Source organism: Equus przewalskii, chromosome 12, assembly GCF_037783145.1.
Source record: "Equus przewalskii isolate Varuska chromosome 12, EquPr2, whole genome shotgun sequence".
Taxonomy (NCBI): Eukaryota; Metazoa; Chordata; class Mammalia; order Perissodactyla; family Equidae; genus Equus; species Equus przewalskii.
The window spans coordinates 1,192,821-1,261,877 of record NC_091842.1 but is presented as its reverse complement, the minus strand read 5'-3'; the positions used below and the strand labels follow the sequence as shown (position 1 = coordinate 1,261,877).

The window sequence follows — 69,057 nt, the reverse complement described above, 5'->3', positions numbered from 1 at the left end:
GACGGTCAAGCAGACCCCTCCTTAGGGCTTAAAGCCCAGGTCAGGACCTGCTCCTTCGGAGGGCCTTGTGATGACAGGGAAAACTGTGCTGGACAGCGGACGAAAAGCGATGTGTGCACAGCTGGCAGCTGCACGCCGTAGGCAAGCCCATTTCCCACTCTGGGCCTCCTCGCAGTGCCACAGGTGTGGCAGGACCCCGGTAGACCCTGACGTTTGAAAAAGCCCCTGGGCGATACGGGGACGCCCTGGGAACTCCAGCTCACGGTCATCTGCCCCACGTTACTCCATTTCCCACCACGTAGCAGGGCCTCGCGATGCTCTGTGTCTTCTGAGGCTAGAGAGATGCGATTGCCACCTGGCTCTCGATTCTGTTCTAGCCCCTATTGTTGCTGAGCCTCTGGGAGGCCACTCCCCTGGCCCAGGGATGCACACCAGCTGGCTCTTTCGTGGGCACCCCTCCCTGGGAACCCAGACACCCTATTCTGAGGAAGCCCAGGCCAGAGGAGAGGCCCACCGCCAGCCCCAGCTTAATTCACCATCTCGAGTCAGATCCCTTGAGCCCCTGGTCAAGCCGCCCCGTGCAGGGCCTGGTGGAGCAGAGACAGCCTCCAGGCTCTCACCCGGCCTGGCCCCAGTCGCAGATTTGTGAGCAGAACGAGGGAGTGCTGCTTTGAGGTGCTGAGTCCAGAGTGCTTTGCTACGTAGCAATAGACGGTCGGGATCGTCGAAAAAACGGGAGCAGGGTAGGGCTCGGCTCCCAGCTCTGCCTGCCCCCTGCCCCGGGCCCGAGCGGCTTTGGGCTGAGAGAGGACCAGGACGCCTCTGCCGCCTCCATCACAGCTGGAGGGAGTTCCTGTCCTCAGCCGGGAACTCAGGGTTCCAGTGTTCCAAGCGGGCTCTCCTCCCTCCCTCCTCTCTGCCTCTGTCAAGATGCCCAGAAGAGCCGGCCTCAGCCTCAGATGACTCTTTTCGGATTCGTTTCGCCCACACCAGCCAGGGCTCTGGGGCGGTGACTCCCCGTCGTTGTTTCAACGGCGAGCTTATTAGCTGGGCGCCCGGGGAGGGCTGTCTGCTCCCGGGCTGTCCGGTTAATGCTGCCCTACTCGGCCCCGGGGGGCGCTCGGAGGCACCCCCCGCTCCCCGCAGATGGAAGTTCAGGTGCCGGGTGTTGGAGGGAGCAAAGGGAACTTGGCGTCCACAAGCCAGGCCGGGGTGGGGCGGTGAGAGGCCTGCGGCTGGGTCCAGCTGATCCCCATTGACACCCTGCCCTTCTCTCGGCCTCAGTTTCCCCATGTGCGCACTGAAGCAGTTGGGTGAGGTGAGGGCAACACAGTGAGACATAATTATATGGCCGGGTCATTGCCCCCACCCCCCGGACAAAATTAATCCTCCCAGAGATCCAGACAGGGGTCCTCGTGTGCTGCCCGTGTGCAGAGCTGCTGTAAGCATCCGTGCACAAGTCCGCGTGTGGAGGGGGCGGCCATCTCTCTTGGGTGAGTACCTCAGAGTGGAGAGCCCGGTCTCATGGCAGGTTGTAGCTTTAACCCTTTCAGAAACTGCCCAACTGCCCCGAAGCAGAAGCAGCTGGGCTACTTTACATGGCTCCATCGGCCGACAGCATAGGGGGCTTCCGGTGGCTCCACCTCCTCACCAACACTTGCTGTGGTCGGTCTTTTTCATTTCAGCTGTCCTGACAGGTGTGGGGTGGTATCTCATGTGGGTTTTTTTTTTTTCTTTTTTGAGGAAGATTAGCCCTGAGCTAACATCTGCTGCCAATCCTCCTCTTTTTCGCTGAGGAAGACTGGCCCTGAGCTAACATCTGTGCCCATCTTCCTCTACCTTATATGTGGGACGCCTGCCACAGCGTGGTGTGCCAAGTGGTGCCGTGTCTGCACCTGGGATCTGAACCAGCGAACCCTGGGCCGCCAAAGCGGAACGTGGTTTTAATTTGCATTTTCCTAATGATTAATGATGTTGAGCATCTTTTCCTGAGTTTATTGGCTGCATCTTCTTTAGCGCAATGTCTGTTTAAATACTTGGCCTGTTTTTAAAACTGGGCTGTTCGTCTTCTTATCACTGAGGTATAAAAGGTGTTTACATAGTCTGAATACAAGCCCTTTGTCAAATATGTTTGCAAATATTTTTCTCCTAGCCTGTGGCTCGCCTTTTCATAGGAGAAACTCTTTGCGACCTTAGGTTTGGCAAAGATTTCTTGAGTGGGATACAAAAAGCACAGATTGTAAAAGAAAATTCAATCACGTGGATTTTAGCAAAATTTAAAATGCTTCCCTTCAAAGGGAGACTCTGAGAGCTGGAGCATCCTGCCCTGGCTGCGTGAGTCTTGTGGGGGGATCGCCTTTATCCAGGTGACCCGGGCTCGCTGCTCGGCTCTGCACCCGGCCGTGTCCTATTCATGTAATTTTTCCAACCCCTATGGTTGCTGAGCCCCTGGGAGGCCACACTGCTGGCTCGGGGACACACACCGGCTGCGGAGGGATGGAGCCAGTCTTGCAGCTCGGGGTCAGGCCCCTGGGAGGCTCTGAGGCTCGGGGAGCGAGCGAGCCCATGGCTGCACAGCTGGCTGTGGGAGGCGTCTCAGAGGGCAGTGTCTACACAGGAGGAACACGGTGTGCATCTTAGACCCCACGCTGCCACCACGTCCCTCGTAGAACCTCAAAAGGCCCCCACCTCAGCCCCAAGGTCAGGCCAGGGCCCGCACGGGTCCTCCAGGCTGGTCAGACCCTCTGGCTTATGGATGGCCCCAGAGGGCAAGGCCCCCTCTCCCAATCTCACAGGGGGCCGTGACGGAGCTAGGCCCCACACCAGCATCACCTCCCCGCCGGGGGCCTCCCAGGCCTCACCCAGGCTTGGCCTTCAGGGTCTCGGCCTCCCTGGGTCCAGGCCTGGCCCAGAGGAGCTGACCACACGGCAGCACGAGAGGGCAGTGGACACAGCACGACTGCCCTCCGCTCCCTCACCTGGGATGGCCCCCCAATTGCACAGACAGATCCCTGGGCTGGGTGCTGGGGACCCAGAGGAGGGGGACACATGGAGACGCCATCTCTGCTGATGCGCGTCTCAGCTGGGTGTCCCGGGCCCTTCACAGCAGACTCTCGCTGCCTTTTCAGGTCCTCCTCCTGCTGTGCTCCTCATGGGCCCACAATGGACCATGTCATCCTTGGTTCTGGCCTTACGCTTAGGGCTGGGGTCAGACCTACCGCCCCTCCCACAGGATGCCTTCCTGGGCACCCCAAACGCTGGAGGCCCAGCTCAGGGCGTGACAATGGCCACAGGGATTCACAAAGCCCCCACCTCAGCCCCTTCACAGGTGAAATGGCAATAGCTCAGGGTCAGTGAGCTCATGCGTGCGAAAATCTGGAGATGTCCTTTAAAAACTCCAAATTCTTTGAAATCTAGAAAGCATTTCACTAAGGGTGCAGCCAGCCTCCAAGAGCGCCTCCGGTGACCCCCCGCCCAGCCCCAGTGTGTACCCCCTGTGTAGTCTCGTCCCACGGGGCCGGGGCGCACCCGTGCGACAGTGGGGTATTGTGGAAAAGGCAGAGTGTAGCTTCCGAGGCTCGGCCACGGGAACGTGGCGCTCCCACCTTGCTGTCATGGGTCACTTGCTCTGGGGGAGCAGCTGCCATGTCGTGAGGACACTCAAGCAGCCGGTGGAGGCCCACGTGGGAGGAACTGAGGGGGGACTGACGCACAAGCCACCCTGGAAGGGACCCTCCCGCCCCAGCCGAGCCGCCAGATAATGCAAAATTTAAAATGCAATTTTAATGCATTTGCATTAAATAATGCAACCCCGGCCGACTCCTGAGCACAGCATGTGAGAGACGCTGAGCCCGAACCACCAGCCAGGCCACCCCTGAATTACCCGCCCAGGAAATTACATGAGATAACACGTGTAACTTCACTAAAGTTTGGGGCGACATATTATGCAGCAGTAGGCAATTAATACACAAACCATTTGTTTTGTGAACCAAAAAAAAAAATAGTAATAACAATAAAATATCTTTGCAGAAGCCGTGGTTGGGGACTCCTCACCTGGGGGCCACCATGATGTTGAAGCCCCTCTCTGCCTCCCCCTGGTCCAATTATTGCCCCTTTTCAGCCAGGAAAATGGCCCTCACACGGTTTCTCCCACTCTCTGGCTTACCCCGAAAAAGTCTATGTTCTGCCTCAAAACCCTCTCTCTTTCTCAGAAAGCCCTGCTCTTGCAGAAGAAATCCTCTTCGCTTTCAGAATATTGCCTCCGCTGCGAGTTTTTAAAAAATTCATCCGGAAAGTCAATTGATTTCTTTGTTCTTAGCTGTGTCTGCCTCCCCCCCTGAGGCCGCCGGGGCCCCAATTCAATGAGCAGAGGCCACAGAGCAACAAGAGAACTGTGGAAAAGAGAAAAACCTCCGTTATTAACTCCACACTGTGCGGTGTCGCCACTGGACCCAGGCTGCTCCGGAGGTCAGGGCAAGCCCCAGGGATCCCAATGATGGTGGAGCCAGGGCATCTGGGAAGGGGCTCAGCTGCTTCCATCTCCGCCCCGCACCTTTCCTCCACCTTGAAGGCCACCCCCTGGGATGTTAGCCCCGCCCGTCTGGCACACTGTGTGCACAGCATGGCCGGGAGCACAGGTGTCAACTGCACGCAGCCGTTGGCGTGCACAGACGAGGCGGCTAGCTACAGAGGATGGCAGTGGCAGCAGCCAGTGTAGAACACCACGTCCAAGCTGATGTCAGGGGCCTGGGTGCCACCTTGGGGTAAAATAAACCTGAGTCTTCCTGAGACCCCAGCCCTGCCCGTGGGGCCTGAGTGGTGCCCACCAGTGGTCTCTCAGTCCTGTGTGCTCAGCCGCTGCTTCCTTAGGGTGCTGTGGCTACAGAGGTCAGCATGAGGCTCCCAGTGGACATGGACAGTGAGGGACTCCCTTTAGGTGCCCAGTTAATGCTGCCTGTAGCCAACACGGGCCATCTCTGGGATGTCCACTGCGCTTGCCCTGTGATGGGGACCTCAGTTCCTGGGATCTTGGCTCAAATAGGGGCAGGTGGTAATCTGTGTCTGTCCCAGAGTCAGTGGGCATGAGACCCTCTCTATGACTTGGCCCAGCTCCTCGTCCTTCCCGTGTCAGCCTCAGGTTTCAGTTGTCCTTACACAGAAGTCAAAGAAAACCAGAGTGTGACAGGCCCTAGGAAATCGGTCCATTCAGATCTCTCATTTAAAGACAGGGACACTTAGGTCCTGGAAGGCATTTCTGTACCTCAGTGTCCAGCATGGTTGGTGGCCAGGAAGGGATGGTGAGTGGATGGGAAGACGGGTAGAAATTGGAGGATGTGAGTGAAGGATGAGTGGATGGGTGGATGGATAGATGTGCAGATGGATGGATGGATGAGTGGGAACTCCCAGCATTAGACATCCCCACCAGCATCTTGATTTTAGTCCATAATATAAAGGACTTGGGCCAGCCCAGCGGTGTAGTGGTTAAGTTTGTGTGCTCCACTTTGGCAGCCTGGGGTTTGCAGGTTTGGATCCCTGGTGCAGACCTACGTACCGCTCATCAAGCCACGCTGTGGCAGCATCCCACATACAAAATGTAGGAAGATTGGCACAGATGGTAGCTCAGGGAAAGTCTTCCTCAAGCAAAAAGTGGAAGGTTGGCGACAGATGTTAAGTTAGGTCCAATCTTCCTCACCAAAAATAAACAAATAGAAAAATAAATAAATAAATAAATAAATAAAAATAAATAAATAAATGACTTGTCTGGAAATATGATCAGAGCCTTAGGAAAAGCTCTTCCATGTATCTCCAACCCTGCTGGGCTCTTTGTGGACTGCAGAGAAAATTGATGATCCCCAGTCCCAAGACATTCAGTGGGTGTTGCAAGGGGCCCCGTGTCTCTGCATGGGGGAAGGTAAATGTGAGTGAGTAGGTTCAGAGAGTGGACATGGTGGCAGAGGGACCATATCAGGGAAAAGCAGGGGAAGCTCCTGGAAAGGTCAGCGTGCAGCAGAGAAAAAGAATATAAACCACAACAACTGCCAACTGTCATAGATCAGGGCCGGCCGTGCCAGGTTTTTTTTTATTTTGTTTTTAGAAGTTGACAAGCCATTTGTAAAATTCGTATGGCATGCAAAGGACCCGGAAGAGCCCAGCATGATTGGAAAGAACAAACTTAACACACTGACATGCTTGGATTTCAAGACAGATTATAAAACTGCCGTACAAGAGAGGGTGGTATTCGTATAAATATAGACAAATAGATCAATGGGGCAGAAGAGAGAGCCCAGAAATAGAGCCACATATATACAGACAACTGATTGTCGACAAAGATGAAAAGGCGATTTAATGGAGAAAAGATAGTCTTTTCATCAAATTGTGCTGGAACGTTTGGACGTCCGTACGTAAAAAGAGTGAGCTTTGATCCATGCCTCACACTATATACAAAATTTTATTCAAAATAGATCATAGACCTGAGTGTAAAACTTAGAATTAGAAAACTTCTAGCAGAAAACATAGGAGAGAATTTTTGTGACCCTCGCCTAGATAAAGATTGTTTAGTTTTGGTATCAAAAGTACAATCAATAAAATAAAAATTAAATAAATGGACATGATCAAAATTTAAAAACGTCCTGCTCTTTAAAAAGTCACTGTAAAGGGAATGAAAGGACAACTCACAGACTGGGAAAAAGTACTTGCAAACCATATATCTGATAAAGGATATCTATACAGAATATACTAGAAATTCTCAAAATTCAACAATAAGAAAACAGCTCAATTAAAAAATGGGCAAAAGATATGAAGAGATACTTGACCAAAGAAGATGTACAAATGGCAAATAAGCCCCTGAAAAGGTGCTCAGGGTCCACAGTCATCAGAGAAACACAACGACAACCACGATGAGCCACGTCGACGCCCGTGATAGCACGGCTAAAATTTAAAAGACTGACTGTATCAAGTGTTGGGGACGATTTGGAGGAACTGGAACTCTCCTACACGGCTGACGGGAATACAAAATTGTACAACCACTTTGGAAAATAATTTGGCAGTTTCTTAAAAGTTGGAAGTTAAATATATACATGCCCCTGGACCAGGCATTCCACTCCCAGGATCTTACCCAAGAGAAATAAAAGCAGATGTCCATGCAAAGACTTGTATGATAACCTTCATGGCAGCTTCATTCGCAGCAGCTTAAAGTGGAGACAACCCAGTGACCATTGTCAAGTGGATGGATAAACAAATTGTGACACGCCCATTCAATGGAATACTATGCAGCAATAAAAAGGCATAAACTATCAATACACACAACATCACGGATGAATCTCAAAAAGAATAATAAGTGATCTCTATGCACAGAGGATGTGATCTTATACATAGAAAATCCTATAGAATTCATACTCACAAAAAAAGCTGTTGGGGCTAATAAACAAATTCGGCAAAGTTGTAGGACACAAGATCAACACACAAAAATCAGTTGTCTTTCTGCACATCAACAACGAACAATCTGAAAAGGAGATGAAGAAAACGATTCCTCTTACAGCAGCATCAAAAAGAATAAAATACTTAAGAATAGATTTAACCAAGGTGGTACAAGGTAACCGAGGTGAAATCTATAAAACGTTACTGAAAGAAATGAAAGAAAACCTAAATAAATGGAAATACATCCCATGTGAACAGATTGGCAGACTGAACAATGAGTCGTAAGATGACAATGACAACATTCCCCAAATGGATATACAGATTCAAAAACATAGAGGCAAATCTTTATGACCTTGGATTCAGTGATAGTTTCTTAAATATGACAAGAAAACACAAGCAGCAGAAGAAATATAGATAGGTTGGACTTCATCAAAATTTAAAACTTTCGTGCATCCAAGGACTCCACCAAGAAAATGAAAAGACAACCCATAGAATGGGAGAAAATATTTGCCAAACGTGAATCTGGTGAGAGTCTAGTGTCGATAATATATAAAGAACTCTTACAACTCAACGACAAAAAGACCAATGACCCAAGTTTTCAAATGAGCGAAGGATCTGAGAAGACGTCCATCGCTCCAAAGAAGATACGCCAATGGCCAATGAGAAACGGAAAGATGCTCCACGTTGTTAGTCATCAGGGAAACGCAAATCAAAACCACAGCGAGACGCTGCTTCACACCCACCATTTGGCCACAAGAAAAGAAAAGGAAAGAGCACGTGTTGTTAAGGATGCAGAGAATTGGAACCCTCAGACTATCAGGTGGGGTGTAATGGTGCAGCCACACTAGAAAACAGTTTGTCGGTCCCTAAATGTTCAACACAGAATCACTGTACGACCGAGCAAATGCATTCCTTGGTACAGACCCAAAAGAATTGAACGTAGTTGTTCAAACAAAAACTTGCACACAAGTGTTCAAAGCAGCGCTATTCACACTAGTCCAAAGGTGGAAATAACCCAAATGTCCGTTGGCTGATGAAAAGATACACAAAATGTGGTCCGTTCATACAAAGGGATACCATTCACCCGTATAAAGGAATGTGACACTGACACGTACGACAACGCGAATGAACCTTGGAAACGTTATGCTGTGTAAGAGAAGGCCAGCGTGAAAGGCCATGTGGGGTAGGACCCCGTTTATATGAAATATCCAGAATGGGCAAATCCTGTTCTGGATTTGCCTAAAATCCTAAAAAGGCTCAGAAGGCTACATGCTATGGGATGCCATTTATGTGACATTCTAGAAAAGGCAAAACTATTCGTACAAAAAACAGACCTGAGATTGCAGGTGATCTGCTGAATTCACAGGTGAGAAGGGTGAACTCTACAGTCTGCAAATTATATCTTTAAAAAAGCCTCTTGAGGTCAAGGTCAAGGTCATGGTCAAGGTCAGGCCTGTGTCCCAGGACCTGGCATACAGAGAGCCCGTGAGAAGTGGGAAAGGGATGCAGATTCTCTAAAGGCGGGCACCACAGCTCAGACACCCGGAGGTCAGGCGGGCTCCTGTCCCCTGGGGCCCCAGTAGGTGCCCGCCATCCACGTGCCATGGACTCTGAGCATCACGGATGCTAACAGAGACCGTACTTTCTAAAAATGGCCCCGGCAGTATCTCTGGTCCCACATGGTCTCCAGGACTCTGCTCCTCCCTCTGAGAAGTGCGTCGTGCTCCCTTGTCTTGAATCTGGGTGGGGACTTGTGTCTCCTCTGGCCAGCAGCGTGTGGGGAAGCGGTCCCCCATACTTTCTGTGCCAGGGGCCATCTCTGAATGCTCACCCGACCCCTACACCTCGAGGAAGCCCGGACCACAGAGAAGACGACAGCCAGAGGTTCAGCCGGCGCCAGCCTCACGGCCCCCCGCCCTGTATTCTGTATACACACGATAGAGTCACTTATGGCGATCGGTGGCGGGAAGGAAGACAGGGGAGGGAGCAGGGAGATGGAAAGTGAGGGGCTGCAGTTTCAAACAGGGTGTTCAGGGACGGCGTCACAGCCACGGTGGCATGAAAGTAAAGACCTGAATGAGGCAGGGTGTGGGAAAGTGAGGGGAGTAGAAGCAGGGAGGTGCAAAGGCCCTGGGGCAGCAGCAGGCCTGGAAGTTGGAGGAAGCGAGGGGGTCCGTGTGGCTGCAGCCCAGTGAACAAGGGGGAGAGAGGCAGGAGGAGGGGGTCAGGGGCTGGAGAGGGTGGGGTGGGGACAGGGGTGGACGGGGGGCTTTGAAGGGTTTTCCTCTGAGTGAGCTGGGACCTGGAGGGTCTCAGCAGACCCTGAATTGGAACCCAGTGTCCCCTGGCCTTCTGTTTCCTAAAAAAAAAGCTAGAAATAAGATTTTATTGTAAAATCTCTCCATTTTAAATCTCGGCTGCTGATTCTTATTTTTAAAAAATATTGCGCTTTGCAAACAAAGACCACGTCTGGGCCACCGTTTGGGGCCCATGGTGAAAGAGCGTGTGAGTCAGCGACCTTGCGGCCGGCTCCCTGCCACGCTCGGCCCTCCAGGGCCCCCCCTTCCCCAGGGCTAAGCGGCCCCTTCCTCCACCTCCTCAACGCCCCCCCCACCCCCCACCCTCGCCGAGACGCTGCATAAATCCCCCTCAAGGTCAGAAGGAGCCGGCTAACACCCAGGGGCTCAGCGGCCTTGGAGGGCAGCCTGTCTGGCCCCGGCGCCTAATCTCTGCTGACCACAGGGAAAGGGGGGGTGCGGGGGGCAGGGGAGAGGCCGCCGGGCCCGCCGGGAGCTGGAGGCTGGAGGAGGCCGAGAGCCCAGAGCGGGGCCTGAGGACCGAGGTGAGGCCACACGGGGCCTTCTGCGCTCTGTGCCCTCCTGGCCTCCGGGAGGGGCTGCCGTCCCCCTCTCCCGCCAGAGGCTTAACCCAGAGGCCTGAGGCCCGGGATCCCTTTATCCCCCCCCCACCCCCCCAGGCCAAAGCTCTCGGGCTGCAGCTCCAGTGACAGGCCCAAGAGAGGGCAGGCGGGAGCCGGCCGCCAGGGACCCCTCCCTTCCTGGGCACCACACACTGGACCCCAGCTCTGCCGCCCGCCCGCCGGGGGTCCCTTCCCGAGGGGACTCCGACCCACTGTGATTTCAGGCTTTTCTTTTCCTGGCTCGGTGGGGACCGATCTTTTTGGTGACCTAACCCCAGCTCTGGGGGAAACGCTCGGCCCCCAGGAGAAGCGGTAAGACACAGCCGCCCATGCAGGGCCGCCTTTGGCCCCCTGAGATTGCAAGCAAAGGACAATTTACCACTCCCTGCGACTCCGCTGGCCTTGAGGCACCCTTGCGGGCGGTGGGGACAGTCCGCCTGGGCTCCGTGTCCACCCCCACATGGGTGGGTCTGAGTTCTTCAACGTGTGCACTTGGGGGGGGCTGGTTCCAGGCCACCTGCCACCGGGGCATTGCACCCACGGCCCTTGGGTGTGGTCCCTAGGCTTCAAAGGCCCCCGAGGCAGCCTCATCTCTGAGGTCACCTGCCCCCCAGGGCTCTCGCTGCTCCTTCTGCTCTGTTTTGCAACCTGAGGACAATGTGGAGCCTCCCACTCTGCTGCCAGGAGGGACCCCCAGGTACCGTCAAGGCCCCAGAGGATGGGACCTACCCACAACGAACACCCCCATCCCCCACACAGCACATCCCATGTTCTGAGCGTCACACCTTGCACACACCCCACATCCCAGAGCCCCCCGCAAGTCTCAGTGCAGGTGACGCGGGCCAGGTCCCCTCCGCGCCTGAACCCCCCGACCCCCCACACTCCAATGCCCCTCACATTGCTCCTCCCTGCCCCCCAATATGAGCGGAACTGTGTCCCCTGCAATTCACACGTCACAGTTCTGACCCCCCAGAGCCTCAGCACGTGACTGTATTTGGAGATGGGGCCTTTATAGAGGGGATTAAGTCAAATGAGGTCACAAGGGAGGCCCTGCTCCATCAGGACTGAAGAGGAGAGGAGACCCCAACACACAGAGGGGAGACAGGCCAGGACACGGGGAGGAGACAGCGTCTACACGCCACGGAGAGAGCCCTCCGGAGACGCCAGCCCTGCCTGCACCTGGATCTCGGACTCCAGCCTTTAGCAAGAAGAGAACCAACCCCCGTGTTTGAAGCCGCCCGTCCATGGGGCGTTGTTACGGTGGCCCCAGGAAGCCGACAGCCCCTCCAAGGGCCGGGACTCGCGACCTCGTAGCCTGCTGCAGCAAACCCCGACTTCTCCGTCTGAGCCGGGCCAGCAGCCCCGTGCCCCTCAGTGTGAGGACCCGGAGCCGGTGACCGAGTGAGGAGCGGGGACTCCAGGGGACGGGAGACAGCGCTGCCAGGCAGGTTGGGGTGGCTGTCCCACAGGGGATGCAGGGGCGGCCCTGGGAGCCCGGAGTCCTGGGTCTGGTCTTCGTTCTTCTAACTCACCATGTGGCCTCCAACAAGCCCGGCCCCTCGGTGGGCCTGGGCCCTGGGACTGGGTGGCCCTTGCCAGCAGGTGGACGGCGAGGTGGGGGCCGACACAGAGAGCACCGAGCCTGCCACCACCGCCCCACTTCACAGGCAGGGAGCCTGCTATCGGAGGGTCGGGGCAACCAACTGAGTAGACAGAAATCACCCATGAGGTGGGACCTCAGACCGTTACAAATTCGTCCCGGAGGGTTTACAGAGCTGCACGGGCAGAGCCGATCTCTTTTACCGTCTCTGGGCAGGGAACGATTCCTTCAACAAACATTAAAAGCACAAATCACGGAGAAAAAGATGGATAAATCCAACCACAGCAAAATGAGAAAAGTCTGTATGACAAAGCACGGCATAAACACGGTGGTAAGACGGCCACAGACACCGCGAAGATATTTGCAACACACATAACCAACCCAGGATTAATATCCAGGATATATGGAGGACTCCTCCGAATCAATAAAAAATGATGAACAGTGCCTCGGATGGAACAGAACGTTCCAGAAGAGAGTGCCTGGTGGCAGGCTCCGCTGTGGTCACGATCGGGGAAACCAACTGAAAACCTCCATGAGATGCCACTCCAGGACCACCAGGTGGTCAAGACGGAGCAGAGTGTTGGGGAGGGTCTGGAGCCCCAGGAACTCTCCCACCGGCCGGGGCACAAATCGGCGTGATCGTCCGGGAAACCATTGGGCAGCTTCTCCTACCATTGCACCCACCTCCTCCAGGACCCAGATTCCACTCCTGGCCGTGTACCTAAAGAAAACCCCGCACACGTGTCTTGGAACAAGAGCGTGACCAGCGCCCCACAGCATCGTCTGGGAGAGTGAACTGGGAAGAGCATCCACGTGCTTTTCAGGGGACACAAAGGACTGACTGTGTGCATGCCCGGGAACCCTGGACTGCGTCACCGTGACAGACGATCGGTGAACCACACCTGCGTCTACCAGCACGGACAAATCTTGGAAGGTTGATACTGAGCCAAAAAGCAAGTTGCTGAATGTCAGGGCCAGCAAGGTACTGTCCATAGAAAGTTCAAGAATTATTTCCGTGGGTGGTTTGGCTGTGAGCACGTGTTGTCAGTATATGAAAACGTGGTGGGGCTGATTCATGTGGAAAAGAGATTGGACGGGAATACAGCCTTGGTCCGCTGGGTGCTGGGAGCACAGGTTTTTATTGGGGCGTCGTGGTCTGGACTGCTCAGCCTGCTGGAGAATGTTCCTAGCTGTTCCAGGAGCCGTTTGGTCGTCCGCTCCCCGGTCAGCCCCAGGCCCACCTCTGCTCCGAAGGCCTTGAGTGTCTCTGCCCGGAGCAGGGCCTCCTCCCCTTCCTCCTGCCCCCCACCCCCATAGTGCTGAAGCCCCTCAGCCCTGCACGAGCAAGGCCAAGTGTGGGGGCTCTCTCACTCGACGAGCCATGCCCCCCTCCACCTCGGCAGGACACACGCATCTCCGTCAGACCTTGTTTTAAATCCCACTTGGTTTCTGTCCTCTTCGCTTGCCCGTGGAGACCCCTGCGGGGTGGGAACAGCATCCTGCTTTATCGAGACCCTCCAGACCCATGGAGGCTGTGGGGGGCAGTGGCAACCCCAAGCCCCCGCACCGAGTCTGGGAGAGAAGTCCCAGGTCACGGGCCGTGAGGGATGGATGCTCAAGGTGAGACCTGTCACTCAAGGCAAGCCGAAGGAGAGGGGTGGGCGCAGGAGCGTGGGCCGGGGAGGCTGGATGCGAGCGCAGACCCTTGGGCCACAGCCCACCCTGGGCTTCTCTGAGCAGAGCAGGAGCGAGCAGCAGGCAGTGGGCCGGCGGAGAGAGAGGGAGGCAGTGGGGCTCCCACACGCCCAGCATTTTGGGCATTGGAGTTTGCAACGGGGAGGGGTCTCTGGTTCCCACCCCGCAGAAGCCACCCACCGGGGGTGGAGCTAGCCAGCGAAGATGGGGACCACGCCGGAGGCTGGGGGGGGTCTGGACGTGGTTGTTCGCCACCACCCTGCAGAGTAGACGTGTCCCCATTCCACAGAGGAGAGACACAGGGCTCACGTGAGGCCAACTCAGCTGACGAGGAACCGAGCTCGGGTTCAAGCTGGGCTCTCTGTTCTCTCCACCACCGGCCCTGCCTCCTACGCTCGAATCCGCCAGCTCCGCGGCCAGGGGAACGCCCCCGCTCGCTCCTCGAGTCCAGCCCCAACCTCGCCCCAGAGCTTCAGCTTCCACAGCCCCTTCCTTAGGTCTGCTCAGGCCGAGCGTGTCCCCAACAGAAGTCGATGTCCTACCCATCTCGGCCAGGACACCACCTCTCCCAGCGGCTCAGACCCAAACCCTTGATTGCTCCTCTTCCTAACCTCCCCCAATCCAGGAGCAAGTCCGAAGGCTCCACGTCCAAAACAGCCACCGGCCCCACCACTCTCCAGCTAGTGGCCGCCACCCCGGGTCTCTCTGCGTCACTAGGGCAGCCTCTTGCTGATCGCCCTCCTGCACTCTTTTTCCCACCTTCCACTCTCCAGCGAGAAGTCGCTCATCTTTTATGACAGATCATGTCACTCCCCAGCCTAAACCTTCAGTGGCCTCTCTGTCAGTCTCTACCATGGCCTACAAGACATCCGCTGCCTTCCTTTTGCTACCTCCCTGCCCTCAGTTCGTCATGCTCCGGTGGCCATACGGGCCATGTTTCTGACCCACACCAAATCTGCTTCTACCCCAGGGCCTTTGCACTTGCTGCTGCTTCTGCCTGGAAGGCACTTCCTCCAGATCTTCGCGTGGCCTTCAAGAAGACTGCCGGGGCCGTCCCAGCTAAAGTCACCTCCTCTCATGACACGGTGTTGGATCATCTTCAGAGCACCCGACACTGTGGAACTGGCTTCGTTCTTGGTTTCCTTGTCTCTCTCAGCTGGGTACACGACAATGCCTGGCACGTAGCACGGACTTAGTGAACATTAGATAAATAAACGGACAATGGATAAACCCCAATTGTGCAGTTTTAATGGAAGCCCAGACCCTTCAGGAACAAAGGTTTGGGTACCCCACTCGGCATATTAAGGCCCACCCTACCAGCCTCATTTTAACTTAATCACCTCTTTAAGGCCCTGTCTCCAAATACTGTCACATCCTGACGTATAGGCGTTGTGGTTTTGACATATGAGAGTGGGGGACACAATTCAGCCCATAACAACAGGCCACCGTCGCGTAGCTCAGGGTGAGCACCCGGCCAATCATAGGATTTTTTCCTATGGGATTTTTCCCACGAGAGCTGGAGGAAGCCGAGCGGACCCCGTCCAGGGGCAGACGGTGTGGAATGTAAGACCCTAGGGTTCTCTGGGGCCGTGCCCCCAATTGCCCACCCGCTCCTGAGCGGAAGAGGCTGCCCTGGAGGAGACGGATGGGCCGAGGGCAGCAGGGACGAGAGGTGGAGAGCAGTCGTGGTGGCGTCCGAGCCTTCCTTTTCTGCGCAAGACCCCGGAACCCTGCCTTCCAGTAAGTTCCTTTCTTGCCTCGGCAAATTCGAGCCAGGCCTCTGTTACTTGCAAATGACGAACCCTGATGGACACAGAGCCCGGATCCACACAAGTTCCAGTGGGAGGAGCAGTGCCCTCTTTGTCATGAAAGAGGCCCAAGTTAAAAGGCCGCTTGGCCGCGACGACATCGAGGGGGCTCCAGTCTGCCGCAGGGTTTGGGTCACGTCCACCTCTCTGGGCTCTTCCTGCCCCGAGGGACCTCCACTTCTCCCACTGTAAAATTGGGGGGTGGACCAGGTGGCCCCTCAGGGCCGGTCTGATGCAGCTGCGACATTTGGAATTGTCTCCCATCGGCCTCGGTCAGTCTGGCCCCTTGTCCCCCAGGAGAAAGGACCCTCAAGCCGGGATCCACACCAGTCAGGACCCCCGAGGCCTCGGCGTGGCTGGCTCTGCCACCAATCCTCGCTCGCCGTGCCCATTTAACCCAGCGCCTGCCTGGCAAAGCCCCGGCCCGGCTTGTCATGGTGCAGCACCCGCCCCCACGCTCGGCCGGACATCTCCAGCGTGGACAATTGGCAGAACTGCTTGAGTGGATCTAAGACGCCCCTAATTGGATTCCTGACGATTGGGAAACTAACGAGATGCTCCACTCAGCTCTAATTGGCATGGTGTCGCCGGAGACGAGAGCCACGGGGCCAGCCCTGACGCGGAGCCGTCATTAACGCCCCACAGGTGACAGTCTGCCATGGGGACTGCTCCTCCACGCACCCCCCCTCTCGGAGCCGTCACCCCAGCACGCCCACCTCACCTCCCCAGGTTTCTTTCTGACAGCTGGGCCCATGGCTGCTCCTCCCGCCTGGCTCGTGGCAGTCCCAGGCCTGTCCCCGTGTAGATCCCCCATCCTGGGAGCCTAGTCAAATTCTGGGGTGCTGAGGGGCCTCCCCTCCCTCATTACCATCATTTGATTTGCTGGGTCAGCCTCAGCTGCTCTGTGGGGGTCTCCTCAAGTGCGTAGGGAAACGCCAACCAGAGCATCGGACCCCGCTTTCCCCCGAGGCACGGCGGCTCCCTGTCTGAGTTCTCAGCGCCCTGCTCCTGCCCCCTCTCTGAGTCTCACTTTCCTCGTATGTAAAATGGGGATAAGATTGCTGGTTCAGCCTTTTCCCCAGGGACTCATTCACTGTGCCCATGGTAAGACGAAGGCGTTTGTGCGGGTCTGGGCCCTGCCCCCCACCCTCTTTGGGGTGTCCAGGCTGGCCAGGCAGGCACCACCAGCTCAGCGACAGCCCAGCACGAGGGGTCCGTGAGCAAGCCCAGGACCATGTGTGTGCTGGGACCAGGCCTTCCAGAAAAGAGCTGCAGGGCATGCTGGGAGCCCACGGGAGGCAGCCAGCATCCGCCGGACTCCAGCCTGGGGTCCACCAGAGCCTGCTGGACACCTTGCTATGACCCTAATTGGTTTTGCTGGACCAGAAGCCCACCTCACTCCAGACCTCTCTCTTCTCCCAGGGGCCCCTCATCTTCTGCTTCCGCCACCGGCCCCTCCAATGATGTCCTGAGCGGGGGCGTGAGTGGGCACGGGGTCCCCAGCCTGGGCACGGACGCTGCTCTGGCACCTGAGAAAACTGCTTGACCAGCTTCTCCACCTGGAAATGCTCTCTTCTTTTGGCTCTGCAACTTCAGCACCGCATCCCAGGGCACCCCGACTTCTGTCCCTTTCCTCCCCTCTCTCCACCCCTATGGACCCAGCCGGCAGACGCTGGACCCCTCAGGACCAGGTCCTGGGCCCTCTCATGCTCTCACTCGCCCCCTCCCACCAGAAGCCCACAGCCTCAGCTCTGGCAGCCTCCCCCCATTGATGATCCCCAAAGGGCTCTCCGCCCTGGGCCTCTCTGTGGATACCAGCCGCCCCAGATGTCCTGCAGGCACCTCAGACTCAACGCGCCCGAAATGGAACTCGCCAACTTCTCTCCTTTTGCTTGATTTCCCCACTTTGGTGAATGATGCTGCCGTCTAATTGCGTGATCAAACCAGAACTCTAGAAACCATTTCTGGATCCCGTCCTCCTCCTACATCCGCCAGCCCTCCCAAATCCCAGCCAGCTGACCATCTGAATGTCCCTGGAAGCCGCTCGCTGCGCTCTCTGCCCACCACCCATGCTGGCCCAGCTCCCACCCGCTCCCTTGACCACGGTGGGCTGGGCACCCGTGGGTCCGTCGGGCTCGGCTGGGGCTGGCAGTTCATGGTGCTCAGCGCGTCCCGAGCAAGTGACAAGCTGGGCAATTGAAGAGCCTCTGCTCCCGGCTGTAGCCACCGGATCAGGGATAACACACGACTCGAGCTTTTCCAAGATAATGATTGCTCTTCCCTCTCCATCGTGATGCTGGGAGGATGTGAGGTGGGAACCACTGAGGGCCATCGTCTGCAGCTACATGGAGGAAACATCCTCGGGAAGCCGGGGGCTCAGAGAGGGGGAGAATGACCTTAGTTGTGCCCTTGAGCCAGCCACGCCTGAAGCCCAGCATCTGCCAGGTAGGCGACAAGCCCTAGATACCCTTTCTCACTTCCTCTTGCCGGCCCTCCTCACTTCTCCAACAGCCTCCCGCTCACCTCCATCCGGTCCCTGAACCGTGTGGTCCCTGCCACCCTCTAGAGCGTGGATCTGATCTCCTGCCCCGGCGAGGTTCCCAGCATCCATGAGACACCGTCCAACCTGCCTGGCAGGGTTTCCAGGCCGTAGTGGTCCTCACTTCTCCAGCCGCATTTGTCCCCACCACCCCTTTCATGGCTCAGAGGCTCAGCTGGGAAGGAGTGACTTGCAGGTCTCCGAGGCCGCCTGGCGTTTGAACTTGCCGTTTCATCGGCTTGGAACATTTCCGCCGTGTCTCACGTCCGTGGCGTGGCTGACTCCTGGCCGTTCTTGACTACCTGGGACAAGGTGGGATAAGGACCTGCCGTGCGGCCCTGTGGCCCCTGCGTTTGCCCCATCAGAAGAGTCACCACACTGCCATCACCACCTGTCGATGGATCCTTCTCTCCCGTTCGGCTGTGCCACCCGGCACCGGGAGCCGTGCTCACCTCTGTGCCCTCCCTCAAGGTGCCGTGCGGGCGCTCATGCACTTGTGGAACAGTCGGAAGAATTACTGGCTCCAGAATTCAGCAGCTCTGGGCCCAAGCCCTGGTTCTGGCCCTTCCAGGCTGTGTGACTGTGAGCAAGTTGCTGACCTTCTCTGAGCCTGGCCACTCATCCATAACTGATGAGTGAACGTGACTGCCCGTTGGCAGCAGGCCGCGAGTGGTCCACAGTGCATTGCGGGGTGTGGCAGCCCTGTGCCCACCATGTCGTTGGTACTCCATACACGCAAAGATGCTGCTGGTGTGCCCGCTGTGGGTGCCTACTCCCTGGCTGGGTCTCTCGTCTCTCTTGGAACCTGGAGCCCAGTGACCAGACCCCTGTCCAGCCCCCGGCCAATGGCTAAAGGAGGCCATAGACCCCATCCCGTTGCCCCCAGAGCCGGGCGGGATGACTCAGCTGAACCCTGCGTGGCGCTCGGGGCTCCCGGTGGAGCTGGGGGCTCCTTCCGACGATTAGAACGCGATTTCTCATCAGACTCCGCCCCCCGTCCGCCCCTGTGTTGCCATGTTCCAAATTTCTGCCTTTCCTGTTTTTTTCTCTTTTGTTGGATTGGTCTGGCTTTGCCCTTCATAAATCTCATTTTATTCTTCCAATTTACTCAGACAAAGCTGGGTAGTTTTAATATCATCTAAATTATTAACCATTCTGTCAGTTTAACGGCATCTGCAAATGTTCTCCCGTGGATTTGCCAGCCTGTCCCCAGGGTCACCAATCCGCGTGCTTCACGGAGGCAGCCCCCGGCCCAGGGCCCCGGGAGCCGGACCGCCCCCAGGGTGCCTCCAGCCACGTGACCTCTCACAGGAAAGGGTGGGGGAGTGACCGTGCATGTGTGCGTGCCTGAGTGTGTATGTGTGTGCATGCCTGAGTGTGTATGCATGTGCGTGCCTGAGTGTGTGTGCCCCTGAGTGTGTGTGTGCTCGTGCCTGGGTGTGGGTGTGTGTGTGCACACATGTGCCTGGGTGTCTGTGTGTGTACGTCCATGGATGTGTGTGTGCATGCATGGGGGTGTGTGTGTGCGTGCCTGAGTGTGTGTGTGTGCATGCCTGGGTGTGGGTGTGTGTACGTGCACATGTGCCTGGGTGTCTGTGTGTATACGTCCCTGGGTGTGTATGTGTGTGCCTGTGTGTGTGTGTGTTTGTGCGTGCCTGGGTATGTGTGCGTGCACATGCCTCGGGGTGTGTGTGTGCACGGACGCGTGCCTGGGTGTGGGGGTGTGTGTGCACACATGTGCCTGGGTGTCTGGGTGTGTATGTCCCTGGGTGTGTCTGTGTGCGCATCCCTGGGTGTGTGTGTGTGCCTGAGTGTGTGTATGTGTGTGCCTGTGTGTGTGTGTTCGTGCATGCCTGGGTGTGTGTGTGCACGTGCATGCCTGAGTGTGTGTGTGTGCACATGCCTGAGTGTGTGTGTGTGTCCATGCCTGGGTGTGTGTGTGTGCCTGGGTATGTATGTGTGTGCCTGCCTAGGTGTGTGTGTGTGCCCATGCCTGTGTGTGTGGGTGTGCGCGCACGCGCGTGCCTCAGTGTGTGTGTGCACGGACGCGTGTCTGGGGGTGTGTGTCTGTGTGCCTGAGTGTGTGTGCACATGTAACCGGCTGCTGGCCTCACTCGGATTAGAAGGGCAGGGGCAGCAGGAGCGCTGGGGTTCTGAGATAAGGGAGGGGCAGGGGGACAAGAAGGGGCACCCCCCCCACAGAGGCCGTGCACCCAGACAGGGCTGGGCCCCATGCGGCAGTGGGCGGGGGTGTGGTAGGAGTGGAGGGGAGAGGTGCCTGAGCCTGAAACCCGGGTGTTAACGGGAAGGAAAGGGCTGGGCGGCCGTGGCTGGGGCGAGGCCAGGAGCTGGTGGTGGTCCCGGGAGGCCCCGCCTGTCCAGGCCCCCCAGGCGTCCCCCAGGGGAGGCAGGGCTCACGAGCTTCAAAGGAATCCATTCGTTTTTAACAGCGAACATTAATTCGGCATTCAGCATGTGCCAGGCACTATTTTAAATATTTTACAGGAAATAACGAATACCCTTCACAGCCCCGAAAAGGCAGGCACCAGTGCTCCTTAACAGTTGTTGAGATGGAACTCACACCGTCCACGTCCCCCGCTCAGAGAGCACAGGCCACTGGCTTTGAGTCGATTCACGGAGTCGTGCCTCCGCCACCCAGCATCCATTTTAGAACATTTTCTTCACCCCCAAAGGAAGCCTGAGCTCCTTGGCGGTCACCACCCCCCCTCCTTCCAGGCCTGATGACCACCGGTCTGCTCTCTGTCGCTGTGGATCTGCCCATTCTGGACACTTCGTATAAATGGCATCCTCCAACATGCAGTCTTTCCTCACAGCTTCCTCCACTGAGCATCGTCTTTTCTAGGGTTCATCTATGCTGAAGCACAGATCAAAACCTCATTCCTTTTTCTTTGCTGAACAATATTCCATTGTATGAGTGGACCACGTGTCATCACCCCGTCGTCCGCAGACCGACACTTGGGTTGCTTCCACCTTTGGGCTCTAGGGAATACGCTCCTGTGAACGTCCGTGAACAGATTTTGTGTGAACACAGGTTTCCAGTTCTCCTGGGTGCCTAGCGAGGAGCGGAATTGCTGGGGTCTTATGGCAGTTCCGTGCTTAGCCATTTGAACTGCCAGACTGTTTTGAAAGGAATCTATTTTGAAGATAAATGAAAAGAAACAAAGAGTGGTTCTTCAGGGTACCAGCCAGTCTGTCCGTCCCAGGAGACCAGGATTGAATGAATGAATGAGCGAGCAAACGAATGAACCAGTGAGTGAGTGAATGAATCCGGAGGCCGCCATCAGGCTGGAGCCTGGAGGGGCTTCGTGGGGGGGTGGGTCAGAGTGCCGGGCGGGAGACAGCAGAGCCTGGAGAGCCGGTGGCCCAGGGGTCCTCCGTCCGGCTATCTGGGGGGCTCCAAGGAGGGGCCGGGCCCCGCGGGGGTGTCTGCCATCTCCGGGAGGGCGAGACGCTCTCTTCGGCCCCTGGGCTGCCCTGGCTGCATTTGGAGGCCTCGGGATTGTGATCCGCCCTCGGGCGTTGCAGGCCACCGGCCCCGTCAGCCTTGGGGATGATGCGCACAGTAGGCCGCGCTGCAGACCCAGGGCCGGGCCAGCTCCCCATCCGCTCGGGCCTCACGGTTCCCTCTTCCCTGTGTCGGACATACTGGTCTTCTCACAGCCCACACGCTCTGTGCCCACTCCTTCTGTGCCACCTGCCTGAATCCCACTCTTCCAGAACCTTCCCCATCAAGAGGTGGAGTCTCTGACTCCCCTCCTCCAACCTGGACAGGCCTCTGTGGTGGCCCCGATGGACAGAGTGCGGCCGGAGAGATGCCACATCGGTCTGCTGGGGCCACCGTACCAAATACCCCAGATGGGCAGCTTAAACCACAGACATTTGTCGTCTCAGAGTCCTGCAGGCGGGAAGATGAAGGCGCGGGCAGGGCTGGCTCCTCTGAGGCCTCTCCCCTTGGCTTGAGGACAGCTGCCTTCTCGGCGCATACTCACGTGGCCTTCCCTCTGTGTCCTAATTGCCTGTCCTTATAAGAACACCATCCTGTTCTTGTATCCACCTGTCCTGTTCTTCGGATCCACCCCAATGACCTCGTTTTTACCTTAATCACCTCTTTAAAGACCCTGACAATACAGTCACATCTGGGGTACCGGGGGTGAGAGCATCAACTTAAGAATTTGGAAGGGAGACTGTTCAGCTGATGACACACGCTGTCTGACTTCCAAGGCTAGGGTCACAAAGGGTGAGACACGTGCCCTTGGAGCCCAGGGGCCATGGAGAGGCCCATGTGGAGAGGAACCGAGGCCTCGGGTTCAGCTGAGCTCCCAGCCACAGCCGGCACCATTTGCCAGCCACATGAGTGTGCCATCTTGAAAGTCACACTCACATGGCGGCACGTGCCTTCTATGGGACGGGTTCTGCGCCAGGCGCTTGACCTACACTGGCTCCTGGAACAGTCACAGCAGGCCTGTGAAGCTGGGGACATCATCGTCCCCATCCTGCGGAGGAGAGAACGGAGGTTCAGAGAGGGCAGGCCACTTGCTCATGCTGGTGAAGGACACAGGCAGGATGGAACCCACCTGTCTTAACCACTCTTGGCCATGCGCTTAATCACACTGCTTCAGCCCCGGCCGTCACCCCCTGATTCAAGGCCTCACCTGGCCCCACCTGGCTGACCCCACACCTGGCAGGTACAGATACAAGGCCAGTAGCCAATAAACGTCGCCAAGGAGTAGCCGGAAACAGATTATAAAAGGCAGAGAAGGATACAGGCAGGAGGAGTCCCAGGTAACAGGCCGTCACCACTCATTGGCCGCTGACCTGCCTCGCCCTGGGCAGCGAGGAGGGCGGACCCTGGGAGGCTGGGGCCTTCGGGTTGGCTTGCATCTGCCCACAAGGTGGAAGTGGGTCCCAGGGACGTTGGAGAACCTGGTACTAGACAGGCTGAGGTTGGAACTGGAGCCGGGTCTCATGGTCAGACCCCCAGGCCCCCTCCCACCACCGTGGGACCTTCTGGGTCTAGCGGCCAGGAGGGCAGGTGATGCAGGTGGGCTCTGGGTGGGCACCCACCCCTGCTTCTCTCTGCGTTTGCTTCCCAGTTTACTCTTCTCTCCCCGTAGCCTCCCCCTGTGCATCTCTCTCCTGTCTCTGCCAACGGGCTTCCGATTCCCCAGTCCCAGGGGGCTTAAAGCTGCCCCACAGCCACCTACAGGGACTGGCCCGCTCTCCCCAGCTCCTGATCTGACTGGTCTAGGTTGAGGCAGATGACAGCCCCGGCCCCATCACCAGGGCCCCAGTGGGCATGGGGTGGGGCCCCAGCGAACGTGTGACAACTGGGCCACCACAGGCTGGCAGACTCATCCTAAAACCAACAGCCCCCATAGTGTCAACTCCATTCCTGAAGTCAATTCACCCTCCCTCAGGCTGCCTCTCCCGCCCTGAGCCCCCGGCAGTGATCGACGCAAGACCCGGCACGTGGGGGCTGCTCCGAGATACCGACCCCGTGGGCCCGCAGTACACCTCGGGGGCTCGCCGTGAATGCGGTCTTGGGCTGTCTTGCTAGAGGTGTGGTGTCCGGAAGATAGAAAGTGATAGGATTCTTGGCCGGTCAGTTGGAAAAGGCAACGTTGTGTTCGATGCCAAGTGCCTCCCTGTAGGGACATTGGCAGACCAGGAGATCTCCAGGGACGGGATGGCGGGACCTGGACATCATAGCTAAGGAATGGGAGGTGGTCAGAAGGAGAGGAAGATGAGCTGGCCACCTTCAATCCTTGGGAGGGCTGGCATGAGGAGGAGGAAAGGGGACGACTTTGCAAACACAATCAACACAGGTAGATTTTACCCAACACTGGAGAGACCCTCTCACAGCCAAACCTGACCAGCATCAGATTTGGCTGCTCCCGAGGTAGTGAGCTCTCCATCATTGGTGGTATTCAAACAGAACCAGGACAGCTACAGGTCAGGGACGTGGTACAAGGTGAGCAGTTGGCCCTCACGCTCCCTCGGGCTCTTGCCTTCTGATTGCTACCGTCCTGGGCAGGCTGGAGAGAGAGAGAGAGAGCGTGCAGCTCTTTCTGTCTAAAAATGAATCCCTGCTTCTCATCATTTCTGTCATGTTGAGTCCTACAGTAACAGCTGTTAAGAAATCACATTTGTACCTTCTCAGGAGCTCTCTTGAACTTGGAGTGCAAATTAACTTCATGTGATCTGAAATATAAAAGGTCGCTTCTCCCGCAAATTAAAAGCTGGAGACGTTCGCCAAGCTCATGAGCATATCGAGTTCCGCTGGGGACGTCAGCGGGGAGGGCCGGCCGTCCACCCTGCTGCCACACGCACGAGGACGGCTCCACATCGTCCTCTCTCAAGGCTGTTTGCCCCGGTCACAGCGTCCTCCCAGGCTGTGGCCTTTCCATCTCTGGGAGCCGTTTCTGCTGATCCACCAGCCTCTCGGGGAACTTCTGTCTTCTCTGGAGGGACTTGTGAATGCACTGAGCACCCACACGGTCCACGCAGAGCCGGGACCCTCTGGCCCACCTTCCTAGGTTCTTCCCACAGGCCCTTCACCCCGTGTCGTGTTGGAAGGGGGGCCTCAGTCTCCCCATGCCCCACCAGGGAGAGGCCCCCGCTCTTCCCATCTTCTCACTGGGCTCCACACCCAAACGGATGCTCCCAAAGCCCCCTGGATCCCAGCCTTGAAAGGGGGAGGGGTCTGGGCTCCTCCCCTCGCCCCCAACTCCCTGCCTCGCCCTCACCACCAGCACAGAACCCCTCTTTGCTGCACCCCATTTAGAGTTCTCTCGGTCCCACACATTCAACACGACTCTGGGGCATCCCTGGCTGGGCCTGACCCCAAAACGCTGAACGGGAGCTACAGGAATTGAGAAAATCTTTTTTTCACTCGCAGCCCCCCGGCATCCCATCTTTTCTCCTTGCTATGAGCTGGCTCTGTGGCTCCCTGCACAGACCACACCCTCTCTGGTCTGGATGATAGCCTTCCTCCTTCCCACCCCGGGGACTCGAGGCTCCCAGCTCAGCCCCGGAGATGGGAGATGTCGAGGGAGCATGAAATACGATTGATCCTGGTCAAGGAACATGAAAATAGGATTGTTTCGATAGCGCCATCACACGTGAGCGGGAATGAGCTGATGCTCGGTGGGGCTGGAGCACCAGTGGCGCTGTGGTTAAGCAACTAGGGTCGGAGGTTTCTGAGGTCTGCCTCTCTGGGCCTCAGTTTTCTCATCTGTAAAGAGGTGATCACATGGGCCCAACCTCAGCAGTTCTTGTAAATGAGATGCTGTGTCCAGAGGGTATCTCCACTCCTGGTACCTGCTGAGTGCCCCCTGCAGGATGTGAGGGGGGCGGGCCCAGGCGGGGCATACGCAGCCTTTAGAGGGTCCAGAGCTGGCTAGGTAGGGTGCAGGGAATGACCAGGTGCACCTTCTGGGCGGCGGCCTATGTTCTGCATACTCAGCCAGCTCCATGTCACAGCTGGAGGCAGAGCGTGGCCTCCCCAGCCAGTGCCCGTGTGGCCTAGGGGGCCAGTCAGAGGCAGAGGCTCAAAGATCAGTTCATTTCCAATAGAAACCATGCCATGGCCACGTGGGGTACCTCCAGGATTTCTCGCACTTCCAAGTCGATCTCAATTTCAAATCCCACTTACCTGCCTTAAGGGAGAAGTTAGGGAGGCGTAGCCAGGTCCAAGAAGACGGGTTTGAGGGACCGTCGGTGGGGTCAGCTCTGCCTGATCAGGCCCCTTGTTGCAGTCAGCCTTGGAGACAGTAGTCCAACAGCTGCCAGCTGTCACCTCATTGCAGGGGCTGCGCCGGGGAGGGGACCCGGGAGAGGTGGCCAACCCCTCCAAAACAGAGACTCACCTCCCTCAGCTGACCAGACTGGGAGTGGCCCTCAGCGGAGGAACCCATCAGAATCGGGATACAGCCAAGGAGCGCTGAAGCCTGGATGGTCCTTGTTCCTGAGATGCGACGCAGCACAGACCAAAGACCCGTTGAGGACCGACGGGAGTAACTCAAGGATGTAGTCTGGTGGGACTAGGGGAAAGGCAGAGGGACCCAGAGAGCAAAGCTCAGGTCCAGGAAAAGTCACTCCAGTCCCTGACTAGTCAGCACTCTTGTTCTAGTCCCCTCAGCTGACCTGGACCAGGGCGGAGGACCTGCTGTTACCATATCACCATCATCACCACCACACTCACTGTCAGCAGCAGCAGCTTCTTCACCATCATCACTGCCACCAACATTGTCATCATCATCATCACCATCACTGTCATCAACATCACCATCACCGTCATCATCATCACTGCCACCAACATTGTCATCATCATCACCATCACTGTCATCATCACCATCACTGTCATCATCACCATCATCACTGCCACCAACATTGTCATCATCATCATCACCATCACTGTCATCATCACCATCATCATCATCATCATCACTGCCACCAACATTGTCATCATCATCATCACCATCACTGTCATCATCACCATCATCATCATCATCATCACTGCCACCAACATTGCCATCATCATCATCACCATCACTGTCATCAACACCATCACCGTCATCATCATCACTGCCACCAACATTGCCATCATCACCATCACCATCATCATCATCACTGCCACCAACATTGTCATCATCATCATCACCATCACTGTCATCATCACCATCACCGTCATCATCATCACTGCCACCAACATTGTCATCATCATCATCACCATCACTGTCATCATCACCATCATCATCATCATCACTGCCACCAACATTGTCATCATCATCACCATCACTGTCATCATCACCATCACTGTCATCATAATCATCACCATCATCATCATCACCACCATCACCATCACCATCATCATCACCACCACATTATCATTATCATCTCCACCAACATCAATATCACTATCACCATCATCATCACCAACATTGTCCCCGTCACCATCATCATCCTCACCATCACCATAAGCATTATCACCGCCATCATCATTATCACCATCACCATCAATATCCATGTCAACATCATCATCATCACACCATCAACATCATCATCTCCATCACTATCATCTGTATCACCATCGTCATTGTCACTATTACCATCACCATCATCATCACCATCATTATCCCCATCACCGTCGTCATGATCCTCACCATCAGCACCATCGTCATCATCAACATCGCTGTCAATATCCCCATGACCATCAACACCACCATCACCATTGCCATCATTATCACCATCATCACCATCATTGTCATCATCATAATCAGCTTGTGGTCCAAGCATACTCTGTCTCCCACCTCTAGGCATACACGTATGCTGTCTCCTCCTTCCAGAACTCTCTGCACACCTTCACCTGGAGAAGATCTACTCGATCATTAGGTCTGAGCTGGGAGAACTCTCCGTGGAACACAACCCCAAGAACCTCCACCCCTGCTCCGGGCACCCCAGCCCCTCTTTCTCCATCACAGCACCGAGTACACTCGATTGGAGCCGCTTGTCAGAGTGTCTGTCCCTCCAACCAGGTGACAAGCTCCTTGAGGACAGCCTCACCCACCCTCGTGTTCCCGAGCCCGCGGTCCACGTGCAAATAAACACACATCGGTGATCAGATGCTGGCTTCCCCAACGGGCTGTGCGCCCGTACGGGCCAGGCAGGCCCTGGGCTGGTGTTTCACACACACAACTCCTAACTCTTGGAGCGCCCTCAGAGGAGGCCGCTTGCCAACAAGGAAGTAGCGCTTGCTGTTCAGAGACAGTGAATGACTTGCCCAGGGTTGCACAGCTCCTTAGAGGCCATGCCAGGATTGAAGGCTGGGCCTCCCTCACCCCAGACTCAGCCCTGGGGCACATCACCACGGCTCTGATTCCTGAGTCCCCAAACAGCCTCTTCACTGGGTCTGGTTTTCCAAGACCTTTCCAGCATCACCCCAGAGCCTCGCTCCCTGATTGATGCTCCCCAGAAGCCCCCTACACACGCCCACCAACCTGCAAGCAAGCAGCTGCTGGTCACTGCCAGTGCCCCTCTCTGGAGCCCCACCCTGGTCTCCCTTGGGAGGCCCTCAGCCTTGGGCGTCTGCTCACCAGAAGCCCTCTCCGGTCTTGCTGCCAAAGCAGATGTTGGACCAAGCTGCAGCCTGGGGGAGCGTTTTCTGAGACCACCCAGCACCCCCGCACCCGCTGTGGTGTGCACAGAAGAGTGCTTCGTATGTGTTCTTCCCATCGCCCCGCGTACCGGGCACCACCGCCTCTCCTCGCAGGTGAATGAGGAGTCCTGCTACATGGACCCCTGTGTTCTGGGTGTGCGGTCAGCGGACGCCTGTCCCTGGGCACCCACCGGGCCCTGGAAGCCTGGACGACACTGGCTTTCTGAATCTTGGGTTGTGGAGGTCGCACACACCCGTGGACACACATGTTCACACACCACGTGCGTGGCCCCAGCCAGGAGGCCCCGGCTCCCCCCAGCGCACCTTCTCTTTGCGTCTGATGCCCCCTTGAGCCCTCCCTGGCCAGCCCCGAGGAAGGCCTGTGGCCTGGCCGCCCTGCTTTCATCAGTAAGACAGGGAGAGGCCCTGGCCCCCCACAGTCCCCGGGAAGCCTTGAGAACAAACACAAGCTTCTGTCTCCTGGGCCCCGTCCGATCCTTCGGCAGATCCTTCTGGCTCTATCTCCAACTGGAGGCCAGCATCCAGCCTCTGTTCCCCGGTCTGAGCTGCCGTGACTGCTGCCCCAGATCCCCAGCCCGCTGCCCCCCGTCACGCTGCTTCTCCTGCCCCTACAGTCTGCTCCGCACACTGCTGCCGGCTTGGTTTCTCTGAAGAGATCTAGTGGGGTCCCCTTGCAAAGCCCTGCGGCGGCTGCCAGATGCACATGGAGCAAAGGGACCCCTTCCCTGGGCCCACGGCCTTACGTCATCCGGCCCCTGCCCCGTCCTCTTTCATTGTGACCACGCACCTCCTCGCTCACAACACGCCGACCACACGCTGGCTGTAGGGTGCCCATTGGTGGTCCCCAAAAGAAAGCTCCAAGCCTAACCCCCAGCACCTGCGAAGGGGAGCTGATCTGGAAAAGGGGTCTTTGCAGATGTAAGAATGTGAAGGCCATGGAGATGAGATGCTCCTGGATTTAGGGGGCCCTAAAGCAAACGACAGGTGTCTTTAGAGGAAGAGAGGACACACAGACGGACAGAGAGGGGACGGCCAGGTGAAGATGGAGGCAGAGATGGGAGTGACGCAGCCACAAGCCCGGGAACGCCCAGGATTGTCGGCACCACCAGGAGCTGGGAGAAGGGCCTGGGACAGACTGTCCCTCTCAGCCTCCAGAGGGGACCAACGCTGCCAACACTTCGATCCTGGACGTCTGGCCTCCAGAACTGAGAGATAATAACTTTCTGTTGTTTTAAGGCCCTTGGTTTGTCCCCAGACCACCCCCACCACCATCGCCTGCCTCCGTGTTGGCCCCTTCCTGGCGTCGATCCCCATCTGAAATGGGCTTACTTAGCGATCGGCGTCCCCCGTCCGTCTGCCCCCTTAGAAGACAAACCCTGCGAAGGCAGGCGCCTCGTCTCGCTTGTCCCCAGAGGTAACCCAGGAGCCCACACGGAGCCCCGCAGAGTACACGCTCAGTAAACAAGCGTGGATAAATGGACTAAGCAGAAGGCCGTTGGGGAAGATCATCGGTGGGTCTTGCGGGAAAGAGCAGCGTCCACGTCTGGGGCCACGCGTCCTGCCGGCGTGCAGCCCTGCCTTTCTCAGCGGCCCCTCTCCGATGGCAGAATAGAGAGACTATTGGGTTTTACCAGGAAGCTGATAAATGCATTTGGCTCCCGGCTCCTCGTGAGCTCAGGGGACAGAGCAGCGAGCCTGGAACACACTGGACCCCACTCAGCCCAGGCCATGGCTCCTGCCCCGCAAATATCTGACTTCTGCCACGCTACCTTGCGAACGGTCCCCGTGAGCAAAGCACAAGTATGCGGTCTGAGGCCGGGAGGACCCCACGACTCCGGGAGCGTCCAACACGCACGGTTGTTTTCCTCTCGGCCGACACGGGGAGGGAAGATGGCAGCCTAGAGGCCTTTAGAGATTAAAGCGCTTAATTAACTTTTAGCGATCAGTGTTTGCAAGGCCCTTTACAGATGAAAGTCCCACGGTCCCCACTGGGTAACTTCACTAACAGAATAATCATCTGTATAATGGGCTGAAAATACTCAGATAAAGCCCAGATAAAGCCTCGGGGTCGGCCCGGGAAACCAGAGCAATGCCCCTCTCGAGTAATGGGGTGAAGTTGTCCAGGTGACAAAAATCACCTGGGGAGAGGCTGGTCTCTGTCTTTGCATCCTCCTGTCCCCGACGTGATGAGCCCTCTGGGACCCAGGCTGTTCCCCGTCCTGGATGAGGAGCTGGGTGGAGGGCCAGTGGCTGCTGGGGCGCTGGGCAGGGGCCGACACAGTGAGGGGCCCTCCACCTGCCCCCTCTACCTGCTGGCCCAGGACATTGGAGAATGGGGGCACTATTTCAACAGCGGCTCAGTGAATGGCCTGCTCTCTGTCGCCGGCCCTGGGTCACCCCCCGCTCCAGCCCTGCCCCACGTCATCCGACCTCGACCTTGGCACAAGCTGATGTGGCACGTCCTCCATTGCCACGGCCTGCTTCACTCCCACGTCAGCTCCCAGCCCAAACGTCTCTTCATCAGAGACTTCCCGGCCCCCCAATCCGGATCAGCCCCCCGTGATTCTCTCCCACGAGGCTCAGCCTTGTGATCTCATTCGCTGCTGCACCCCCCAGTGCCCACCACAGCTCCCTGGCTGTCCTGACGGGCAAGGACTGCGTGGAGGGATGGGAGGATGGACGGGTGGAAGGAAGGAAGGAAGGTGGAGGGAGAGGGAGGGAGGAGGGGACAGCATCCTTGGCCTGGGGCTCTGGCCCTCTCCTTGGTGGGGTGGGCCTTGGGAGAGACCCATCTAGGAGAGACAGGGAACCTGGGGGTACCGGCGGAAGGGCTTGGGGTCTGCAGCCTATCAGGCCGCCTCTCCTGTGGGGCTTCCTGCCAGCCCTGCCCGGTGACAGCTTCCCGAGGTCCCCGAGCGCCTGGTGTGGGCTGGGCTCTGGCTTCGCTCCCAGGCTCACGACGGCTCCCTACTTCTTCTAAACAGCAGGTGCTCTGGCAGAGAGCCCGCCAGCCTCGGGACAACGTCTCTACGTTGCCGCTACCAGGCCAGCCGAGCCACGGCCCCGAGGCCAGGCTGGGTCCAGACGGGCTGCGCCGAGGCCTGGGACCCAGCGCTGGCCTCGCACTGGGCTCCCCTTGGTGCAGCCGCCGAGCGACTCAGACCTCCCGAGCCACCCCACCTCCTGCCTTTCTCTGTGTGGTGCCCCCAGGGCGCCAGGCCGATGGCACAGTCCACTCCACGCCACGGCGGTCTGTCCGCACAACTTCTCTTCCAAACCAAAGTGCAATCCAGGGGCCTGGCTTCTAACCCACCTCTGCTCATCACCGTCCCCGGGACGAGGGGCCAGTCACATGCACCCCCAAGGCTTGATCTTCTGGGGACACATGGGGACCACAGGCAGATGCAAATCCTCAGTGCTCAGAGATGATGACACTGTGGCCCATAGGGAGTGCCTGGGACATAGAAGATGCTGGAAGATGTGGTTGCCTTCTCTCTCCTGGAAAAAAGGCTCTGAGTCTGACTAGTCTTTCTACTCCATAGTTCCTGGAAAGGATGGACACACAGACAGATCGCAGATCATGCTGCCTTCTTTCTAGCTGAGAATGTGGCCTGCGTCCCACCTTGTCCAGGTAAACAGTCCTACAGATGCCACCGGAGAGCCGCCAGCCTCCGTCCCCCACACCATCAGGTTGTAGGGGGGCGTTGTTGGTGGGCAGGCACGTCCCGGGCTGCCCTCTCTCCACTCCCACCGGCTTCCTCCTGCAGAACCAAAGAGGCAGGCGGGGGACGAGGCATTTGAGAAGTTTAGCGAGTTGCAAGACGGCGAGCGGATTTCTGAGAAGCCAGGTGCAGCTGAACCTACAAATGAGAAATCACGGTGATGAGACAGAAGGCAGCTCTGATGAGGCAGTCTGCGGGGAATGGGATTCAGCGGACGTGCCGGGCAGAGGCAGGCTGGGAGGGGAGGCCGTGAGAGGAAGGAGGCTCTGCCGGGAGAGGAAATGCAAGGGTGGGAGTGACACCCCTGGAAGGCGCCCCCAACGGCCTCACGGCCTCACAGGGGCCACGGAAGGGCACCCACTGCCCTCCGGCTGGCCCTGGAGTGACAGCGGCGGGCCGAGACGGGACAGCACTGAGCCAGGAGTCAGGACCTGCCTGGGATCCAGCCTGGCTGGTTCGCTCACTCTTTACACTTCATGTAACGTGTAGACATTAAGCGCCTACTGAATGCTCCCAGTGCTCCCCATGGAAGCCCAGCACGTCACTCCAGCTCTGGGAACTCGTTTACTCAGGGCCGGTGTGTGGATTTCTGTGCCCGCCCACCTTCTGCAGAGTCAGCGGCTCCTGCCGCCACCATGCACCCCTGCCCCAGGGTCGCGTGGCCTCGTGCCCAGTGCTGTCGCACACTGGCTGGACCCTGGGCGGCAGATTGCCTTCAGAGATGACCACAGCACTTCTTCCGCACTGAGAGTTGGAGGCTCTCTCTGCTCCCTTAGGGCTGGGCCAGGCTGGGGCGCACTCGGACTAGTAGAATGCAGCTGGGATGACGTGCCAGCCTTCCCAAGTTGGAGCTCAAGAAGCTCTGCGGCTCTGTGTGCACCCCCTGGAAGGCTGCCCTGAGCCGGCCCAGCACCAGCATCCAGCCTCGGCAGGGCGGCCACCGGGACAACCACAGGTTATTGCCCCTGAGTGGTGGGCGCTGGCTACACTAGCGGGAGTCAACTCACCAGCCTATAACTGTCTATGGAGCCCAGAGCTCCTGACTGCGGGGTCCAGAAGCCGCCGGCCTCCCCGATGGCTGTCCCTTGGACCCGCCCAGCCGCCAGCCCTGGCTCCCCCTGGATCCTTCTCTGCCGGGTCTTCCGGGAAGCCCCTCCTGACTGATCCACGCGGGCACAGCCTCACGCTGCCTTGAGACCAAGAAAGCGGGTCTACAGCGGGCCCCTCTCCTCACCCACAACCTCCCAGGTGACGGTGAGCCAGGCAAGAGGGACGCGTGGATTTTCCCACTGAATTCCCGCAGCGTCCTGCAAGGATGCATTCTCATTGTCCCATCTCACGAGGAAGGACATTTGAGAGTTTAGGTCTCATAGCTCCCTGGTGGCAGAGTCCAGACTCACATCCTGGCCCTCGGCCTCCATGCCCACCTTTCACCTTTGCCCAGTGAAGTTCCCCCTGAAGCCACACCCCTGCTCCTCCAGGCCTGAGGACGACAGGCTCAGCCCTCTCCCGAAGGTTCCGCCCCTGCTTCTATTTCTCAAGCTCACTCCTGTCGGCCGCCTGCCTCCCATCCATCCTCCCAGGCCCAGCCTGGTTTCTCCTGCATCCCCAGACGCCGGGGCCCCCGTCTCTCCTCTCCTCCACCATCTGGATGTCTCTGCTGCTGCCTCCTGATTTGCTATGGGGCCCGAAGTTTCCAAGCAACCTCTCTGCACAGCACGCTGCGGCGGATTGAAGACGGCTGCAGATTCTTGACCGTCTTCCCGTTGACGAGGAGCCCACGCCCCCTCCCCTGGAATCTGTGGGCTCAGTGACTGCTTCCCGAGAGCGGATGGGGACTCAGATGCTCGTTCACCCCCTGTCACGGCAGCAGCGTCGCCCACAGGAGCCGAGAGGTGAAAGCAGCCCAAGTGTCCGTCGGCGGGTGAACGGGTAAACACAGTGTGGTCCATGCACACAATGGAGCATCGTTCAGCCTTAAAAAGGAAAGAGATTCTGACACCAGCTGCAACACGGAGGAAACTTGAGGAGGTTATGCTCAGTGAAATAAGCCAGGAACAGAAGGACAAATACTGTGTGACCCCTCTTCTGTGTGGTCCCTGGAGCTGTCAGGTTCATGGAGACAGATGGTGGCATGGTGGGCGCCAGGGGCTGGGGGAGGGGGAGGGGAGAATGGGACAGGGTTTTTTTGCCAGACGATGAAAACGTTTCATGTACATTACTGGAGATGGTTGCATAACATTGCAAATGTAGTTCGTGCCTCTGAATTGTACACTCACAAACGGCTAAAATGCTAAATATTGTATTCTGTGTGTTTTACTACAATGAAGAGAGAGAGGGAGGAGGGGAGAGATGCTGTGGCCCGGCCCTAAGAGACTGGCAGCTTCCCCTCCTGCCCTGTGGGACGCCAGCTCTGCGAGCCCTGATCTGTCACGTGAGAAGTCCAGCTCCCTGCAGAGGCCACAGGTAGGAACCTTAGTGGACAGTCCCGGCTGAGCCTACCCTCCAGCCATCCCTGCCAAGGTGCCAGGCACGCGAGTGAAGCCATCTCGGACCCCACAGAGCAGCCCACCCTCCAGCCGAGTGGCATCTGGTCAGTGCCACGTGGAGCAGAACCGCCCAGCTGAGCCCAGCCCCGATTCTTGACCCACGACACCACGAGCTGTGATAAACAGGTCGTCGGATCGTCTGTTAGGCAGCACGGAGGGCTGGACACGTGGTAAGACAGACCGTCAGGAGCTGACCCAGGACATGTCTGACCCTCTCTCTGCACCCAGAGCATTCTGGGGGCTGGGGATGCTCCGCTGAGTCAGAAACATGCCCTGCGCTCTGGGCTCTCAGCCTGGGGGACAGATCAAAGGCCACCATCACGTAATGTCATTGGTAAATGCTAGCAGAAGCTCAGGGCAGCACGGGAGCCTGGTGAGGGGCCCTGACCCCACTGGAGAAAACCAGGGAAGGCTTCCTGGCACAGACGCTTTGGGATCTGACCCGATCAAGACTTTCTGAGCCTCAGTTTCCCCATTTGTGAAATGAGGACCATGCGACACCACAAGGATAGGAGGAGATGACCCAGGAGCACATGTTTTCCCCCATGCGTGACAGACGGAGTTGGCGTATAAAGACCCCCCCAGTGCCCGGAGCGTTGGGGATGGCTCCGAGGCGGGCTCCACCATGGCTCCCGGCGTCCTTGAGCAGGAGCCAGCGCAGCCGTCCGTGCACACAGTGACATGCATGAGGACACGCCCCCGATGGCCGTCGCCCCGCCCCACCTCACTCCCACACTGCCCACCTGAGTTCCCGCATATCACCTTCCAGAGACAGCACCCCTAGATCTTTCTCTCGGGGTCTGCTTGTGGGGGAACACCCGAGTCTTTTCCAGAAGGTCTGGCGCCTGCCTTGCATGGGGAGCACGGGGCGGGGAGTGGGAGCAGACAGACGGGTCAGGAGCAAGGAGTCGGGTTCTGCAGTCAGTTCTACAGCAGAGCAGCTGTGTGGCCCTGGACAAGCCATTTAACCTCTCTGAGCCTGCACGTCCTCACCCGTGAGAAGGGGCAATTGCAACCACCCCCGCCCCCACAGGGCTGTTTCGAGGTGTTAAGTTGATTCTCTAGATGGAAGCGTCGGCTCCCGGGTCCTCGCAGTGTCTTCCTCATGTGGCCCTTGATACTGGCCCCTGAGCTGCCCCTGAAGTACTGTGTGACCTTGGTGGCATTGCTTCCCCTCTCTGGGCCTCAGATCCCACTACCCTTCAGCTAAGGGATTGGCCTAAACCGCCGAGACCCCTGAGCTCCCAGAACAGAGGGTTAGGAAACACGGCCCAGAGGGAGTCCTGCACCCCGATCTGGTTTCTCTCCGGAAGGGGAGGGAAGGACAAGCCCACCAGTCGTGGGGTGCTCCTGGGGTGGAGAAAGGTGGGTGGGGAGCTTTGCCTCTAAACCCTCTCCCCACACTGCCCTGCTCTGGCTGCCACCTCAGAGATGGTGAATAAGTACCAGCCTTTCTTCTGTCCCGACTCTCGGCACTCCCAGCCCTGTTGGCCAGCTCTGGGGGGCCCAGGGTGCACTTGCCACCCCTCGCTCATCTCCCTTGACCTCGGGGCTACAGCCTTGGGCCTGGGCCCACAAGCCCCACCCAGAACTCTCCTCTCCTTCCTCGGGAGACGGCCTGCATGCAGAGAGCCTGCGGGCTGGGCTGGGCGGACGGGACAGCGGCCCTGAGGATGACCCATCACACATCACCGGACTGGGGCTTCCCTCATGCCCATCCACCGCCCCAGGCGCGGCCCTGGAGCGATGCCACGGTGCTGGGAAAAGGAACCTACGAGCTGCAGGACCCGCTCGTCGTGGGCAGCTCCACAGCGGCATCCATCCCTCACAGCTGCCCAGAGAGATCCCAGCTCTGGGCAGAGCACCCTGTGGCCGCCACCCGGGCCACCCTCGCCGTGAGTGACCACGGCATCCACGGGGCCTACCTCACCTACACAGCCCACCCCGGGAGGTGGCAAGGGGAGGATCGTTGTCCCCAGTTTGTGGATGAGGAAACTGAGGCTCTGGGAGGCGGACGCCTTTAGGGTCCTCCCGAGGGGCACCTGCGGGACAGCGGGTCACCCAGACCCGTGTAGGATCAATCCTTCAAGGAGCGGCGGCCAGCATCAGAGCAGGGACTAGAGCCCGGATCTCTGGACCCTGGGCGCAGGGCCCACCCCAGGTCGAGCTCCGCCCCCAGTGCCCTGGCCCCCACAGCTGCCAGCCCCGCTCGGGCTCAGAGGAGGAGGAGGGCGCGGCAGGAGTGGCCATCACCCTGATGAAGCCATCCCGCTGCCATAATGAAGACCTCATGTACCTCCAGTGACACTTAGCAAATCCGGGCACAAATAAATAACCCAAGTCCAATTGAATTAACCTTCAACTGATCAGCACAGCTAAACAAATTACGCAGAGGCCGGGACGAGACTGCAGGCCCGGCGCAGACGGCCTCATCGGGCGGAGGGTTCAGCGGGTCAAACGAGTTTATGCCAGATCCTCATGCTCCCTCCTCAGCTTTGGGGCCACTCGGAGCCCAGGGAGCAGCCTGCAGGGGCCAGGCCCTGGGGGGCTGCAGAGGGACACCAGACATGGCCGGGGAGCAGGGGACACCCCTCTTTGGGCAGGAGAAAAGATGTCAGAGGCTGTTGCCAGACTGTTTCCCGATGTCCGAGGAGACAGGCAGGTGCTGGCCGCAGACACCACTCTCCCTGCCCACCTGCCACGCCCAGGCCACCGCCAAATCTCCAGGTGTCACCGCGTGCGTCTTTAGAAAGTACCCAGCAGCGCTGAGGGAGTGGGATGGGGGCCACCTCTGCCCTTCGTGTGGGGGACACAGACACACGAGTGTATGTGCACACACGTGCACGCAGACACATGCACAGGCGCGCGTGCACACACACACCACTCACCCTCCTCAAAAGCCCGCACACCACGGCGTTCCCTTCAGATAACTTTCTGGAAAAGGCAAGACTACAGGGACAGAGAACAGATGGGGGTCATGGGGGCCGGGCCGAGGAGGGGCTGACGACAAAGAGGGGACGGGGGGGCTCCGGGGGGTGGCGGCACTGTTCTGTGTCCTGGTTCTGCTTGTGGTTATACGACCATAGCTGTGGGTCCAGATTCACAGGACTGCACACGGTGTGCAGTTTACTGTACGTAAATTGTGCGTCCATGCTTTTTAGGTCCTAAAATGACACCCCAGCCTGGCCCAGGGCCCCGCTATTTCTTCAGAGAGTGACTCAGGCCCTCGGAGCTGCTCAGTGCTCAGCCCTGGGTGAGGCAGGTCCTTGCTCGCCACGTCCCCCACAATCTCACAGTCTCATCTGAGCAAAACGTTGGGGCGACATCCCCGGCGAGAAGCAGTGACAGCCTGCGGCCCCACCTGCCAGAGAGGACGCCCTGACCCCTCAGCGTCCCTCCAGACGGGAACCAGCATCCCCCCGGTGAGTCTGGAAAGCTTGGGTCTTCTGACCGCAGAGAGTGAGGGAGGTACCTGGGTACCTGATCTTCTTTCCCTTTTCTCTGTGGCTACCAGGAAGGTCAAAGCCAAACCTGAGGTCCAATAATAGTGACGGTGCGGGGACCCACTTTGTGTTTTCCTGGCGGCCTTGACTGTCTAGTCCAGCTTGTGTTCCCTGGTCCTGATTTTGAACGCTCATGCTCTGGTCTGATTTATAATCGTACTACGTGTGTCGTGCACACCCGACAGGCCCCTCAGAAGATTGCGCTGGGCCTGCATCTTCTTGCTACCCCTGCATGCACAGCACAGGGTCTGGCCCTCGAGACGGGCTCAGCAGGTGACTGTGACATGAATTACAGACCTCGACGCCTTTGAAGGACACAGAGCTTTGTCAACAGATGACTGGATGAGAGAGGGGGACACTCAGGGCGAGACAGGGTGTGGGAGGGGCAGAGAGACAGAGACAGAGAGAGACAGAGACGGTGGGGGGCGTGGCAGGGGAGACAGAGGCAGACAGAGAAAGATGCAGAGGGAGAAGGGGAGAGAGACGCAGAGAGCCAGAGCAAGAGAGAACCGGCTCGGGGCCTCCAGGGAAGATGCACCGAGGGCCGGCCCTGCCCAAGGACGCAGTGGGCGTGGAAAGGGCCTGAGGAAAGGAGGACAACAGGACACCTCGTTCCTCCGCCCACACTGGGCCCAGCCCCTGCTCGGCAGCTGAGAGCATTCTGTGGCCTCTGCTGCCCCCCAGAGGTGTCCGCTGGTGACACATTCCCCCCCTCCCCAGCTCTCCCTCAGGCTGGGGACCACCTGCCGCTCAGCCTGCAGCCCTCCTGCCCGCCATTTCCCTGTGAAGACCCTCCTCAAATCTCCCTGCCCGATTCCCCTTGGGGGCTGTGGGGCTCAAGATACTCTGGCTACAATGGCCATAAATACGTTTCTTTCTTTTCCCTTTTTATTGCTTTTCTAGTGATAAAAATAAAGGATGCTAACTATAAAAAATACAAATAGAACATCAATGTGTAAAAACGGAAACATCAAGTCCCCCCAATTCTATACCCACCACCACCCCAAAATGGCCTCTGTGACAGTGTCACAACCGGCCTTTTCACCGGGCAGTAGATCCTGTGTTTCTAGGGCCTCCTTACTTATGCGTCCATCTCATCCTTTTTCACAGCTATTTTCCTAGCGGAGGATTTTCTCCTTCCTTTCCACCCCCTTTGAAAGTATTGCCTGCTTCCTTTATTGGGGGTGGATTATTTCTGGTTTTATCTGACTCTGCCTTGACCTTCAGCTATTTGCTCATCATCTGTCATGTCAGCAGTGAGGTGGTAGGTATCTGGAGGGCCCCTCAAACCAGCTCCAAGTAGAAAATGCTCGTTGAGTGAATGACCAAGCAAATGTGTCACTCCTGAATGGATAGAGGGATGAAGGGATGGAGGGGTGGATGGATACTGGATAGATAGATGGATGGATGGGTGGATACATGGATAGATAGCTAGATGGATGGATGGATGGATGGATACATGGATGGATAGATGGATGGATGGATGGATGGATGGATGGATGGGTGGATGGTTGGATGGATGGGTGGATGGATACATGGATAGACAGATGGATGGATGGGTGGATACATGGATAGATAGATAGATGGATGGGTGGATGGGTGGATGGATGGGTGGATGGATACATGGATAGATAGATGGATGGATGGATGGATGGATGGATGGGTGGATACATGGATAGATACATGGATAGATAGATGGATGGATGGATACATGGATAGATACCTGGATAGAAGAATGAAAGTCTGAATGAATGGATGGATGGATGAGTGAGTGACTTCAGTACTTTCAGAGAAAGCCCCCCAGCAAAACAATGTAGGCACAGGCAGTGGAAACCAAACTTGTGTGCACTGACGTGTGAGGGTGACAATATCTGAGCAGGACACTGGCAGCATCTGCTGTGGACAGAGGCTGACTTCACGTCGTATACCCCTTTGTGTTCTGGGGCATTGTAGGGCATGCACATATTAACTATTTTAACAACAAGAACAAATTTTAAAGAAAGAAGAGACTAAAGAATTCTCAGTCCACCTGGGCTCAGGTGCAAAAAGGTGAATCCGGAATCTCCTTAGCACCGGTCCTTGCCCACCTTTTCTATCACCCCCCTGCCTGGCTCCCCGGCAGACGTCACTTGCGACGTGACTAAGACGCAGCTTCCTGCCGAGGGTTTGGCGGCGCCCCAGCCCCACGCTGCTCCCCCAGGTTGCTCACCACACCTGTAATTCCCTGTCCCCTGTCTACCTCCCCCATGGGCTACAGGACAGGGACCTGGGGGCCCTCAGCACCAACGCAGGGCCTGCCACATGGTCCGTGCTCAACAAAAGCCTGGGAAGAGAATGAACAGGGGCGCTTCTCGTGTGTGGTCTTTCCATTTCCTCGGAGAAGTGTCTTGTCCTTGCTCACCCTTTTCCCAAGGCCCCCACAGAAAAGGGGGGGGGCACGTATGCATTTTCTTCGAGGCCGTTGAGGAGCCCTGAGTGTGCAGGGCTCCTGGGCCCAGGCAGAAGGCCGAGAATCTGTGGCCGTGTGAAGGAGATGGCCGTGCAGCTGGGTTTTGGAGAAGAGGCAGCCCTTAATTTCTTTTTCTGTCTGTTACCGTCATTACTTATTTTGATTCTCAAATTGTCCCACCTTTGGTGGATGGGAGCCTCTTCAATCAGCTATTTTCGTTTTTACGTTTCCTTTTTTTTTTTTTTTTTTTTTTTACCTTTAGCTGTGGTAACATAACACGTAACAAAATTTACAATCTTAACCATTTTTATGTGTACCGTTCAGGGGCACCGAGCACATTCACATTGTCGTGCAACCATCACCACCATCATCTCCCGAACTTTCTCATCTTCCCGAACTGAAACTCTGTCCCCATTAAACTCACTCCCCATCCGCCTCCCCCAGCCCCTGGCGCCACCATCTACTTTCTGTCTCTAGGAACGTGATGACTCCAGGGGCCTCATAGAAGTGAGATCCTACAGGATTCGTCCTTTTGTGACTGGTTTGTTTCACTCAGCACAATGTCCTCCGGCTTTGTCCATGTTGGAGCAGGTGTCAGAACCTCCTTGCTTTTTAAGGCTGAATAATATTCCATTGTCTGGATGGGCCACATCTTGTTTATCCATTCACTCACCTGTCGATGGACACTTGGGTTGCTTCCACCTTTTGGCCGTTGTGAATAATGCTGCTGTGATCGTGGGTGTCCAGGTGTCTCTTCAAGACTCTCACCTCTTTCGGACGTGCACCCAGGAGGATAATTGTCGGGTCACAGAGCAATTCTAGGTTTAAATTTTTGACAAACTGCCGTACTGTTTCCCACAGTGGCTGCACCATACACAACAACGCATGTGGGTTCCAATTTCTCCACACCCTCACCAACGCTTCCTGTTTTCCGGGGTTTTTTATGTGCATATATAGTAGCCTCCTGACGGGTGGGACGGGCCTTAATTCAAAGCGAGAGCCCATTTTGGGTGGAGGTGGCGTTTTTCTATCAGTTCCATCAGTTCTTGTCGTTTGCGTGAATTATTTATTCACTCTTTTTTAACTTACACACCCCAAAGGTCACGGAGGAAGCAGAGTCCTACAAGTGTAGACAAACGCGCACGGTCGTGTAACCACAACAATGAAGATGCAGAAGTTCCATCGTCCCGAAAGCTTTGCGTGTGGCGCCTGTCTGCGGTCACCTCTGCCCTCGCCTCCAACTCTGTGACCACCGATCCGTCGTCTGTTCCTATAATCTTGCCTTTTCCAGGCGCCACACGAATGCACTTGCACAGGACGCAGCCCAGGACTCTCACTCAGCCCTCTGGTGGTGACGGCCATCGCGCCGTTTCAGGCCTCAGCAGCCTCTTCCTTTTAATCGCCGAGTCCTGTTCCATCTCGGGGACGTGCCAGGTGTGCTTAGCCATTCCCCTGTTGAAGACACGTGGCTTGTATCCAGTCCGGGGACCGCGGTAAAGAAAGCTCTAAACATTCACGTTCGGGTTTTTTGTGAGCATAAATTTTCATTTCTCCTGGGTAATACTTCAGAAGGGGATGGCTGGGGCGTGTGGCAGGTGGGCGTTCATCTTTCTGAGAAGCCGCTAGCTGCTTCCCAGAGCGCCGGGACACTGTGCATGCCTGCCAGCCACACCCGAGTGTCCCACTTCTGCCACATTCTTGTCAGCACTTGGCGTTGCCGGCTCCTGTTTAGTTTAGTTCTGTGTTTTGTTTTGAACATTCTAGTGAGATTTAGAATCTCATCGTGCCTGTCAGTTCTGCTGGTAAATTGACTTACAGAGCTATAGACATTCGGATTTGGAAAAACCTTCAAAACTCTGAGTCCGACCTCCTCTTACAAGTCCTTACCCTGGATGTCGGCTAGTCTCGATGCCTCCAGGGGGGAGGGCGCTCACCCCCACCCATGGGAGGCCCTGGCATTGCTGGAAAGTTCCGGAGGTCAGAAAGTCCCCGTGTTGGGCCCAGTCTGCTTTCTTAGAATCTGCTCATGGCCTCTGGCCCAGCCCACAGACCCAGAACAGGCCTTCAGACAGGTCAGGCCGTCTGCTACACCCCCCCCCCCAGCCCCCTCGACTCCCCCTCTGCCTGGACAAAGTCAGCCTCAGGTCCATCTCCAACTCGTCTGAGGCAGGAACACCAGCCATGTCTTCCGCTGTGGCCCCATCCCCGTCCCAGAACAGGGGCTCGGAAGAGCGGATCAGAGGCACCTGGAGGCCACCTGGCCGATGTGCCCATTTTACAGATGAGGAAATGGAGGCTCAGAGACGGCAAGGAATTGTCTTAGGTCATCAGCAAGTTAATACCAGAGCCCCAGGACCTCCCCGCCCAACCCCCAGCCCACCGCCCTGACCCACTGCTTGGCGCACCAATGTGAACTCGATCCAATTCAACAGATGGTGGCCGAGGCACCGTGACAGGCAGCACGTGGCTTTCTGTCGTCTCCTTGTGAGAGAAAACAGTGCAAGCCATCGCGAGCCTCCCTGAGGACTGGCTGGCTTTGCCGTTCGGCTCAACGTGGGGCATCGAGGCGGCCTCTTTGCCGGGGGGATAACTTCTTAAAATACTGAAAGGAAGCCTTTCAGAAATTGCACGTGGATTAAGGTTTCATTTATTAAGGAACGAAACATGGGGCCGGGCCCGTGGCCGAGCGGTTAAGGTCGTGCACTCCGCTGCAGTGGCCCAGGATTTCGCTGGTTCGGATCCTGGGGGCCGACATGGCACCAGTCATCAGGCCATGCTGAGGTGGCATCCCACATGCCACAACCAGAGGCACCTACAACTATGTACTGGGGGGCTTTGGGGAGAAGAAGAAGAAAAGAGAGAAAAAAAAGAAGATTGGCAACAGATGTTAGTACTCATGTGCAAATCTTAAAAAAAAAAAAAAATGTGGGGGGGAAGGCCGGCCTGGTGGCGCAGTGGTTAAGTGCGCACGTTCTGCTTCAGCAGCCTGGGGTTCGCTGGTTTGGATCCCGGGTGAGGACATGGCACCTCTTGGCAAGCCATGCTGTGGCAGGCGTCCCACATATAAAGTAGAGCAAGATGGGCATGGATGTGAGCTCAGGGCCAGTCTTCCTCCAAAAAAAAACAAAACAAAACAAAACTCCCATTGACATGAAAGCCCAAAGCTTAGGCCATCCCTGGGCCATCCAGCCCTTGCTGGCCCTTGCCAAGGCGAGACTACACCCACCAGGGAACACCACTGGCCTGGGTAGGAAAACGATGCGTTGACTTCTGACCCTGTGCTGCAGGCAGCTCGGAAATGGTCCTTCACTCTCCCTAGAAGAGGATTTATTCCCTTTCCGGATGAAACTCCCCCTGGATCCTCATGAACTGGACTCAGCTTTAATGGTATTCATTAATTTCCCTTGGGGAAAATTTGAATTTCACACAGACCCAGGGTTTTGTTTTTGTAATAAAATATATGTAATTTTCAATTAGCTGCCTTTAATCTTTTTCTTCTCTGCCGCTTTTTTCCAGCGGCAAATATGTTTCTTATATCCTGCCCCCTCCCTCAACTTGGGTAATCCTAGTTTGGAAAAAATTAATTGTTCATTTTCTTTTCCTAGATAACCGGGTGCTGCCGAAGGTAATTTCTGTCTTGTGGAGCACCCTAATTAGAATTGTTTATATTTCTGTGCAGCTATTTCTTCAAGAGCCAGCCCTGGTGGTCTGGTGGTTAAGATCCGGCAATCTCACCGATGTGGCCCGGGTTCGTGTCCCGGTCAGGGAACCACACTCTCGTCTGTCCGCTGTCATACTGTGGCAGCTGCGTGTGGCTGTGATGCTGAAAGCTGTGCCACCATTGTTTCAAATACCAGAAGGGTCACCCGTGGTGGACAGGTTTCAGCAGAGCTTCCAGAGTCAGACAGACTAGGAAGAAGGACGTGGCCACCCACTTCTGAAAAAATTGGCCATGAAAGCCCTGTGCATAGCAGTAGAGCATCGTCTGACGCAGCGCCGGAAGATGAGAGGATGGTGCCGAAGGACCGGGCAGGGTTCCACTCTGCTGTGCACAGGGGCTCTGGGGGTTGGACTAAGAATTGGAATCCACTTGATGCCACCATTGTGTGCGGGGACACGGTAACCCACAAGCGACTTCACAGGCTCGCAGCCAGGCCAGCAGATTCAGTCACACCGAGCTGGGGCGAAGGAAAGGCAGCGGTGAGGCTGGGGGTAAAACCGGATCGAGAGAGCATGGAGTCTCTCTCTGTCCTTAGCTGCAGGGTCGCCGAGCAGAGAAAGAGCCACAGACAGCGGTTAGAAGGCCAAGGTTGCTGTGCTGGCCTTGCCGCCTCTGCAGCTTCTGTGCCTGTTTCTAAATGTATGCCCTGATACGGCTGGCGCGGTCCAGCGTCTACACCGTCACAGCCTTTCTCCAGAGAGGGGTCTGTGCATCTCATAGCCTTACCAGCCATTGGTGCCTGCTTTCCTGGTCCCATCGAGGTGACTTAGGGGACCAGGCAGATGGGTTAGCACTCCACTCCTCGTCTTCCTGCCCCTTGAAAAGCCTGGAGTGCAGAGGGCGTGGAGCCCTTGGTCACGTGAGGGCCCGGGAATGCGGTATCGCCAGTGGATTCCAGTGACTCACGATGGGAAGGAAGCTTTACTAAACAACCTCCGTGTGTCAGGCCCTAAACAAGGCCCTTTGTCAGATGTGACATCATCGAGCCCTCCCAGTTACTCAGCAAGAATTACTTTCTCCAAAAAGAATAAAACACTGAGACGGGCCACAGTGCGGATGAACCCCCGGAACCGGCTGCCGAATGACAGGGGGCAGACACAAACGCCACATGGTGCAGGGGTCCATTTAAAGGAAGTGTCCAAAACAGGCAAACCCGCAGAAACAGAAAGCAGGTGGGTAGTTCCCCGGGCCTGGGGGAGGGAGAGTGGGGAGTTCCAACTATTCTGTAATTTCTACTTATGATGTCTCCTTCCGCATCCATTACTTAGAAGTAGTTTTTAGCTCCCAAATGCACGGGAAGTGGCTTCAACGTTGACTTTTTTTTTTTTTTTTTTTGAGGAAGATTAGCCCTGAGCTAACTACTGCCAATCCTCCTCTTTTTGCTGAGGAAGACTGGCCCTGAGCTAACATCCATGCCCATCTTCCTCCACTTTATATGTGGGACGCCTGCCACAGCATGGCTTGCCAATTGGTGCCATGTCCGCACCCGGAATCCGAACCAGCGAACCCTGGGCCGCTGAAGCGGCACGTCCGCATTTAACCACTGCACCACCAGGCTGGCCCCTACGTTCACTTATTTTTTTAGTGTTTGCTTCAGGGGTGGGCATGAGACTCAGGTTGGTCTAAGGAGATTCAATCCTGGAACGTTTACTGGGAACACTGGGAAAGAAAAGCTACTGGGGAGCGGAGGCTGGCGATTGTACCAGAACACAGGACAGCCCATCTGAGCATGAAGCCAGCACAACTGCAGAGTGGAGAGACGGAGAGAGAAACTGGGTCTCTGGGTCTTTTCAGTTGTATGAGCTCATTTGTTCCCCTTTCGGGGCGTAAAATGGGGTCACATGGGTGTCTGTCACCTACGCTTCAAAGAATCCTAATGGATTTTAAGCTGGGAAACTGAGGCTGACAGGGCAGGTGGCCACAAAGCACCAAGGGGCCAAAGAGGTTGATTCTGAAGCCCGAAGACTTACCCACCCCGAGACCATCACACCCAGGAGGTCCTGAGGGGTGACGTTGGGTTCCCCGAGTGCCTGCGCTCATGAGGCTGCAGAGGGAAACAGAAATCGTCCTAACAGAGTTTCACTAATGAACTGACCACTTACACAATTGGGCTCCACTCAAACATCCCTCTGGTGGAATCTCTCACACACACTGGACGTTGAAACGCCTGGAAATCATGTTGCAAAGCTGTGGGAGTACATGCAGATCAAGTGGAAAGCCTGATCGTAAATCTTAGGAGAGATGCAAGATTTCAAAATGCCCCTGAGAGCAATACTGAGGGATATTCAGATAAAGCCCAAAGCCACCGGCAAGGGTGGGAGGGCCTGGTGGCGGGAGACCGGCACTGAGGGGGTGGAATCTGACGGGGCTAATGACAGCACCGCACTTCAACAGGAAGTGATTTGAATATCAAAGGATTCAGAGAGGCTCTTGGGAAAATTGATGGCGCCCTCATCCCTTTTGGCAAAGCCAAACCTCTTTATAACGGAGCTGGGAAAATCACACACCACGCACGGGGTGATCTATTAAGCTATCATGCAATTTGCCGGAAAAATTATGATCCTGCCAGATCAACACTTCATTAATTCCTTCTTGGTTCTACAAATTAATGCATAATTGCATTCGCAAACTAAAATTCCTTGACTCTAAGACAAATTCAAGGTATTCACCCCCCTCTTTTTTCCCCGCTTTTCATGATAAATTCTCACTCTTGTGCCCACTCTTGACACTATTACTATTTCGTTCCCATTTTAAGTGAATCCACTAAAGGGATCTTTCTCTCTGGTCCAACGACAGCCTCACAAAGGAGAACAGTCAACAGCAGGCACCGGGTTCCTCCTCCATCATTCTAAGCGTGCAAGTTCTACCCACTTAGGTCACCGGGAAGCCCCCTCCATGGACTGCCACCACCCAGCCTGGGGCAAACCTCCCACCTCCCGTTTCCCCCCCACTCAGAGATCTAGACCCAAAAATAGCCAAATGACAAGTGTTTACATATTTGCTTAAGTGTCATCAAAACATCATCCACTTTGTTCTTCAACATCTCTTTTACAAAGGTGCCAAGTTTATTTCAGAGGTTTTTTGGAGGGCTGGGGCGGGGGGGTGGTCAGACTTCTCGTGTCTATTTGCCCACAGAGAGAATGCATGAGCAGGTGCATAAAAGTGAACCAACTTTGTTTAGGTTTCACAGGGCAAAGCAGTACATTGTCCATTTGCTTTTGGGGGGTGTGTGGGTGGATGTGTGTTCAAATTTAGAACCAACCAAAACTTAGACTCTCCTGAGAAACGGAGAGGCCTCTGCTTCCTGAGGATGGGAACAGTGAGGCCCACAATCTTTCCCTCTGGTACTGGCCACGAGAAAGCTCAAAAACGAGTTTCCTCTTGATTGCTGTGTCTATCTTGATGTTTTGTACACACGCCTTTTATTTCAGGTCACCAGAAATCATCTTGGAAGGAGCGTGCCTCATTTGACCTGACCTGGATTGTACAGGGAGTCATTAAACCGTGGGGAAGGAGTTACAGGCATTAGGGATGCTGAGGGGTGAAGCAGCGTGGACAGACCAGGCTCTGGGAAACCGCCTGGACAGGGCTGTCAGCAAACTGGACAGAAAGGCTTCCGGGGGTGGGGTTTGGAAGGGGTGTTTATCCCCCCAGGAACGGTCTCCAGGCTCAAATTACGGCAGTATCAGCACAAGACTCCCCCACCCTGCTAATAAAGCCCTCAGCTGGGAGAAAAGGCGGATAAGCAGCGGGGAGCTCTTAGGGTCCCTGGAGAGGAACCAGAAATCCTGTTGCGGGGGCAGCACCAGTTCCTCCTCTTGCCCTTTACCTGGGCACCATGTCACCAGACCAGCAATTAAGGGGGTTTGCAGGCCTGACCCAGCCCTCTCAGCTTTCTGACCCTGGGCAAGTTCTCCGAACCTGAACATCCCGTCTGTATGAACGGAGATGTTTCTAATCAACGGGGTTTTTAAGTTCAAAGAGTTACTGTAAATAAAGCACGAGAACAATGTCCAGCACAGACGAAGTGCCACACACACGTGAGCCATTCCTATTACTTCCCTGGACACAGGAGGATATCCCAGATGGGCTGCGCACTCCTTCGCGGCAGAGGGCTCTGCAAAGGTCCTCTCCTGGAACTCTGCCCAGGCTCCCAAGCTCCTCCGGCTGGGCCCTGACTTCTGGACTCCTGGGCTGTCTCTGCATTTTCCAGTTTTAGCCAGAATCCCCTTCTCTGCACTGATCGCTCTGTTTCCCCTGGCGATCCTCACCCTCCACCATCCCTGGGGGATGGGGGCACCCGCCTGCCTTCGGCAAGTCCCCTCCCCCCACGCACCCGGCTGGTAGAGCCGGAATCCCCTGGCCCCGAGGTCCCCTCCGGGTCATACCCCGGCCCCGGGGTCCCCTCCGGGCCATCCTCCCGCCCCCTGGGTCCCCTCTAAGTCATCCCCGACTCCGGGGTTCCCTCAGGGTCATCCCCTGGCCCCCAGGTCCCCTCCGGGTCATCCTCCCATCCCCCAGGTCCCCTCCGGGTCATCCTCAGGCCCCGAGGTCCCCTCTGGGTCATCCTCCCACCCCCCAGGTCCCCTCAGGGTCATCCTCCCACCCCCCCAGGTCCCCTCCGGGTCATCCTCCCACCCCCCAAACCCCCTCCGGGTCATCCTCCCACCCCCCGGGTCCCCTCTAGGTCATCCCCCGGCCCCGGGGTCCCCTCCGGGTCATCTCCCGCTCGCCCCCCCGCTCCTCGGCCTCGGGCCCGCGGGCCGCACTGCGCTGGGCCCTGACCGAGGTCCGCGTCGGGCTCCGACCCCGCGCGCCGGTCCCCTCGACAGCTCCCTGCTGGGAGGGGCCTGGAGCCCGAGTCCAGGGCCGGAGCCCACCTCCGAGCTTCCCTGGACCGCACGGTCCCTATCAGGAGGGCCCGACGACCGCCTCCTGCAGAGGGCAGAGGCCCTTCTGCTGAAGGTGGGGTCCCACAGCGCCCCGCCGGGAGCTTCCCGCGAGCTCGGAACCCTAGAGCTCCGGGACCTGGAGGCGCCGGCCTGAGAACCGGAAGCCCCGCAGGCGGGCACTTCCGGCGGCGCGGCGGCGCGAGTGGGCGGCCCCGCGTCGCCCATGTGCGTCACTTCCTGGCGCGGCGCGGTGAGCGCGGGCAGCATGGCGGGCTGGCGCGGGGCCGGGGAGGGCCCGCGGAAGGTGGGCGGCCCAGGGGGCCCCTCCTGCCCCCGCCGCCCCCTGTCTGCCGCCCCCTGAGTGCCGCTGCGGCTCCCGCGGGCCCAGTGGTTTCCCCTAAACACGGAGAGAAGCCTCCGGGGGCGACGGGGGCGGGGCCCCTGCTCAGGCCCGGGCGGTGCACTTGCGACTCCTGCCTCCCCCGGCGGGACGGCCGACTCCCGGGCCCGGGCCCCATGGGCGCCGCGGGACTCGGTGGGGTCGTCCAGGAACGCGGACCGCCGGGCCGGCGCGGGTACCGACTTCCTCCCGCCTGCGTGCAGAGACAAGTGTGTTCGCACAGCCCGCCTGTGTGCGCACGTGTGTCCCAGTCCGCGAATCCGGAAGGCCCCGGGTGAAGCCTGATGAGCGGGTGGACACTCGCTCTGAACCGGCCTCCGTGGGTTTCTGTTGTAATATAATAAAACCCGGGGGCTCTTGATTTGAAGCCCCACGGCGGATCTGACCTCGTGTGATTGACTTGGTCCTTTGCTTTCTTTTTCCCGTAAACTGAAGGTGCCTTTGAAGAGGCCCAGCCATGGAAGGCAAACCGTTGGTGATATCGAAACAGAAGACCGAGGTGGTGTGTGGGGTCCCCACCCAGGTGGTCTGCACAGCCTTCAGCAGTCACATCCTGGTGGTGGTGACCCAGTTCGGGAAGATGGGTACCCTGGTCTCCCTGGAGCCCAGCAATGTGGCCAGTGACTTCAGCAAGCCCATGCTCACCACTAAAGTCCTCCTGGGGCAGGACGAGGTAAAGCGGGTGGGAAGGGATCCCCACGGTCGCTTTCGTGACTATAATTTGTTAATAGGGGCGCAGTGTCTTGTAGGCAGGGTCCCACCCCGGGGCTGACAGCTTTTTCCGAGGCCTTTGTGGGTCCAAGGGCATCCGCCTGCCTGTGGGGATGCTTTTCCCAGCCCATCAGCATCTTATCTGGCAGGCAAGCAGAGGTATTGATTTTGTCATGTGAGGCTCCCTCTGGGTTTGACCCTGCCGTGATATGTACGGTAATGAGCGGCTGTCCCTGCTCCGTTCTGAAAAGATCGCCTGTGAGGTTTTGACAGATTCCCCTCTGCAGACTTGTCTTTCATTAGTCCTTCCAGATGAGAGACGAAGTCGGAAGGCACTGAGGAAATGAATGTAATGATGCCTCTTCAGCAGTGTGTTTATGATGGGCTGTGCCGAGAGTCTCAGTGACCTCGGAATCGAGCTTATGGGGGGATTTGACGGTGGTGAGGAAGCCAGCGTGGCTTCCTAGGGGATATTTAACAAAGGCATTAAGGGAGAAACACATTTCTTGCAATTAAAGTGGTTTCCTTCCCTTCCCTCCCCAGCCTCTCATCCACGTCTTTGCAAAGAACCTGGTGACGTTTGTGTCCCAAGAAGCTGGAAACAGAGCAGTCCTCCTGGCCATGGCCATGAAGGACAGGAGCATGGAGGGGCTGAAGGCCTTGAAGGAGGTGATCCAGACGTGCCAGGTGTGGTGACCCCGGCGTGAGCAGCCGCACCTGCTGCCCAGCAGGGCCGAGTGGAAACTCAGACACCTCCTCGATGATTTGAAGACTCTTCATTCAGCTTGTCGCAAGGAGGAACTTTCTCTGCCTTTAGCCCTTAAAGCCAGAGTAACTGCACGTCTCGGGCAACTCTTACTTTGTTTGGTCACCAAGATCATCGATGGATGGAGGGCAGACGTGGACTGTGTCTGGGGGAGTTGTGAATGGTTCTCACCAGGGTCCAAATAGTTGCATCTATTTGAGAATTGAAAGAATGAGTCACAGGGCATGAATCATGCCCTCGATGTGCTGTGTCAATTGTTGGAGGAAATTTTTTTTTTATTAAAAATAAATGCATCTCTGATATACTTCATCCTTCTTCTTAACAATGCTGAGAAATTTCAGTCACACGGCGCAGGTTCAGTTAGCGTGCCTTAGGTGGGAGGGAAACTTGTGGCAAGAGTGCAGTCTGTGGTCCACACGGATGAGCTGGGTCCCAGGAGCGGGTTCTGTGCACACTGTTTGTCTACCTCCTCTTCCTGCGACTCCTCTGAGCGAGCTTGGGGAGCTGGGTGGCTATCAACTTCCATTCCACAGACGTCTCTGTCTGTCCTGCCATGTGCTGGTTACTGTGCTAGGGCGGCGGTGGAGACCCAGCCTCCGGAGCCACGTCCTCAAAAGCTAGGGAGCAGATACGTGTCAGCCCACGGACATGGGGCCAACTAGGGGAGGGCCGGGTGGGACAGACGAGGCAGCCAGTGACTGCCCAGGAAGGCTATGTAGGGAGGGAATCCTCAGTGGTGAGAGAAGCACAGTGATCGAAGGATACTGCTGAGATCAGACCACAGGATGCTCGGGCTGGCCCAACATGGATATCCAAGGCCATGGATAGCCGGCAGAGCGCCTGCTGTGCTGCGCTGAGGCCTTGGGACTCAATCCTGAGCTCAGCAAGGAACCAGTAAAAGGCTTTCAGATCAGGTCGGTTTGCCTTTTGAAAATAATCCCAAGGTTTGGCGGAAGCACGGGGTGAGGTGTTGGCTTCAGGATGGCATTTACGCCACGGAAGTCGGCTTGTGGCTACCCAGGCCTCCAGCAGAGAGCCGGCTGGGATCCCCAGAATAGAGGGAGCACCCGGGACGCCCTCCTGGGAATTTAGGAGTCACCGCTCAGGGTTCACGTGAGGAAACAGCGTGCAGCCTCTGTGCTTTCCGGAGATCAGAAGAGGGATCTTTATTTGCTTTCTCTCAGCACCAACAGCTTCTGAAATCCTGAGTCTCTTGGTTTTAGAAATCCCTCTGGAACAGGCCATGGGAGACTGGTGCAAACAGTGGGGCCAATTTACAAGTGACGTGGAGCGTGAGTTTGCTGAAGATGAGAGAGACGGAAACAGTCAAGGGCTGCTGCCTCACAAAACCGAGTGGCTGTGTGTGCCCCGTTCTGTGCCCCCCATGGGGCCACCGTCAGCCACAGCCCCTGTCTTTGCAGACCTCACAGTCTCGTCCAGGGCACAGTTGGCTAAACCCGCAGGGACAGGCCAGCGTCTGGGTGACGGGGCAGCCTCAGAGCGTGAGGAGGGCCAGGAGTCACACGTGGAAATCTGCTGGACTTCCTGGAGGAGGTGCCGGTTGGGCGGGAAAGGCACCTCGCAGGCTTCTGCTGCAGGGAGCCTGAGTGACTGAGGTCCCCCAGGCCGCCCCCTACTAGTGCCTGCATGCTTTGGGGACACCAGGGGAAACTGAGGCAGGCCCAGCCCAGGGAGACGCAGGCCTCCTTTGCGGCCAACTTTGGCTCAAGACTCCCAACAGCTTTGCCCCATCTTCCCCAGACAGCATGGCTCCTGCCCACCGTCCTCTTTCTACCCCTCGGGTAGACTCGACCCGCGGCCTCCTGGTTCCCACAACCTTCCAGCTCCCTCTCTGCCTGCTCTCACACCCGCACGTGCCCTTATAAGATCCCACATGTTGGGCCCCACGTGGCATCGGCCTCTTGGAGGACCTGGACCAATGCGAATTTCAAGGGCATAAAGAGCCGACCAAGGAAGACAGGAAAGGACTGTCCACACACAAGTGAGGCCTCAAAGGTGACTGTGTGTTGTGACAGGTCTGAAGCTCAAGTCACTGCAGGATAAAGGGACCGGGGGACGGGGCACAGTCCAGGAGCCCAGGCATGGCCTCGTCAGATTAATCCCTTGGAGCAGCATCGGGCAGACGTCTCTTAGCTCAACGTCAGCCTGTAATTATTCAACTTGTCATCTAAACATCAGGTGTTCTGTCCGTGGAACCGTGGCCTCTCTCATTTACCAAGTGGGGAGTTGGGGCATGGATGGGGCTCCCGTCTGAGCCTAAACCCGGCTGTGTAGCTTGTGGTGCTCTGATCTGGTCCCTAAATGCATAACAACAGGCCTAGCTCACGCTGCCTGTGGCCGGGACCAGGCACTGCAGGCCAACCCTCTCGCTCGCGTGGTGACAGATTTAGTCCACACAACACCCGGGTGAGGTCATTAGGCTCATCATCTCCATGTTACGGATGAGGAAATGAGGCACGGAGAGTCACAGCAGACCCCAAGTGGCAGAGCTGGGGTTTGAACCGGGGCAGAGGGTCCTGGAGTCCACGCTGTTCACCCACCCCCCAGGCCCCTCACTGACCTTCATACATTGGCTCCTTCTCTGGTTCTGACTCAGCGCTCTTGTTGATTTTTTTTTTGGAGGAAGACTAGCCCTGAGCTAACTGCTGCCAATCCTCTTCTTTTTGCTGAGGAAGACTGGCCCTGAGCTAACATCCGTGCCCATCTTCCTCTACTTTATATGTGGGACATCTGCCACAGCATGGCTTGCCAAGTGGTGCCATGTCCGCACGCGGGATCCGAACCTGCGAACCCCAGGCCACCGAAGCAGAACGTGCACACTTAACCGCTGTGCCACCGGGCCGGCCCCAGACTCAGCGCTTTTTGTGGGGCTTCCTACAAACCAGGCGGCAACTGTACCATCTGATCCAGTCCTTGTGATGGCCCTTAACAGGCAGGTGGGCAGAGGAGAAAATTGAGGCTCAGAAAGACGAAGTGAGTCACTCGGAGATGCCCCAGTGGTCAGAGGTGGCCCCAGGATGTCAACACAGAGCTGTGGCCCCTGGACTTGCAACTGTCCCTTGTCTGCCCCGCCCCGAAGGTGGTGGTGGAACCGACGTATAATTGAAACCAGGATCCCCAGCACCTTCTCCAAGTGCTACTTATTTACAGCTGCCCGAAGCTGTCTGGGAACTCTTAAAAAAGGCAGACTGAGGTTAAACACTTCCATCGCTGAAGCCAGCGCCTTGCTGCTCTGCTCTGCCTTATAAATCACGACCCGGGATTCGTGCGGAAAGGCGCTGGGTCCTTCGCTCTCCGCGGTGCTCTGCTCCCAGCTGCCATAATTCAGAAGGACAGATCCATGTTCCAATAAACAGCCCTGTAAAGCCGGCATCTCCGCAGGCAGGGCTGTCTGCTCTGTGGAAATTGTTATTCCTTTGGATGGAAAGGCTGCATATGGCGCTTACCCAGCGATCAAACTGTAATTAGAACTTCCAGCAATTTACAGCCGAGTGTAAATAACGAACATCGGGCTCATTCGCCAGCCCCTGCCGCACGGATGGGTGGGTGAATTTCCCTCTTTCAAGGCCGTGTCCCTGGACCCACGCGGTGTGATTCATCCAACATGATTTTCTGCTGAGCTGCAAGCTGAGGCCCCCTAAGATCCCCTCCCTCCTGCTCTCTCCATTTCCTAAGTGGACAGGGGCAGGCGGCTCCAGCTCAGAGCCAAGGGCGAGTGGGTGCCCTTGGAGGTAAGAAGCCAGAGAGGGCGGCCGCTCTTGGTTAGCATCCTGAGCAGCTTATGCGGGGGTTTGACACAGCCCTGGTCCCACCTGAACCGAATCATGACAAATAACGCATGGAATCAGACAGCGGCACACGGGGACCAGCCGAGGAAGCTGGCATCGGCTGTTGAGTTTAGCGCCTTGGAGCGAAATTGGAAATCAGGAGAGGGGCGCCCGGAGAAGCGACTAGAATGATGGCCCCGTCGATGAGGATGAAATCAGAGGAACCGGACTGACATGCAGGACGACTGCAGGGAGGCGCTCTGTCATCCTGGGTTTATCGTCTGGCGTCGCAGCCAGAGAACAGAGGACAAACCGTGTCTCGTGTGGGGATGAGGGCAGCTCGGGGGTGAAAGGAGGACTCGTAAATTCCACGAAGACTGTGAGGAGATGGAAGGCCCTGGAGTCCTGGGCAGGTGAGAGAAGTTTTTAGAAATAAGCCGAAGTTTGGGGACATTCTGAGGAGGACGGTCTCGCCAGCGGGTCCCCAGAGAGCCCAGGGCAGAGGCGAGAGCAGCCGGGTGCTGTGTGTGTGTGAGGACAGTGGCCGACAGTCTCCTTGCGCGGGCTCTGTGTCTCAAGCAAGGCGGGCTGAGGGAGCCATGCGCCCCATCGCGCAGTGGAGGAGAGAAGGCCTGGAGAGCTGAGAACTGCTTTCTGGGGGGATGGCTAGAACCAGGCCGCCCGCCACCCATGCCTGGGCCTTGAGAAGGGCCGTGGCCGAGTGCTCCTGGCTGGACAGAAGGTAGGATGGGGAGGCCCTGGGAGAAACATGGCAGCTGGAAGGAAGGAGGGGCAGGAGGTGGAAGGAGAGAGATTGAGAGAAAGACGGGGGATCTCCAAGCAAGAGAAACCCAGAAACACAGGCCTCAAGCGGGATGTCGCAGGCCCATGGCCAGCAAACAGGACATGCACCCTCTGCCCTCAGCCATCAACCCCTACCCCAGCCAGGAGCGTGAGGATCCTTGAGCCCACTTCACAGATGGGACAACCGAGGCTGGGACCACACAGGGGGAACAAGCCAAGAGTCGAGTCGCAGCACCTCTCTGCTGGCTGGGGGCCTGCACCCCGCAGTCTCCTTTGTGGACGGAGCTCATCCCTGCCCCGCCGCCCGAGGACTGTGGTTCTTGGCCCAGGAAAGGCCCACCGCACGTGGTCACCCCATAACGAGTGGGTTGAGGCCCCCAAGACTCCGTCTGGCACCCTGATTCGGGGCAGTCGAGGGATAAAGGGACTGGAGACAGGAAAAGAAGACGCGTGAGCAGAGAGGAGGATGCACAGCTGCATCCGGGTGTGGAGGACTGTGTGTCACCCCATTTTTTGTGTGTGTGTGTGTCACCCCATTTAAGCCCCACTGCACCTTATGAAGAGGGCATCGGACCCCGCCACACAGACGGCCAGAGAGATGAAAGACCCACAGCCGCACCTGGTCAGTGGTCCGGACAAGACCTGTACCCAGATGTCAGAGGCTCTGCGGCCAGCTGTGTGGTGGATGGGGGGGCTGGCTAGTCGCTGAATCGGGGCAGGGCCTGGCTGAGGGCGTGCCCTGGGCTGCACCCGGCAGGTAGGGCCGGCCTGGCAGGGCGGGCAGGCTGGGTGGCAGGGAGTTTTCTGAGTCTAGGGAAGACCAGCACTTCCCAGGAACAATAGCTCTGGGACTGAGCAGCCTGCTGTGAGGACGGACAACCGAAGCTGGAGACCCCACTGAGGGTGGACACCCCCGGCCCCCTTCTCAGGCCCGAAGGCCTGCGACAGACCTGGTCAAGGGCCGTGGCTGGACGGCCGAGGGAGCCACCAGGGAGGTGAGCTGTGTGCGTGCATGTGTACATGTACATGTATGCACATGTGCATGTGTGTGTGCACGTGTGTGTGCATGTGTCTATGTGAACACACCTACGAGAGGTGTGTGGTGTCCAGGCTGGGGCTCCATGCACCCCACTAGGGTGGGGGCTCCTGGAGGAAAAAACCCACAACTTGGAATTCTGAGAGTCACAGCCCCTCTGCCCCCATCCCCTCCATACCCAGAGGCCGTGCCCCCTGCCAGGCCCCAAATGCCAGCTGTAACCAAAAAGGGTCTCAGGCCAGGCCCAGGTCAGCGCCCCGCCCAGCCCCACGTGGCAGGGTCTCCCCTAGGGCTGGCGGCTCACTCCGGGGTGAAGGGCAGGTACAGACAGGCCCTGGGCACACACGTGTTCTCTGAGGACTGAGGCCACAGGTCGGCGGGGGGACATGGGCCAGGCATGGGCAGGACAGAGAGGATGGCGGCGTGTGGGAAGAAGGGAGTAAAGTCCCTCTGGGCTGACCGCGCAGGCCGGGTGGTCTGCTCTGTGGCCTAGAAGTTGAGAGAAGTCCACTTGCGGGACACCTGCCTGGCGGGACGCTAGGCCAGCCAAGATAGCTGGGGCCCGAGCTCTCTCGGGCTGCAGCAGCCTGCAGCCACCTTTAAGAGGAACAGGTGACAGGGAGGCCAGTGCCTCCCAAGCCCCGACTCTGACTGGAGCTCTGCATGGGGGTTCCAATCACCGGTAGAAATTGAGGCTCAGAGAGGCCCAGCATTTGCCGAAGGTCACAGACACTGTGAGTGGCCAGGCTAGGTCCCAACCCACATGTCTAACCCAGGGCCCGGCTCCTCCCCAGCTCTGGGACCCCGTGTCCCATCCCAGGGGAGCAGTGGGCGTCCTGGCCACCAGGAGGCAATGCTGCCCTGCTCGTCCACCACAAGAGGAACCCCAGAACTAGGGCTGGAAGGACCCTCGGGCCCCTGCCCCTCTTGGACCCAGAGAAAGGGAAGGAATGGCTTCGGAGTCCCCAGGATGGTGGGTGGCCAGGCTGGAACTTGTCATCCAGGCGGGCAGGTTAGTGCTGGGGGAATGGGGGCCCCTGTGGCCCAGCCTCTGCCTCTCCCCTCTCTGCTCCCCTCTCCCACGTGTCTGACTTAGAGGCCTGAGCACCAGGCCCCTTGGCCAATGGTGAGCCCCTGTCCAGTCACCTCCAGGCCCGGGGCCATGGTGGGTATTAGTTGAGTCAGTGGCCATCGTGTGGGCCAGGACGGAAGCTCAGTGGCAAGGCCTCTCTTCCGCTCCCTGAGGCCCAGCAGGGAGGCCCCAGGGCAGAGTGACAGGACCTGGTACGGCTGGCCTGGGGCAGCGGGGAGCCGGGATGGTCCTCGACCCCATCTCTGCGGGCCCAGAGGGGACAGCCCTCAGCTGCTGGGAGGGCCGGGGCAGGAAAGGAGGGAGGGGAGAGACCGTCCCCTGTGGGAGAGCGGCCAGGCCCATCAGAGACGTCCCCAGGAGGCCGGCCGGCTGAGAAGGGGCTGGCCAGGTGGGAGGTTGGATGTCAGCAGCGAGGCCGAGGAACCATGGGCGTGAGGCCACGGGGTGAAAGGCAGGCGGTGGCCCGAGAGCATTGAGGTCGGGCACAGGCCACGGCTTCTCAGTCACCCCAGAGCCCAGCCCAGGGCTGGCAGGAGTCCAGTCACCTGGTCACTGTAAACAGTGGTCAGACGTGCCAGCTGCCCAGATCTGGGCGGGCAGGTCTGTCCTGCACTGGGCTCGGTCAGCGTCCAGCCCCCCGGGGCAGGAATCAGGCTTGGCCGGCCTGGCCACCTCTCCCGAGTGGGCGCGGGCCATGACTCCTTGTCCTGCCATCTCAGATGTCACCTCCTCTCTCTGTCACCTGGCACTCCCCATCCGCCTGGCGGCCACCGGGGCTGGGGTCTCCTTCAGCCAGAGAGGCCCACAGACAGCCAAACAGTCAGTCTCTCCCGGCCCTCCCAGGCACCTGCTGTCCAGCATGCCCAGACAAGCACAGCCCGGCTCCTGCTCTCTCCCAGCTGAGCGTCTCCCCCGATGGCCTCCTGCTGGCTCAGCCCCGCCTGGCGGAGGTCCTGCTCCCGGGTGTGGGTCCTAGGAGGGGGCCTTCCTTCCCCCGAGCTCAGGCAACTCAGGGGGCTGTCCAGGCCCCCAGGGATTTCAAGGACTTGCCTGCTGTGCCCCGGGAAGGGGGCCAGAGAACCCCAAACTCACCCGTACAGACAAGAAAGCAGAGGCCCAGAGAGGGGAGGGGCCTGCCACAGTGGCTGAGACCCCAGGTGGAGGGACAAGGCTGAGGGCTGAGGCTCCTCTGGAGGGACCCAGCCAGGAAGCCAGAGGAGAGGGTGGTAGGGACAGCGGAGGCCTCCCTTGGTCGCGGAGCCCGGGTTTATTAAATGCACGCGGGGCCAGGCTGGCGGGAGGGGCGGGGCCAAAGCCCCCAGCAGCCCTTTCCCGCAGCAGGTGAGGGTTTCTCGAGTAGGTCGGCTTCAGAGCCAGGGCTCTCTGGAGGCCTTCCTGGAGGCAGCAGCTGGACAGAAACACACAGGGTAGGACAGTATGGAGTGCCCCAGTAGGGAGGTGGCCTGGCCTCCACCGTCAGAGCAGGGGGTAGCCTTGAGCAGAAAGAGCTTCCCAGGGCTCAGGGACTCTCAGGTGCCAGAAACAAGCTCAGTCTGGTGCCAAAGCCCCGTCGCCACTGACAGAGCCGTGGGACAGGGAGACTACCAGGCCTCCCCCCTGGCCTGCAACCGGCTGCATCAGAACATGTCGTCTTTTCCCACGGTCCATCTGGCCCCGGTCACCCCAGCTAGGGAAGTCCTTCTGACATCCAACCACAGTGTGTCCTGCGGTACGCCCAGTCATCCACAGCGTCCGCCTCGGAAGGACCTGGGCCTCAGTTTCCCCTCCTGAAGCACGAGTGGGTCCCTGCCAGCCCCGTCCGTGTCCTGATATCTGAGTCTTCACCCTTCCAGGCCTCTGAGCTGCTGTCCCTGTGGGCAACCATGTGGGTGGAGGGGTGGGGAAGCTGAGTGGTGTGTCCCAGGGGTTGACAGCCCCACCCTGCACCGTCCTGTACCCCAGGGCGACCCTGGACACGGGGAGGAGCTTCCGAGCTCCCCATTCCCGCCCCGAAAAGGGGCCTTGACCCAGATGTCCCAGGGCTGCAGGGAGGGCCAGCTGGCAGGAAGGACCGGGACGTGTGGTCCCGTGTCAGGCACAAACCCATTTGTAACCAGAGCAGGGCCAAGAGACCGGCTGAGGCCCCACCCTGCCGCCACGTCCAGGAGACCGAGGGGGCCGAGCCGCTGTCCACAGGGGCCTCTGGCACAGGCCTGACCGAGTGGGGCAGGTGAGTGAGGGCCCCGAGCAGGGCTCAGGGCCCTGTCTGTCACTCCCTCCCCACAAAAAGCCAGAAATGTTTCCCGTGTCCCTCCTGGGGACCAGGCTTTTTAAATTGAGGTGAAATTCTTGTAGCAAACTTACCCATTTCTAAGTAAACAACTCAGCAGTGTTTAATACGGCCACAACCTCCATCTCCTTCCAGAACTTTCCATCACCCCAAAGGGAAACCCAGACCGACTGTGCAGTCCCAGCCCAGCCTGCTCCGCCGCAGACCCCTCCCACCTGTCTCGGGCCCAGGCGGCAGCTGCCGGGCCGTCTGGCACGGGCAGGCGAGGGCACCTGGCGGCCAGCAGGTTCCTGGGAGCCAGCTGCTGCTGAGTAAGCTGCCCAGGAGGGATAGAGTGTCCACAGGCGGGAGGGGACAGCCCTCGGCTCCTCCCCTCCTCCTCAGCCCCTCCCCACAGCCGGGAGCTCAGGTGGGCCACCCCAGAGTGAGGCAGTGGCTGCCCCTCCCTGGGCCTGGTACGGCCTCCAGATAGTGGCCTTGCTCCACCCCCGCCGGGGCTGCCAGTGGCGACCACGTGGCCACACGAATGATCAGCAAGGCTTCCCTGGAGGCCGGGCCTCCCAGGGCTGGGCTGGGAGCTTCCTGCCAGAGAGGTAGGTGCTGGGCCAGTGACCAAGGCTGGAGAGAGTTGGGGAGGCCGGGCCAGGGCCTCAAGCGCGGGAGGAGAGGGTCCTGGCGCCCCAGCAGGTTGGCCAGCGGCTGAAGCACAGGTACTCAAGGCTAGCGAGTGGGCTCTGGGCAGCCAAGGGCCCCGTAGCAAAGCTGGGCACCCAGGCGGCCGGGCAGGTCCCAGGGAGCCAGTTGTGGTGGGGGGGGGCAGGCTGCACTCCCCCGACGCCATCTGCTGCCACCGGCAGTGCCAGTCTGGCCAGGTGCCGGGACGCCACCTCGAGCAGGCAGAGCAAAGGGGCTCCCCCACTTCCTCGGATATCTTTGGCCCCTAAAATGTGGGTTCCCAGAAAGCCCGGGGCCCAGAGGTGGGGACCGCCCCAGGTCAGGCAGGTGGCTCATGTCTGTGCCCAGGTGGCTGAGCCTCGGGGAAGGAGGGAGCCCCAGGCTGGGGCCTTGGCGCTGGGTCCTTGCACATGGAGGGCGCCCAGGGGAAGTGGGCGAGGTGGTCGTGGAGGGGACGGTAACCGATGCCCAGGGCAGCCCTGGGCACGTCCACGGCCTGGAGGAGGAGCCCCTTCCGTGCTCCGCTCAGCCTGGGCGCCTCCCTGCCCCACTCCCTCCTCCCCGTCACTGACACTGGGGCTGCTTCCAGCCATCCGGGAGCACCTTTGCCCTCACTCCTCCCCGGCCGTGTCCTCCCCTCGCCTCTGCAGATGGCTAACACCTCAGGGCTCCTGGGAACGGCCGGCGCCCCCCTGGTGTGGACAACCTGGCCACAGCCCAGCTCCCCGCCGGCCATGTCAACCGTGCCCACCGGGCCACAGATGGACCGAGTGGCGAACGGCTCCCAGGCTGCCTCCCGGCTCTTCCTCACCACCGCCCTGGCCCGCGGCGTCTCGGGCATCTTCGTGTGGACTGCCCTGGTGCTCACCTGCCACCAGGTAAGCCTTTCCCTCTGCACCTCCCTCAGGACCCTGCTCCCCACGGGACGTGGCCCTGGCCGGCCTTGCTGGGATGATGGGAACTCCAGCGACGACCTCGGGGCAGGTGTCAGAGGTCCGGCTGGACAGAGCAGCAGTGTCCGGGCTCTCGGAGGCGGCATCAGCCCAGGGCACAGGTCAGGCAGGGGAGGGGCCATCTCCAGAGCGTGGCGTGTGGGAACTAGGCCCGAAGACGGGAGGTCCCTGCCAGGCAGAGGGCAGAGCACTGAGCGCCACCGGGCGCCAGGCCCTTCCCCCGGAGCATTTGGTCAGCCTCTTACCCCATTCACGGAGGTCATCAGTGTTGTCCCATTTCACAGATGAGAACACTGAGGCCACGAGAGGCCGGCGGTCTTTCCCAGGCCCACGTGGCCGGGAGGGGAAAGGTCCGTTCCCTTCCTGAGACGCGGTGTCCCCATGCAGGCGGGTGAGGGCTGAGGGTTCGTTCTGGAGGGAGCCAAGAGCCCGGAGCCAGGTCAGAGCGTGGCTGCGGGGACAGGCCTCCAGGAGGGGCTGCCCGCCCCCCACCCCGTGAGGAAGATACCTGCCCAAGCCCGGAGACTAGGCAGCCCCCCAGACCGACCACCAGGCCCAGCAGCCAGGGGGAGTCAGGGAGCAGGAGCAGGAGGGAGTGCCCGGGCACAGGGGGTGGGCAGCTGAGGTCCTGAGGCTTCTCGGTTACACCAGAAGCACAGGGAGGATTGCCCACCCGGAGAGGCGAGAGCGGGGGCCTGGGGCAGGAGCTCATGTGCAGGCCCGGGAGAGGACACGGAAGAGGGGTTTGGACACCCGTGCAGGAGCTTGGCCTTCAGCCCTGGGGGTGCTGGGGAGCCAAGGAAGGCTGTTGAGGCAGGAGCTGTGAGCAGAGCCAGGCACCAACCTAGGGAATGTGGCGGCTGGGTGAGCCCGGGGCAGGGGGCAGTCAGGAGACTGGCAGGCACGGGTGTATGAGTAGAGGCCCCTCTCAAGGCCGCCTGCCAAGTGCTTCGAAGAACCAGAACAGAAGGTGGACAGGTGTGTAAGGATGGGCCAGGTGGAGTACGGGGCAGCTGAGAGCCGCAGGAGGAGGCGGGCACTTCCAGTGGGGGCTGTCAGGGAGGACTGCCTGGAGGAGGCAGTGTTTGCGCTGAGTCTTGCCAAGCTGCCTTCGGGGATCAACACGTAGGCTGGACAGGTGGGTGGTTTGCATTGGCCTGGAAGCCATGCCCTACTCTCTGGTGGTGGGACGGTTTTAGGTCTGCCGTAGGCTGCGATTTATAGGACAAGGGGCAGCAAGGGGGCAGGCACCCAGAGTCCTGGGTGGGGGCCATCCCAGTCCTGGGTATAGTCGTGGCCCCAGGGTCCCCCTCTGTCTAGTCCCGACCTTCTGTAATTCTGGGGACCAGCTATGCATGTGTGTCTGTGCTTCCTGGGGCCCCATGGCCTGCACGGGCTACAACTCCCGGGCCCCACCCTGGTCCCAGACTCTGCACCCATTCAGAGCCCAAGGGGACAGAAAGGAACCCAACCCCTTGCTTTAAGGACAGGAAACCAAGACCAGAGAGGACAGCGGCTTCCCAAAGCCACCCAGCCAGGCAGAGCCAGCACGAGGAGCGGAATTCAGGCCTCCTGGTGTCTGGTCACGCTGTGCCCTTCCCACTGCACCTGCTGGGGAGTGAGCAGTTGATAAGGAGCCCGTCCCTGGCGCCAGCCGCCCCCGCCACTCCCTGTGCTGTGTCCTGGAAGCTGGGTGCCGGCTGGCCTCGCTCAGCCTGCCCTTCGCCCACTCTCTCTCCACCTCTGCTCAGCCGCCTCCTCCAGGAAGCCTTTCAGAGGTGCTGTGGGACCACAGCCAGCCACCTGGGCACCCGGCTCCCTGGTGCCTCTTCCTCCTAAAGACCTTGTCACTGTTTTTCGTGTCCTCATAGAAAACGTGGAAAATCTAGAGAGGTTTACAGACGACCTGTAATCGCCCATATTTTCCTATCATTCAGGGGCGAGAGGGTGACATCTTTCCTTTCGTTTTTACCATGATTTTCAACACACTTGGGGTCCGACTTGGTTTGTCTTCTCGATGTTTACCTGTCGTGCTCCGTCAGAGCACTTCCCCGCTCCGGGGCACCCTTTTTACTGGCTGCATGATACCCCTCCGCGAGGTGGCACCAGTGGGATCAGCCCTGCCCGCCGCCACGCCCGGGGTCCCACTGCGTCTCGCATGATGGACATCCTCGTACACAAACTCCATGGGATCAATCCTTAGAAGGGGTCAGAGGGAATCGGCCCTTTGAACGCCCCCAGTTGAAATGCCAGACTGCCTTCTGGAATGTACATACCCACTCGGGAGAGTTTCCTTGAATGAATGAATACATGAATGAATGAGCAAGTGCAGGAGTGAATGAGCGTTCCACTGCGGAGGGCTCCTCTTCTCAGTGGCCCTCCTTCTCACGGGCTGGCCCACCCAGCGGGGTGGCAGGTGGCCCGTCCCCATAGGCCGCCCTTGCTCCCTTCGCCCAGATCTACCTGCACCTGCGCTCCTACACAGTCCCCAACGAGCAGCGCTACATCATCCGCCTCCTCTTCATTGTGCCTATCTATGCCTTCGACTCCTGGCTCAGCCTCCTCCTCCTGGGGGCCCACCAGCGCTATATCTACTTCGACTCCGTGCGGGATTGCTATGAGGGTGAGCGCCCGGGCCCCAGGCTCCAGGGGGTCCCGAGACTGGGCAGCATGCTGCAGCTGAGTAAGGCTCCCACTGTCCGCCCCGGCACCCACCCTCCAGGCCTGAGTCCGCTTAGCGAGGCCCCTGGGGGGAGGACACCAACAACCAGGGTTAGGGACGCTAAGGGTGAGCCAGGCCCCCAAGGTGAGGGGGCTGCAGCTGGGCCTGCCCGGAGCCTGGATGGGGGAAATGGGGGGTCCTAGATGGGGTGGGGGGCCTCAGAGTAGCAGAGACTCCTGCAGGCCCCCCGCCCCACTGGGGACACCCAGGATGCATATGGTCCCAGAGCCGGGGGGGCTGGGAGTCCCCGAGAGGCAGGTCTTGCTGTGTGACTGAGCTTCAGCTTGGCCTCCGGGAAATGGGCACCATATGTCCTGTGTGGGTCAAATGCAGGGGGTCAGGGAACCTTCGTGCAGGCGGTGGGGGGGAGCCCCTGCAGACACCCCAGGCTCACAGCTGCTCACCCCGCCCCTGCTGGCAGCCTTTGTCATTTACAGCTTCCTGAGCCTCTGTTTCCAGTACCTCGGGGGCGAGAGTGCCATCATGGCTGAGATCCGGGGAAAGCCCATTCGGTAAGCTCTCACCCTGGAGCCCAGAGGGCCCTCCCCGCCCAGGGCAGCCGCCGGTCTGGGCAGGTCCCTCTGAGCCCCCCTCAGGACTGCTGCCCCCTAGGTCCAGCTGCTTCTACGGCACCTGCTGCCTGCGCGGCAGGTCCTACTCCATCGGGTTCCTGCGCTTCTGCAAGCAGGTGAGCTGGGGTGGGCGTCACCCGGCCCTGCCCTTCCAAGCCCTTGCTGCCCAGTGTGCCCAGCTGCCGCCGTCCCCCACTCCCGGGCCCGTGGGCGTGTGGATCCCCCTCACGCCCTCCCCCGTCCCAGGCCACGCTGCAGTTCTGCGTCGTGAAACCCATCATGGCCTTGGTCACCATCATCCTGCAGGCGTTTGGCAAATACCACGATGGGGACTTCAAGTAAGGCCGGGGTGATGCCGGTGGGGCGGAGGGGGGAGGCAGGGAGGGGGTGGGGAGGAGGGCTCAGCACATCCCAAGTCCTCCAGATGTGGGGACAGGCCTCCCCTCCTCTCGGGGAAACTACCTGGGCAAGCCCCAGGCAAACAGATCCAGAGGAGTGGCCCTTGTCTCGCGTGTGCCCTGGGGGCCCCCCAACTCTCCCCCTAAGGAAAACAAAACGGGATTTAAGGGCACTCACCAAGCAAGCCCAGCTCCGCCCGTGCACATAGCGTCAGGGGAGCTGGCACCATCTGGAAGGAGCTAGGGCCACCGGCACACACCACACATGCATGCACACCCATGCTCACATGTGTGCGGACACTCACACACACGTGCACACATGCTCACACACACGGACTCCCCCACGCACTCACAGGCTCATGCACATAAAACATGCACACGTGCACGCACACACATGATCACACGCACACGCACACGTATGCTGACGCACGGGCACAAGCACACCTGTGTGTCACAGCATAGAGGCCAATTCCTTCAGGCTGTGCCCGGGAGGGTGCGGGGGCAAGAGGGCCACATCCTTCCCGCTGTGTTGAGACTCCCTGCAAGGCCCCCCTGCCGGCGTCCCCCCAGCTCCTCGGCCGCTCCCCTCAGGTGCCGTCCGCCCGCCCTGGAGGGACGGTCTGCATCTGGGTCGCAGCTGGTGCCCAGGCTCCGGGTGGGGCGGGGGAGAGAGGCCAATAGCACAGCTGACACAGGTGGGGAGGGCACAGGGGGGCACGGGACCCGTCTGACCCCCTCACCTGCTCTTGTCCCAGTATCCACAGCGGCTACCTCTATGTCACCCTCATCTACAACGTCTCCGTCAGCCTGGCCCTCTACGCACTGTTCCTTTTCTACTTCGCCACCAGGGAGCTCCTGCGGCCCTTTGAGCCTGTCCTCAAGTTCCTCACCATCAAGGCCGTCATCTTCCTCTCTTTCTGGCAGGGTGTGTGGGGCTGTGAGGCAGGGGCTGGAGCCCGGAGAGCCTGGTTCAAACCCCACCCCCACCCCCAAATCCTTGGGCACCCTCAGGCCCTGCCTCAGTTTCCCCAGCTGTAGCATGAGTCAATTCTCTCAGCTGGAAGCCATAAAGCTCCTGGGTGCAGGGGAAATGGCGAGCTCCCCGCGACGTGGGTCCAGCCCGTTGTGGGTGGAGCCGACACGCAGAGGGGCCGTGGGACCCTGTCCTCCTCTCCAGGCCCTGAGCTAGGCTGTGGGCACTCCCAGCCCCCACTTTGCAGAGGAGGATGCAAAGTGTGGGCCCCAGGTCCACTCTAGGGGTGGAGAGGTCAGGGCGGGCACTTGGGGAGCTTCTGTACCAAGACCCCAGCTTTGGAGGCACCCGGCCACTCTGAACCTTAGCCTCCCCCTCCCCGAAATGGGACCGTGTGGACAGGCTGTCCCACGGCTGGCCGGAGGAGCATCTGCCGGGGCCTGAAGCTCCTCCTCCCCTGCAGACCCCCGCCAAGCCCGTGAGGCCAGCCTCGGAGGGATTTTTGGCTGGGCTCATTCCAGTCCAGCCCCCTGTCTGGGGTGGGTGCCTGAGTGGCGGTCACCATCCCCCAGGGATGCTGCTGGCCATCCTGGAGAGGTGTGGGGCCATCCCTGAGGTCCAGGTCATCGACGGGAGCAAGGTGGGAGCCGGCACGGTGGCCGCTGGCTACCAGAATTTCATCATCTGCATCGAGATGCTCTTTGCCTCCATTGCCCTGCGCTATGCCTTCACCTGCCAGGTGTACTCGGAGAAGAAAGAGAACTTGCCAGGTACGCCCGGCCCTGCCAGCTGGGAGGTGGGGGGTGCCGTACCTGGGGCATCGCAGCCAAGGGCCTGCGCTGGGGCATGGCCAGCCCTGCCTCCTCTGGGCGCCCTCAGCACTGCATCTCTGTCCCCGTCCTGCACATGGGCCTGGGGATTGTCACCTCGATGGACAGGGAGACATCCCCACAGGAGGCCCGAGCCGCAGACAGGTACCTTGTCTGCATCTGGTCTCAGGGAAGAGACCAGGCAGGCTGGCAGCAGGAGCTGGCGGGCAGGCAGCTCTGAGCACTCAGTGAGCTGGGCTGGACCGGACCTTTGGGCCCCAAGGACCTTGCCGGGATAGGGGGTCGGTGCCAGCCAAGCCCGGGGTGTGCCACCCACCACCCAGGTGTCTGGACCAGCCTGATGAGAGGAGCTAGGGGCTGGCTGGTACTGGTGTCCATTTGGGCAGAGATGGCCTGTGGCTGCTCTGGTGAGCCTGGAGTGGCCATGGGCGTGAAGGGCTCACCCCAGGCTGGAGAGAAGATGGGAACCAGCCAAGGGATCTCCCTCTATGGCCCCTGGCAGGGGCTCTGGGCTGGGATAGCCAAGGGTGGATGAGCTGGGCTGGGATTCAGGGGTCCCAGGAGTCACCCTCTGCTGGCCGAGGCCAGGACCTAGAGACGCAAGAGCCTAGCCCTGGGCAGCCCCGAGGCTGGCAGGGAGCAGGGCTGTGTCTCCAGGGCTGGGTGTATGAGCGGGAGAGGAGGGGTCCAGGGAGGCCCCCGCCCACGTGCTGCTCGCCCCCAGCCCCCACAGCTCCCATGCAGAGCATCTCCAGCGGCCTCAAGGAGACCATAAGCCCTCAGGACATCGTGCAGGACGCGATCCACAACTTCTCCCCTGCCTACCAGCACTACACGCAGCAGGCCACGCACGAGGCCCTGGGGCCCGGCAAGGGCAGGCACCCCTCGCCCGACACCCACCCCAGTGTGGCCGGTGGCCCTGGTGGGGGCAAGAAGAGCCGTAACCTGGAGAAGAGGATGCTGATCCCCGAGGAGGAGCTGTAGGAGGGATGGCCTCGGGGTCACTGGACACCTGGCTGGGGACGGACGGCCCAGGCCTCTGGGAAAGGACAGGGCCCCTCACCCACCAACCCTATTGCCAAAGGTCAAGCCTCTCCGGGGAAACCTCCTGCCAGGCCCTTCGAGCCCACTTCCCATCCTCCCTCCCGCCGGCGGGCCCACAGTCCCAGGGGAGAGCACTCGAGCTGACCTGACGAGCACCGGACTGGCTGGGCTCCCCTGACCACCAGCTTAGGTGGCCACCAGGGGACAGGGAGCCAGCATGGCCTCCCTGGATGGACAGGTCCCATCTGCGGGGAACGATGGCCAGGACAGAGCTGGGCAGCCTGGCTCTGAGAGGCCTGGAGCCTCAGGCACTACTGGCGGGTGGGGTCCACACAGGCTGGTGGGGGCAGGTGACTCAGCTGGGCCTTGCATGGCCCCCTTGGGCCCGAGAGAGAAGGGACACTGCAGCTCCACACACCCTCCAGCCATGGGGAGCCCTGGAAAGCCCCCACCCACCCGGGGGTGTGCCCCACATGGGTCCGGGGGCTGCGCAGGCCAGCTGCACAGAACCTTTGCCCAGGGCCGCCAGTGGAGCGCGGGCATTCCCACCATGAATCACATGCATTTGTACATAAACAGCTGCGTTTTCTAGTGACTCTAGTGGCCTCTATCCTGCAGGGTCAGCGCCCTCATGAATGGACCAGGTGAGGTGGTCAAACAAGGTCCATAGTGCTAAGTCTGGGCATTGGGGGCAGGGTCCAGTCCACACTGGGGCCGCCGGCCCCGGGCACTGCTCAAAGCACCCCGCTCTGCCTTGAGACCCAGAGCCTCAGTTTCCTCCGTGAAAGGGGCCTCCTGCCAGCCCCGCCCACAGTGGGTGGATGAGGCCACGTATGCAAAGCCCAGAGAGGGCAGGGCGTGGACGGGGCTGGTACCCGGAGCCTGCCATGCCCCACCCCCGCCCTGCCTGGCCTCTCCCTCCCTCCGTGTGCCAGGCCGCTGCCTGGACAGCTGGGAGAGTGGAGCCTGGGACACAGGCCCTGCCTCCCC

General features: G+C 58.6%; 2 protein-coding genes and 1 long non-coding RNA gene across 18 annotated transcripts; 2 read left to right on the top strand and 1 right to left on the bottom strand.

The window, feature by feature from the left end:
• The first annotated feature begins 45,006 nt into the window (after window positions 1–45,006).
• PSMG3 (proteasome assembly chaperone 3) lies at window positions 45,007–51,198 on the top strand. Of its 7 annotated transcripts, none has more exons than XM_070566134.1 (3): window positions 45,007–45,292; window positions 49,848–50,085; window positions 50,667–51,198. In XM_070566134.1, the coding sequence occupies exons 2-3, from the start codon at window positions 49,870–49,872 to the stop codon at window positions 50,817–50,819; spliced, it is 369 nt and encodes a 122-aa protein (XP_070422235.1). In that variant the 5' UTR covers window positions 45,007–45,292; window positions 49,848–49,869; the 3' UTR covers window positions 50,820–51,198. The 7 variants fall into 7 exon arrangements, with proteins under 7 accessions (XP_070422235.1, XP_070422234.1, XP_070422233.1 ...); XM_070566133.1 differs by lacking the exon at window positions 45,007–45,292 and adding an exon at window positions 48,472–49,262; XM_070566132.1 differs by lacking the exon at window positions 45,007–45,292 and adding an exon at window positions 49,245–49,316.
• Window positions 51,199–53,317: 2,119 nt separating this feature from the next.
• On the bottom strand, window positions 53,318–60,112 carry LOC139074682 (uncharacterized). Its single transcript, XR_011524307.1, has 2 exons — window positions 59,975–60,112; window positions 53,318–55,082 (listed from the first exon to the last, which is right to left on the bottom strand). It is a non-coding gene; the product is annotated as an uncharacterized lncRNA (long non-coding RNA).
• On the top strand, window positions 55,077–68,662 carry TMEM184A (transmembrane protein 184A). 10 transcript variants are annotated; one of them, XM_070566125.1, is made up of 10 exons: window positions 55,947–56,476; window positions 59,728–59,840; window positions 61,226–61,453; window positions 63,986–64,151; window positions 64,672–64,762; window positions 64,863–64,938; window positions 65,069–65,160; window positions 65,976–66,145; window positions 66,766–66,963; window positions 67,748–68,662. In XM_070566125.1, exons 3-10 carry the CDS (start codon window positions 61,226–61,228, stop codon window positions 68,005–68,007), a joined length of 1,281 nt encoding a protein of 426 aa, XP_070422226.1. In that variant the 5' UTR covers window positions 55,947–56,476; window positions 59,728–59,840; the 3' UTR covers window positions 68,008–68,662. The 10 variants fall into 10 exon arrangements, with proteins under 10 accessions (XP_070422229.1, XP_008538738.1, XP_070422226.1 ...); XM_070566126.1 differs by lacking the exon at window positions 55,947–56,476 and adding an exon at window positions 60,036–60,211 and having other exon boundaries at window positions 59,649–59,840; XM_070566128.1 differs by lacking the exon at window positions 59,728–59,840 and having other exon boundaries at window positions 55,077–56,476; window positions 66,069–66,145.
• The last annotated feature ends 395 nt before the right edge of the window (window positions 68,663–69,057 follow it).

Coding starts and splice junctions, on each gene's coding strand:
- PSMG3 (XM_070566134.1), top strand. CDS start 49,870: ATGGAAGGCAAACCGTTGGTGATATCGAAACAGAAGACCGAGGTGGTG. Junction 50,086..50,666: donor TCCTCCTGGGGCAGGACGAG/GTAAAGCGGGTG, acceptor TTCCCTCCCCAG/CCTCTCATCCACGTCTTTGC.
- TMEM184A (XM_008540516.2), top strand. CDS start 61,226: ATGGCTAACACCTCAGGGCTCCTGGGAACGGCCGGCGCCCCCCTGGTG. Junction 64,152..64,671: donor CGTGCGGGATTGCTATGAGG/GTGAGCGCCCGG, acceptor CCCTGCTGGCAG/CCTTTGTCATTTACAGCTTC. Junction 66,964..67,747: donor GAAGAAAGAGAACTTGCCAG/GTACGCCCGGCC, acceptor GCTCGCCCCCAG/CCCCCACAGCTCCCATGCAG.